The 69,254-nt window shown below is 52.7% G+C and overlaps 2 protein-coding genes and 1 long non-coding RNA gene across 3 annotated transcripts; 2 read left to right on the top strand and 1 right to left on the bottom strand.

Annotated features, from left to right (window-relative positions):
• The first annotated feature begins 7,223 nt into the window (after positions 1-7,223).
• Positions 7,224-34,171, top strand: LAPTM5 (lysosomal protein transmembrane 5). The gene is made up of 8 exons (XM_004005050.5): positions 7,224-7,348; positions 23,763-23,856; positions 24,712-24,788; positions 26,414-26,548; positions 27,249-27,371; positions 28,508-28,603; positions 31,446-31,538; positions 32,780-34,171. Exons 1-8 carry the CDS (start codon positions 7,262-7,264, stop codon positions 32,867-32,869), a joined length of 795 nt encoding a protein of 264 aa, XP_004005099.1. The 5' UTR covers positions 7,224-7,261; the 3' UTR covers positions 32,870-34,171.
• On the bottom strand, positions 11,095-13,140 carry LOC132659350 (uncharacterized). Its single transcript, XR_009599670.1, has 2 exons — positions 12,771-13,140; positions 11,095-12,002 (listed from the first exon to the last, which is right to left on the bottom strand). It is a non-coding gene; the product is annotated as an uncharacterized LOC132659350 (long non-coding RNA).
• A 15,754-nt stretch (positions 34,172-49,925) lies between the features above and the next one.
• MATN1 (matrilin 1) lies at positions 49,926-59,743 on the top strand. Its single transcript, XM_060411373.1, has 7 exons — positions 49,926-50,054; positions 51,782-52,128; positions 53,246-53,468; positions 54,380-54,505; positions 55,496-55,912; positions 56,871-57,023; positions 58,597-59,743. The coding sequence occupies exons 1-7, from the start codon at positions 49,958-49,960 to the stop codon at positions 58,866-58,868; spliced, it is 1,635 nt and encodes a 544-aa protein (XP_060267356.1). The 5' UTR covers positions 49,926-49,957; the 3' UTR covers positions 58,869-59,743.
• The last annotated feature ends 9,511 nt before the right edge of the window (positions 59,744-69,254 follow it).

The raw sequence follows: 69,254 nt of genomic DNA on the forward strand, positions 1-69,254 counted from the left end.
AGGGGGCTCCCTTTTCCTTCTGCCCCAGCCTCTCTCCACAGGTAAGTCCAGTGGGAGGTGGTGGTCCTTGGGCCCTGTATGTGGGGATGGAAAAAGGCAGAGGAAAGGGAGGCTGGATCCACAGGGCTTGGTGACTGGGAAGAAGTGAAGGTGAGGGGGAGGTGAAGGGGTGTTGTGTGAAGGGGAGGCCGGGGGGGGGTGTTCACACCCAGAGGGCCCTGTTTGTGGGGTGCTGAGTACAAAGTGGGGTGTGTGGGGGTCTGAGGCACAAAGGGGGACCTGGGCAGGAAGTTAGCAGCAGCTGGGGTCCCCAGGACAGGGACAGTGGCCTGGGATAGCAGCCGTGGTGGCTGCAGAGTACAGTCTGGCCTCTGCTAGCCCGGCTTCCCAACCTGCCCAGGGTCGTGTCCACCGCTGGCAAGGAGAGGCCGCGACCACAATCGGGCCCTTCAGCCACAGGCTGTCTGGGCACAGATCTTTCAGCAGTTGCTTGAGATTTACTGGTGGCTCTGAAAGGGCTGCAGTCAGGAGGTCTGGGCCAGGGCCCCCCAGCTGTTTACCCAATGCCGAGAAATTCAAGGGCAGCAACAGCCCAGTCAGCCTGGAGGGTGTCCAGGCTCTGGGAGCAGTTTCTTAGAGTAAGTAACCTGCCTGGCATTGGGGCCTGGCTGAGGAGGGCCAGGCCTTAGGGAGGATGACTTTGGACCCCTCCCTGATGTTACAGACAGTGATACAGAGGTTAGAGTAGGTAAGTGATTGTCCCAAAGTCCCACAGAAAATCTATTCTCTAGTTGAGACCAGAAGCCAGGCTAGCAGAGGCAGCAGAGCACAGTGATTGAGAATTATTTCTTACTGAAATGACCTTGTTTTGTGGGTCCTGGTTTACTTCCTGTCTCCCTTATTAGAATGTTCACCCCATGAGAGCAGGGACCTTGTCTGTCCTGTCTACTGCTGTGTTCCAAGCACCTAAGGCTTGTGCTCCAAGCCTCTAGCTGAACACACGAATTAAGTCAGAATGCCCGGGCAGGTTTCTCTTTCTTACAGTTCAAGATGGCCAGAGAAAGGGAGTTCAGGGCTGATACAGAGGTTTCATGATGCCATCAGTGCCCCAGGCTCTTTCCATCATTCTCCTCAAGTATTCTTAGGCTACGACTTTTGTCCTCATGCCTCCAAAATAGCTGCTGCTCCTCCACCCACTAAGCTTGCATTCCTGGCACGAACAGGGGAGTTAGGACAAAGGGTAGAGAGCGAATACTTATCAAGTCTGTCCCTTTTTGATCAGCATAATCATAGTTTTCCTAGAAGTCCATTGACAGTGCATTGGCCAGAACCATAAGTCCTAGTGTTCAGTCGTCCTTTATTTTTTTTTTAATCTCTTGCAGTGACTTGGCTCTTAGCAGGCCCTATCGATTCTGTTGTTTGGTTGCTGTTGTTTTTATTTGATTAAGGAAAAATCCCCTAACTTGGGGAAATGCCCTGATGAGGTCATTCTTATTGTGGGGTTAATGGCAGGTGTGCAACTTTTCAGGGACCTGGATCTTTGAGGTTCTTTTCAAGGGTGGGGTTGACAGCTAGGAGAAGGGAGATGCTGCCGGAGACTGATGCTTCACAGAGATTACCCTCCAGTTCTTACAGCAGCCGTGAACACAGTATGACAATCCCCACTCTATAGACTCAGAGTGAGAAAGAGGCAGATTGGAGACCCGAGCGAGAAGAGGAGTTGGGTTCCTAGATCTGGGATCAGTGATCTTGTCCCTATAGACAGCATCAGTGGTACCCCTGGTCTGGGATGCTAGACTTTGGGGAATGCCCAGAGCTGACTTTCTGCCAGAGGGCAATGGCATGGCTCTTCCTGCTATTTCCAGCCAGCACCCTTTCTGAACGCAGTGCCATCACCCTAGAGCCTCCTGCTCAGGAGTCTTCTGCCCACAAAGACCAGGGCAGCACCGACAGATCTGTATATGGCGTGATTGTGCCCCTGGGGGCGGCCAGTGACAGTGGGATTGCTGGCCAAGAGATATCCTCTATGATGGAGTGTTAGACAGCTTCAGGGCCCCTGCCTGCCTTGAGGACTGACTTGCTGGTCATTGGAGGGCCTGCTCTCCCCAGGTCCAGGCCTTTGGGCTGTGGTAGCCAGGCTGATCCTCTGAGGTCAAGGCCTGAACCCCTTTCACAGGACAAGGGAGCACGGGAGGGATACCAGGTTGCAGATTCAGGCTGTGGGTGCTGGTGAGTCTGCTCAGTTGGGAGCAGGAGAAGGCGAAGATGGGATATGTGGTTTCTCATATTTTCCAGACCACTGGCCTTGGCCCTGCAGGTCCCAGCTCCAAAGGCAGGAGTGAGATGGTGTGGGCTGCCAGGAGGGAATTACAGACCAGTGGTCTGGCAGGAGGCTTGACCCTGCGGCCGGGGCAAGCCGCAGAGGGTACCCAGGAACCCCCTGGGGAGGAGAGTTCTGGTGAGTTACCCTTGGTTGCACCACTCACATGCTTCCCAAGCCGCTATCCCAAAGCGGGACCCCACTTATGGTTCTGCTGCTGCTTGGCTGCGTGTCTTGTGGCAGGTCACTCTCCCCTCAGGCCTGCCAGGACCATACCAGCAACTTCACTCTGCCTTCCTCTCCAGGCAGGGTCTGGGGGATGCTCAGCTGAGCAATGAGCTGGGAAAGAGCTTAGCTAATGATAGAAATGACATCAAAACAATCACAATCAAAATAGCTCCCAGCATTAGGGCTTTCCTGTGAGCCAGACCCTCCAAAGCGCTTTACCTGGTTCATTGAAAGGACACAAGACTCCCCAGTTCTTTGCTTAAATATGAAACCCGATAGAGTCATGGCTTTTCTTTTTACCTCCAGGCATGTGTGTGAAGAGGGAAGTTCCAAAGATGTTCTTCTGGCTTCACAAAGAAAACCCGCAAGTAACTCTGCCTTTGAGGAAACAGAGGTGTCCATTGCAATATTAATATACCACAGCAGTAAATAATTAAGCAAGGCAGCCAACCAGAATTAGAGACTTTTTCTGGATGAAAGGTGACTTTCTAGGATATGCGAATCATCGTGAAGTCAGGGAGTCTTCAGAAGACTCTTTTGAAAGAAGTAGAACTTAGGAGGATAGTTTCATAAGCAGGTTCATCTCTGCAGAGATGTGGAACATTTCTTCCTCCTTATTTTGAGGAGTTTGGAAGGCGTGAAATTTTCAAGGGTTCTACCTGTTAACAAAGGGAGTTTAAAGAGTAGCCTGGAGGAGCTCAAAACTTGCTAATGGAAGAGGACAGAATTGGAGTCGGAACATCTGCAACATTGTCAGCTGTGTGGGCATTTTCTTCTTCTCTCTCTCTCTCTCTCTCTTTTTTTTTGCCACATGGCATGTGGGGTCCTAGTTGCCCCCACTGGAGATCGAAAACATACCCCCTGCACTGGAGGCACAGAGTCCCAACCACTGGACCACCAGGGAAGTCTCTATGTTCATTTTCTTATTTAATCGTCACATACGATGAGATGGGTGTTATCATTATCTCCACCCTGTGCAGGAGGAAACTGAGACTCAGACAAGTCCATGACTTGGCCAAGATCACAAAGCGAGGAGGTCAAGGGCTGCACTTGTGAAGATGGGGACTGGGGCTCCCACGGTGATGGAGTGCACTGTGATTCCAAAGGCAGAGACTTCCGGGTTGCATTGTGGACTCTGCTGAGTAGCTGTGTGAGTTACCTGTTGCTGCTGTAACAAACTGCCATAAATGCAGTGGCTTAAAACAATACACATTTATTATCTTATAGTTCTGGAGGTCAGAAGTCTGAAACAGTGGTCACTGGGCTAAAAGCAAAGTGTCAGCAGGGTTGCATTTCTTTTAGAGAAAATCTGTTACATTGCCTTTTGCAGCCCCTTGAAGCTGCCTGCATTCCTTGGCTTGTGGCCCCTTCCCTATCTCATGAGCCAGAAGTGTAGCATCTTCTAGTCTCTCTGTCTGACTCTGATATTCCCACCTCCCTCTTTCACTTTCGGGGATTCTTTTGATTACATTGGGTTCACTTGCATAATTCAAGACAACCTCAAGATTCCTAACTTAATCACATGTGCAAATTCCCTTTGCCATCTGGGGATTAGAACGTGGGTACCCTTGGAGGGCCTCTATTCTGCCTACCACAGTGGTCTTGGCCAAGGGACCTAGTTTTGGGATAATAGCTATCCCTTCCCTAGGAAGTTGGAGGCATTGGAAAAAAAGAGGATCAGATTTCCAGCCCCCAGGAAGTTACTGAAGCTCCACCCAGGGACCAGCGTGTGCTGGAGGCTGGCCATCCAGTGAGGGATAGAAGATCCATCAGAACTCTGATGTTTCCGGAAGGGAGACAGACAGTGCTTGGGAAATGCCACCTGCCCACAAAGCACATGTCCCTTACAGTCACTGGACTCTCCTGGAGGCGTGTCCCAGGACTCAGCATCAGACAGATCAGAGTTCAGATTTCAGCTCTGCCTTCTCCCAGAGGCTTGGGTGTGGTTGAGATGGGGGAGTAGGGTGGGCCGGAAAAGGAGAAGCAAACAAGACGTGTGCCCGTGACCTCATTTCATCTCCACTGAGGTGGAGCTTCTGCCTCCGTTTTGCAGATGTGGAAACAACAGCTCAGACAGAGAGACTGGGCGCCTTGTCTGAGATCGCATAACCACTGTGGGATTTCTCATGCGCCAAGATTCCCAAACCGGCGACGCCCTTACCCTCTCCGAGGCTGTTGGCCGCATATGCCTGCCTCATGGGCTATGGCTCCTTGATAGTTGTCTTTAAATCAACTTATTGCTTTTTAAAAAAATTTAAATGCTTCTGTTTTAAACTGAAACTTCATATTACTCCCATAAATGGAAAATAACAGAATCCATGGGGTAGTTATGAATATTTTTATAATGTACATGAAAATGAATTTTTATCACCATAAAAATGAAAAGTATTCATCCCTATGCCATGTACAATGAGTTCTTGGCTCCGTTAGTACACTTGGCCTTCTCTTTGGGAGTTGACTCCATACCTGCTCTGGTTTCACCAAATCATAATATTATTCATGGCTATCATTTATTACAGTATTAAATTTTCAAATGTCTTCCCAGCACCATTAAATCCAGACTCATCGGCCTGGCCTCAGGCCTCTGCTGTCCTCATCTCTGGCAGTCTGGACTTGTTATTCTTGGGGAAAGAAGGGTTTTTCTTGCTGTACTGGCTACCCAATTTTGCTGGATTGCAAGGAGATCCTGATCCTATAGGAAATCAGTCCTGAATATTCATTGGAAGGACCGATGCTGAAGCTGAAACTCCAATACTTTGGCCACCTGATGCAAAGAACTAACTCATTGGAAAAGACCCTGATGCTGGGGAAGATTGAAGGCGGGAGAAGGGGACGACAGAGGATGAGATGGTTGGATGGCATCACTGACTCGATGGACATGAGTTTGAGCAAGCTCCAGGAATTGGGAATGGACAGGGAGGCCTGGCATGCTGCAGTCCATGGGGTCACAAAGAGTCGGACACGACTGAGTGACTGAACTGACTGAACTGATTGGCTACCCAGCTGGGAGGGGCTGGGATTTGAACCCAAGGCATGAGCCTCTGAGCCAAGCTGTTAACCTCTACTCTGTACCACCTTTCTATGATAACTGGTCTCAGCAAGGCCTGTAACAACAACAAAGACAGGCTTGAAAATTAAGTAGGGAAGGGCTTGGCTGGGCCACCCAGGAGCCCCAAACCTGTAGAACCCTTTTTGGTCTCATTGGCAAAGAGACAGTTTTGATCAAGACCCCCAGCCAAATTTTGTAGGTCTAGTAGAGCAGCTTCTGCTGAGAGGGAGGAGCTAGAGACCTTTAATAACCTCTCCTGGTGTATAAATGATGGGCAACTGTCGTAACCAATTCTAACTCTGTGATCTCATAAGAGGCTGGGACTTCATGGCAGATCGGCTGAGTTTCTCCACTGGAGGAAGCTTCACATAGCAAGTGAACTCTCAGTGTCTGGACCAAGCAGACTTCTTGCAGGAATTCTGCAAGTGCCTCCTATTCCCTTCCTTTATTGCAACACAGATAATTTCTCATCTGAGAAGGGAGTATAGATCCCAGTGTAACTTGTTTAATAGTATCAGTAGATTCATTCCAGCTTTTCCTAAGCGTGAGGCAGAAAAACCCCTGATTGCATGGGAGCATCAGGGCCCTTGAGACTTGCCAAGGGGAACTTGATGGTGGGTCCCCCAGATTGCTCTGACACATTGATGACCCAGCTGTGGGAAGGGCCTAGCCCAGGACCTGACACCCAGTTGGTGGGTTTGTTTAATAATTATTCTTGTCCTGGTTTGGGCTTCTCTCTGAGGCTCAGGTTAGAGTGAAGACACTGATTTCTAGAACCAGTCAAGCCTTAGTTCAAATCTCCGTTCCTCCACAGGTAAAATGTGTAACCTCGGGCAAATCACTTCCCCTCTCTGTGCCTCAGTTTCTTCATCTGTAAAATAAGGATAATAGTACCTCCCTGAAAGGGCTGAGGAGAAGATTAGAGGAGTGGTTAGCCTCCCTGGTAGCTCAGAGGGTAAAGCGTCTGCCTGCAATGCAGGAGACACAGGTTTGATCCCTGGGTTGGGAAGATCCCCTGGAGAAGGAAATGGCAACCCACTCTGGTATTCTTGCCTGGAAAATCCCATGGACAGAGAAGCCTGGTCGGCTAAGGTCCATTGGGTCGCAAAGAGTTGGACACAACTGAGCAACTTCACTTTAGAGGATTAAAGGCGTGGATCCAGGACCATGCTTAGGAAACTCTAAACAAGGCAGGGGACACTAAGCAGTAGCCGTTTTTGTAGCTGAGCAGGCCTGGGTGTGAGTCCTGCCACCAGCACTAACTGCTGTGTGACTTTGGGTGGATGCCTTGACCTCTCTGAGGGTCTAACTTCTGTCCGGAAATGGGGTTGATAAGAGTCCCTGCATCCAACGATGGTGGTGAGCATCCTGTCAGCGGGGTTTTGTGAGTGCAGCTGCTTAAACCCCAGCCCTGAGCCCTGGCAAACAGCAGGCAGCGGAGATGTAAGGGAAGGCCCGAGTGGCAGCGGCCCCCTGCTGTCCTACCCGAGGCAGGCCGGGGCCCTTCCCCTGCCGCCCCGCCCCAGCTGTGACGCCCACACCCCTGCCTGTCTGAGGGGCAGGAAGGAAGTGAGGAGGGCAGCCGGCAGCTTCCCCTTTTCTGCCCCTGCTCCAGGCTCCTAGTTCCTTCCCCGTCAGTGCCTCGGAGGAGGGGAGGCAACATCATGGCCCCCCGCGCGGCCGCCATCCGCCAGACCTGCTGCTGCTTCAACGTGCGCATTGCCACCACCGCCCTGGCCATCTACCATGTGGTGAGTGTGCTGGAGGCCCGGGCACTGTGTGTGCGTGAGACGGAGGGAGAGAGCCCCACCCCCCATCTACTGAACCCCCCTGAATGGGAGGATCGTGGCTCACCACCTCTTTGGAGAACCCCGGTCCGTCCTTTCCATGCTCCGGGCCTTGGGGTCCCTCTCTGTCCAAAGTGCCTGCTGGGGGTGAGGTTTGGGGGCGGGTGGAGCTCTGCGGCAGTGGCAGGAGTGGAACGAGGGGGTCCTTGTTCTAAGTGAATATAGCTCCCATTCCCTCTGAGGCTCAGTTTCTGTCTCTGTGAAATGGGACCTTCAGCTCCACAAGCTCATTCAGGGTCAAACAGCTCCAGATGTGAAAGTGCTTTGGAAACCCGGAATCTCAGGAGGAACGTGAGCCAAGAGTGTTGTCAGGAAATGGGGTCAGGTCACAGGCACAGCTGTGCCGACTCTCCCTGGGGCCTGGGCCACTGGAAGGGATGGGAAGTGGGAATCTCCCTTTTGTGCTTCCAGAGGGGACAGAGGGGCCTGAGTCCTCTTGGTTTGGCTTGCATATGAGCAGGGTGACTGGCCTGGACCTGGAGACTTGGGCCAGTTGAGGAGGAACGGGCCCCCAGTACCCCTTTGGAGGCTGGTGCGCACAGCTGGATGTTGAGTCTTGTCTCTTATAAACTCAGAGTGACTGACTCTGGGCAAGTCATAGCCCCCGGGGGCCAGAGGCTCTCCCTCTGTCTAGGTGGCTGAAGGTTGGGGTTCTCTTTTCGGGCCCTGTCCAGACCCATCCCCCGAGCCCACAGCTCTGAGACACACGCAGCTCACCAGACCCAGCTCACCCTCCCTCCCAGGGTGACTCAGGGCCTGTGGTTAACAGTTCTTTTATGAGCCTGGAAGGGCTTCCTTAAAATTAGCCTAAATCCGGCAATGCTGTGGCGGGCTGCTATAAACTGTTCAGACATGGTTGCATCTGCTTCCTGTCGCAGGCAGAGCCGGCAGGGCTGTGGCCAGAGCCCAACCTTCAGAGCGCTGGTGCCCCTCAGGGTTCAGCACAGTCTCTGGATCCGGACTCTGGTGTGCCAGTCCTGGCCTCATCACTTCCTAGCTGTGCAGCCTTGGGCCACTTACTTAACCTCTATGAATGTCTGTTTCATCTAAAAAAAAAAATGAGCTTGAGAATAATAATACCTCTCCTATGCGGTTGTTGAGAGGATCAAGGGTATAAATATCTACAAGGCACGTAGTGGGAACTATTACCTGACAGGTTCAGTTCAGTTCAGTCGCTCAGTCGTGTCCGACTCTTTGCGACCTCATGAATCGCAGCACGCCAGGCCTCCCTGTCCATCTCCAACTCCTGGAGTTCACTCAGACTCATGTCCATCGAGTTGGTGATGCCATCCAGCCATCTCATCCTCAGTCGTCCCCTTCTCCTCCCGCCGCCAATCCCTCCCAGCATCAGAGTCTTTTCCAATGAGTCAACTCTTCGCATGAGGTGGCCAAAGTACTGGAGCTTCAGCTTTAACATCATTCCTTCCAAAGAAATCCCAGGGCTGATCTCCTTCAGAATGGACTGGTTGGATCTCCTTGCAGTCCAAGGGACTCTCAAGAGTCTTCTCCAACACCACAGTTCAAACGCATCAATTCGTAGTTGAAGTTATTATTAGCAGGGCCTCAGACACAGAGCCTGAGGCCGGCACACCCATAAGCCAAGTGGTCAGATCCCCAGAACACTGGTTTTGGGCGGAGCTCAGAGGTTGCTCTGCCAGGCTCCTACCAATGTCAGAGTGATTCTGAGAGGAGTGAAAGGCTCTTGACTGTCCCCAGACCAAATCCTTAGGGCCTCTTCAAGCTCTGAGATTGTATCATGTTCTTGGAAACACAATGTCCTAAGCAGGGATGTCCCTGTGGGAAGCAGGCCCCTGGGTCTCTACCCTTGCTCTGCCGCTAACCAGCCATGCAACCTTGGACAGGCTGCTTGCTTGGGGCTCAGTTTTTCCTTTACAAGATGATGGATGAGGGGTGTGGACTGGCTCAACCGCTGATGCATCCAGGGCCAGGCAGCTCCTGTAAGTGAGCACCCTGGGGCACGCGGCCCTTGCTGTGACCTGGGAAGACTGTTCTGCGTCTGTTCCGGCAGCTGCTCTCCGTTTCCGCCGATTGTTGCTATGTGGGCCCCAGCAGCCGCTCTTGTGACATTTGGAGAAACAGGAAACACGGGCTTTTATGTCACAACTTCTGCTGTCTCCATGTTGGTGACTGATTTGAGGAAAAAAAAGAAATCCCTGGGCAGGCCGAGTCAAATCTACTTGCAGGCTGCAGGGCCCAGAGTCTGCCTCGCAAACCCCTGACTTTGTGACTTGAGGTTTCTTTCTGCTCATGCCATCCGAGATCCTCACCTGTACACAGTGATATGACATCAGCCTCTGCCCACAGAGCTGGAGAAAGTGTGCATGGGTGATCAGGAAGCCTTCTTGGAGGAGTGCCACTGGCAGACGTGTAGTTTGGTTATGGGGAGGGTGGATCTGGGATGGATAGGTGTGTAAAGCTGTGGAGGCTGAGGACTGTGGCTTGTGCTTGGGACACTGCACAGACCAGCTGGAGGCTTTAGGTTGGGGAGTAGGAGGTGGGAGGGGGTTGGATTGATAAGCTAGAGGTTGGGCCTTCACGACAGGGCACTATTGATATTTGGGGCTGGTGCATTCTTTGTTGTGGAGAGTGAACAGTATACTGTCAGATGTTTAGCAGCATCCCCTGGCCTTTATTTACAAGATACTAATAACTCCCCACCAGCTGTGATGACCCAAAATATCTCCAGACACTCTGAATGTATCCTGGGCGTGAAATCACGCCCAGCTGAGAACCACCATCTTTCATGTGGGTCATGGGGAGCCATGGGATGTCCTAGAGCAGAAGGCAGGAGAACGGAAGAAAAGTCTGGAAGCTGGCTTGGGCAGTCTTCTCTGGGCTGGGATGCTTGATTGACTCCAGTGGAGGATGGTCCTCCTGCCCTCTCTGTGAGAGGTCTTGCTCCTTCCCAGAAAGGGCAGGGCTTTCTCTGTGGCCTGGCAGTCACGTAGCAGGTGTACTGTCAGGGGCTTGAACATCTGGATAGAAAAGTAGAAGCTGCCCTCCAGATGTATTGATCACCTAGACTGGTGTCATCTGGAGCCATTCGTGGGTGACAGCCCTGCACACGGAGAGCTATTCGTGGACTGGGCCCCTCTAGGGAGGGTTAAATCGGGCTCTTGGCATACTGAGACAGTGCCACCGTTTATTGAGTCATCGGGGCGTTATTATTGCAGGACCTCCACGTCCAACGGCCGGAGGACCTTCTTCCCCACTTCCCTGGGTTTGTGCAGAGGATTCCCTGGGTCACAAATGATTTTTGACCCAAAGTGGCACCCCTAGAGGAGTCAGAGAACTTTCGTAAATTGGTCTCTTTGGTTCTGGTTTATCTGGCAGCCCAAAGCATGTCTGTCCCAAGTTAATGGCAGGAGATAAGGACCCCAGAAGACCCCTTTGCCCAGAAATATCTCCCTCCCAAGGTGCCTGGAGTTCCATTAGAAATTCACTGCCTGATAAAAAGCTTCCACCCACAGTGATTGGAGCCCCGTAGGGAGAGGATTCACCGAAACAAGCCCAGGAGGAAATGAGGCTGGTGCTGGCCTTGGCTTGTCTCTGGGTTACAGGTTGTGAAAGCTCTGGTTTTTTTTTTCCTACTTTTCTGTATTCTCAGTATTTGCTACAATGAGCATGTATTACATTTTAAAAATAAATATTTTATTTTAGAACAGTTTTGGATTTATAGGAGAACTGTGAACAGAGTTCCTGTATACCCGCTTTCTGGGCTCCCCGATTGACAGCGTCTTATATTAACATGACGCATTTGTCACAGTTGATGAGTCAGTACTGATATACTATTATTAGCCGCCAGCCAATACTTTACTCAGATTTCTTCAGCTTTCCCCTAAGATCCTTTTTCTCTTCCAGGACCCCACGTTGGGACCCCACGTTGTATATAGTCATCACACCTCCTTAGGTTTCCCTTGGCTGTGATAGTCTTTCCAGCCCATACTTTACCCAGATTTCTTCAGCTTTCCCCTAAGATCCTTTTTCTCTTCCAGGATCCCACGTTGTGTACAGTCACCACACCTCCTTAGGTTTCCCTTGGCTGTGATCGTTTTCCAGGTTTTCCTCATTTTTGATGACCTTGACAGTGTTGAGGAATATTAGTCACGCATTTTGTCAGATACTCATCACATGGGACTTGTCTGGTGGTTTTCTCCTGGTTAGACTTGGACAGCGTGTTTGGGAAGGAGATCGCAGAGGTGAAGTGCCCTCTCCGCACTGCACATTGAGGGTGTATGCTTGCACGTGTCTTACCGCTGTTGATGTTGACCTTGGTCACCTGGCTGAGGTCCTGTCTGTTGTGTTTCTCCACTGTAAAGAGACTGCTTCTCCACCAGTATTCTGCTTGACCTACAGGTCTGCTGGCAGCAGGCTCCATGTCTGAGGCACTGCTATTGAAGCATTCAATCTCTATTACTTGAAGGACCCTCTTGTCAATGTGGATCCGCTCTCAACGTGTCTTTCTTTTCTGTGCCCTGCCCCAGGCCAGTACATGCGCCTGACTCTTTCATGGCCTCTGTCCTCTAGGGGTTCCAACCTACCAAGGAAAAATTGTGATAATGGTGCTGAAGGATAGCAGTGCTGGCTCAGATGGGGGCACAGACGAGCTGCGTTAGCTCAGCCCTGGTGTAGAAGCTATGGGTTTCTCTGGTTGCTCAGTGGTAAAAAAATTCTGCCTGCAAGGCAGGAGACACAGGAGACATGAGTTCGATCCCTGAGTCACACAGGAGACCTGGGTTCGATCCCTGAGTCAGGAAAATCCCCCAGAGGAGGAAATGGCAACTCACTCCAGTATTCTTGCCTGGAAAATCCTTTGGATAGAAGAGCCTGGCGGGCTACAGTCCATGGAGTTGGAGTAAGAGTTGGACTCCACTGAGCATGCACTAGGTGGAGGCTGGGGATTCAGGAAGGGCTTTGGGGAGGAGGCCTGAGTGCTAAGCAAGAGCAGGACTTTGCTTGAGAACGTAGAGGAAAAAAAGGGCATGCTGGCCGAGGGGGCAGCAGATGCAGCTTTGGAAGTACTGAGAAGCTCACGGAGCTGGGATGGAGGGAGCGATGTTTATGAGGTGTGGTAGGGGAGGTTGCAGAGGTCAGCAGGGGTAAGACTGAAACAGATTTCCGGCTTCTTTCATGGATCTCTGCTTGCCCTAGTTCTCTCATTTCGTAGAGGAGTGAACAGGCTCCAGAGGGTCCCTGACTTGCTCCAGGTCACACAGGGAGGTGGGGGAGGGGCTTGCTCCAGATCTCGGCTACCAGCACACAGGTGTGTGGGATGAGCCCGCGGGTGCACAGATGAACTCCTTACCTGGTCCATGGCCCGGGGGTGGTCCAGCTGTCTGAGAGGCCCTTCTCTCACCCAGCGTTCGTTTCTTCTTCATGGTCCTGCTCATGGGACGCTTCCTCCTCCAGGAAGCCCTCTCGTTTGTCCTCCTGAGAACTGCAGTGCCTCCTCTCTCTCTGCTCCACTTTGGGGACTGAAAAGATTGTGGACTTGTCTCCACCACTCACTGACAATGTGACTGAGCAGGCAGTTGCCTTTGCTGTCTGGGCCTCAGCTTCCTATCTGTTAAATGGGGCCAGTGGTCCCTGTCTCAAGGCTGATGGTTTTGAAATATTGAGTTGATGTGGCCCTACGAGAGACGGCGGCTGGCAGGCAAGAGCCCCGTGTGGGCTGTGGGATGTGACCAGAGGCCACTCCCCTTTCTAGAGCTCATCTGTTTAGAGTCTAAAAATAGGTCCTAACTGTTAGGTCCATCTGTTAAAACCTCTGCCTTCACGCCCAGTGGCCCCATGCGGGGCAGAAAGAACTCGCTCCGTATGCTGCCTGAATGGTGGGGGAGGCCAGCGGGGGTAGGGTGGGAATCATGGCCCCTCTCCAGAGCCCTGGCCAAAGCGCCCTGGTGGGAACTCAGTTGTGCTCCCCATCTCCAGGGTGCGCATCCTGCCTTCTAGCTTATAAAATGTCAGAGGCCTTCAAGGGGCCCCCTGGACCAGCTGGGCCCAGTGTGGGTGGCAGACAGGGCCTTCTGGGGAGCAAAGTTAGTTGGGCTCTTCTTGCTGCCCCAGGCCTGGTGGGCTGAGTGGTGGTGGCCAGTCATCTGTGTGAGGTGGGCCTGGAAGGCCAGACCCCAGACTGAGCCTCGTCCCATCCCCACTTCCTGGTTCTCAAGCCCAAGGAAAGAGAAGGAAAGAGCTTCTGGGAATGGAAGGTGGTGAATGGTGGTTCCATCCATTGAGGGTCACCTTGGCTGGAGGGACCCACTGTTGTCAGAGAGCCATACCAGCCCCAGGGAGGGTTCTCCCTGGTATAGGGGCTGGGGCCTCACTCAGACCTGGCCCTATGGCTGGAGGGCAGGGCCTGGGTGGGCCAAGGTTCTTGGTCAGCACCCTAGTCCAGAGCCCCGCCGCAACCCCCCCCCCCCAACCGGAAGGGAGGCTTTTATTTTGAGCCCAGGGCAGTGGCTCAGAACCAGGACTTCTATCTGAGGCCTGCATTGGCCTCCCAGGGGACCCCACACCACCGGGGGCACAGAGCCTTTAATGAGGCAGGAAGCTGAGCAGGGAGCTTGCACAGTGGTGGTGCTGGCTCCCCGCCTTGCAGACCTCAGCCCTGCTGCAGGCCCAGTGGGTCCCTCTCCTTTTCCGAGCTTCAGTTTTCTCCCTCGTCAACTGGGGGCCAATAACCATGACCAGCATCGTCAGAGACTCAAAGGGGACCAAGTGGGAGACCCAGCGAGTGCCCCAAAAATGGGAGCTACCCCTGGAGAAGAAATTTGACAAAAGAGGAAATTGAGGCTTGCACAGGCCAAGCGACTTTGCAGCCCGGGGTAGATCCAGAACAAGGGCCCAAGAGTCCTGCTCGAGGCCCATTCTTCGCTGCTACTGCTCCAGACCGTGGCGGGGGAAGGGCAGGCTTCTTGGTAGCCATGGAGTTGGATTCAACAGTAGTATCAGGGGAGCATTGTTCTTAGAAACACAGAGCCCATGTGCAAAGATGCAATCTCTATTTCACCTGTAAAAGGAGAGGGAATTGATCTCTCCTAAATGCTCCAGTCATAGTAACACTTATTATCACAGCGGGGGCGTTTGCCCTGAAGGTAAATAAGGAATTGATGCTTTGTGGGGATAGTTTGGGGGTGTTCAGAAAGTGAAGGAGGATGGGAGCGTGGACTCAGCTTGGAGGTTCATTCTGAGCCCCCAAATGGGTGCCCATAAAGGATGCCCACCCCCCCCATCCTCCAAGAATAGCAGAGACCCCCTGGGATTCACCGGGTCAGAAAGCTCACCTTCAGTGCCTCTTCCTTCAGGGGAAGGCTTGCCCTCCTGTCTTCTTTCACAGGGGCAGGTCTGAAAGGTCAAAGGGCAGAGGGCAGAGGGCAGAGGGCTTCACACTTGAAGCACAGGCAAGGGACGGGGCTCAGAGGTTGATACACTGGTTTTCCCGGACGTGGGCCCAGAGCGAGCTGCTCCCATGCTGGCACTTTCCACTTTCCACTGCGGGGTAATGAACCATCGGGCGTGCAATCCCAACCATGTTCTCTGCCAGCTCCCGACCTGTGCGTGAGCTGTTCCTTTTTTCCCTGGAGTGTTCTTTCTCCCTTTTCTGCCAACCTCGCAGTCACATCCCTGCAAAACCACATGTCCCCGTAGCATCTCCTGCATCCTTCCACCAGCCCAGCCACCCAGCAGCTGCTGCCATTTTCTGGGGGCCTCCTGTGTGCCGGGCATGTGCTGAGCCCAAGTCGCAGTTCCCCAAGAGAAGCTTCTTGCAGTTTCCTAAACACACCTCATCCTTTTCTGCTTTTGCTGTTCCCTCTGCCTGGAAGACCCTTCCCACTGCTGTTTGGGGGAAATCTTTAATTCTCACCACCTCTCAGAAGCCTTCCTGGAGCCCCGACTCCTAGACCCTGAGTTCTCAGAGTTTCCCCCTATCTCAGGGTGGCTCCCACCTCCCCCTGTGGGGGTCCTGGGGGTCCTGTGGTCTGGCCTGGAGCCCTGAAGGCCAGGGTTGGCCCTGCCTGATTCATCTTCATCATCCCCAGGGCCTGACATGGAGTAAGTGAAAGTGAAAGTGAAGTCGCTCAGTCGTGTCCGACTCTTTGCCACCCCATGGACTGTGGCCTATCAGGTTGCTCCAACCATGGGCTTCTCCAGGCAAGAATACTGGAGTGGGTTGCCATTTCCTTCTCCAGGAGATCTTTCCAACCCAGGGACTGGACCCCGGTCTCCTGCACTGTAGGCAGATGTTTCACCATCTGAGCCACCAACAGAGGGAACTGACATGGAGTAGGTAGCTGCCAATCTCAATTGTATTTTACTTTTGCAAACCTTTTATTGATGCATAATTTCTATAAGTGCATGTCTTGATGACCTTTCTCAGGGAGCAACATCCAGGTAGCCTCCACACTGAGAAACAGGACGGGACCAGCCCCCAAGGGCCTCTGGTGGGGCTCGTCACTATGCGGCCCTCACTGACTTCTTTCAACCCTTGTAGTTCTAGAAGCACCTGGGGATGAGTTTACACATCACGGGCGCTTCTTTTCTCTCAGCACTGTGTTTGTGACCTTTTTCTGCATGACTGTGTGTATCCGCTTTGTTTTCCCCTTGCTGTTTACTATTTCACTGCATGAATATATCAGAGTATGTTTGCCTCTTGTAGGGAGGGGGAAGACACTGGGGTTGTTTCCAGCATGGGGCCCTTACAATGGCCACGGGGACCTGTGGCTTGGTGTCTGCCCTAGGCACAGTCACTTGATCTTTCTGAAGATCAAGTCTTTGGTAGCAGACGTCTGTCAACCTCATCTGCTCTGCACAGCAGCCCTGCTAGTGGGTGGGGCCTTCTCTCTGTTTTACAGATGAGGAAACCAGGAAACCAGGCACAGAGGAGTCTGAGGGGCCAGGTGGGGCGAAGGAGGGGCGGTTAATAGGAGGAGGGGGTGGGGATGGGAGGGAGGCTGGTGCAGCTGGGCTCCCAGGGAAGTGAGGGGGCCTGGCTGGGGCAGCTGCTGAGCTGTGGTTCTGGGAAGGCGCCCCGTGATGGTATCTAGGCCGGCTGGGGAGGTGTCTGGGGAGATAGCGCTGGCAGAGGCGGGAGGGGGAATGGCCCCCACTCAGTTGCCCCTGATAAGCTGCGACAGGAAGTGTGGGGTGGGGTTGGGGGAGGGAAGCTTCCTCCCCACGCTGATGCATCTGGTTCTTTTCTCCCATCCTCTGGCCAGACAGCCCCAGGGGGTACCCCCCTCCCACCCCCAGGGAAAACAGGGTGGGTGGGCGAGGTGGAGGGGAGTGAGCTTCAGGGAGGGGCGATGAGGATGATGATGGGAAGGAGAAAGATAACAATAATGACAGCCTGAACATGCAGGAGTCCGTGAGCTCCTTGGCCCCCAGAGACGGAGGACCCGGGGTCAGGTTGGAGCAGCCCTGGAAGGCTGGAAGAACTGTGCGCTTGGGACCGGTTTCCCATTGGGCGAACCGCTTCATCTCTGTTGGCGAGGGCGGAGGACAAGCCGGGGCCTGACTCCTTGTGCAACCTGGGCTGAGGCACCCGCAGGCCCGTTCTCCTCGGCTGGAAGCGGGTCAGCAGTTCTGACCTCACAGACCTGTGAGGAGGAGTCAGGGGAGTTAACAGACAGGAAATGGCCCAGGCACCGGCTGTCACATAGCAGATGCTCACTGAGTGTTAGATCGCTCTGTCAGTGTTGCCCCCGGAAGCTCAGAGGATAGGTCTCTGCCTGCACGCTTGTGAAAGGGTGGGTCCTAAGCCCCTCAGGAGGTCTGAGAAGCGGGGCCCCCATTCTTGACTGGGAAATGGCGCTTGATCGCCAGAGTCAGGGGATCTGGCGTCGTCAGCACCGCCGCCGTGATCTCCGTCACCACCATCATCACGTCATGCTGTCAGGAGTGCTGTGGACACCAGCAGCAACAGCATGGCCTGACAGTCTTTGCAGTTGTTGATTGCAGTTCCCAGCAGGCCTGTGGCTCCCTCCATCACCGCCAGCCTGCCACCCCCACCGTCGCCTCTATCATCACTGCCCATAGGGTCATAAGCCAGCCGCAGGGCAGCCAGTCCCCGCCTCCCAGCTCCCGCACCATTGTCAAGCCCACCCGACCCCATGTCTACTCCACTCAGCTGCGGCATCACCGCCGTTATGGCCCCGGCCATGTTCAATGGTGCTCCCATACCCCTGCCCTCCTGGCCGCCTCCTCTCCTCCTACAACGGTAGGTTAAGGGAGCTAGAGAAGGCGAGGTTCGGAAAAAGAAGGAGATCTGTACAGAAACAGATCACCTTTAATGAGGCGAGAAGGGGCATGAGTCAGATTAGCAAGCTGCTGCACTTACCCAAGCGAAGGGTTAAGTATATATAGGCATGTATGTGCAAAGCTACTGTCTTAACGGGGCCTGTTCTTCTCCAGGGTTGTTCAGAGTAGTTCTCTCTTAAACGGCGATGGGCCAGAGGCTGGAAGATCAGCCAGAGGCTGGGACTGGCTGGGAGCTAGGGGTAATCAACCTTAATGTCCATTTTTTTTCTTCCTGCGAGAGAGTTCTTTGTTTGGCATAGAATGTTGGGGAGGACCTGGAGGGGAGTTTTAACTCCAGGCTATTTTGAGCTGTGTACCTTTCCTTCAGCTGCCCTTTTATTTTAGCTCAGGCTGTTGGTTTGCTCCTCAGAACCGCCAGGAAAACAAGTAGAAATTCTCCTGGCCTCCTGGCCACTTCCCCCATCACACGGCTTAGGGAAGTTGTGTGTTTGTTTTTGAGAAAGAAGAGCTGGGGTGGGGATGCAAGTGGGAACTGAAACCAGGGAGAAGGCGAGGGAAGAGGTGAGAAAGAGGAATGGAGAGCGAAGGCGGCAGCGGGCGGCTGAGCGTGGTCAGAACTCAAGCGGCCACAGAGCCCGCGCCTGAGTGCGGTGTCCGGAGGACTCAAGCTGATTCTGACTCTGCAGTCTGTTTGCTGTGTGGCCTTGGGCTGGCCACTGCATCTCCTTGGGCTCCACGTGCCCATGGGTGACATCCCCTCTCTCAGGGAAGAGTCATTCCTGCCCCCAAGTTTCCCTGGATCTGTCCTGCCGCGCTCCAGGTCTCTTCCGGGAATGCTTTTCTCTTCTCTCTGCTGGAAAACTACTTCTCCTTCAAAGCCATGATCAAGCTTTTTCCTGTTTGTGAAACCTTCCCGGGGCCTTCCAGACAGCTACGATCAGTCCCACGTCAGGGACTCTCAGCCTCCTGCATGTCCCATGATGTGGCTCTGAATATTCTGGTCACCTGTTGGGTTCCCCTGGGGACTGTGGCACCCGCAGGCCAGGGTCAGTGACTTTTCCAGACAGGGCTGGGAGGTGGTGGGTGCTCAGAGAGTGTTTACTGGATGAACAAACAAGGGAGCAGGTGTAGACCTGCCCAACAGTGTGTACTGATGGGGCACTTGCTGTATGCCAGGCTCAGGGCTGGAGGGCCGTTTAACTGATAGCAGCCCTGCCAGGCCGGTCCAGTTATTATCCCATTTCCCAGAGGAGGGGACTGAGGATCAGAGAGGTTAGGAGCTTGCTCAAGGGCACAGAGCCGGGGTTGGGGCAGGGTCGCTTGAGTCCAGCACCCTGGCTCTTAGCTGTGACTGACCAAAGATGCTGTCAGGGAAGAACAGGTGGGCAAGTGAATGCCGTGTGCCCGGGCACTGTGGGAGGAGAGAAGCCCCATTCCTGTCCCAGGAGGGCATGAATCACCGCCCAGGCGGGCACTCAGACTCAGGGAGAGGACAGCTCTGCTCTGGTGGGAGGAGGGAGATGAGGGGAAGGGAGGGCCAGGTGGCCTGGGTAGTCTGGACTCTTGGGGTTTCCTGGCCTCTCCCAGCTTATGCTATAGGTAAGTCAGGTACTTTCTGAAACTACAAACAGCTCTTGGTTGGGGACTTGGGTGGAGCAGTGAGGACTTTCTGATGAGTGGGGTATGTTCTGGGGTGGGAGACGCTGGGCAGCCTGGGTGTGACATGCCATGGGTGGCAGGAGTTCAGTCATTCCCGTGAGAATGGGGGTGACTCTCTTCTTTGACTGGAGGGGATAAACTGAGATCAGGGAGGAGCCAGGACTTGGCCAGGGTTATCTAGCCGTCAGACAGTGGGAGAGGCCTCTTCTACCCCAGCTGTTGTCCCTTGAGCTGTGGGCGTGGGGTCAGTGGCTGGGGAGGGTGGGTGGATGGTTGGTGAGACCAGGGCTGGGCCCCAAGTCAACCACTCAGCCTGGAGTGGAGCCTGGACTCTGGGAGCTCAGGCAACAGGGTTCATATACCAGCCAGGCCACGTGACTCAGGGCACGTGAATTTTCCTCTCTGAGTCTCCATTCCTCATCTCTAACACGGGGAAGATGTTGGCTTTCTTGCAGGGTTTTGGGAGATGGCGGTGCAAGCCTGTGGATATAGGTCTGAGCACAGAGTAGGTGCTCAGGGAATGTCAGTTCCTCTCCACTTCATCTCCTACAGAACTGAGGTGCCTATCTTCCTCCTGGATCAGGGACTGGTGTCTTCCATTGATGGTCAGAGGCCAGCCGAGGGTCTGAGTCAGACTGAGGTTGCTCTGGGGTTGGTTCCTGCCTCTGTGAGCCTCCAGGTTCTTATCTGGCAAATGGGGACAGGGTTATCACTCTCCTACAGGATGATCGGGTGAGAAGGTGAAACTGGGTAAAGGAGGAGCTTGGTTTTAAGCACAGGTGGTTTTTTACAAAAGTGGAAATGCTTCTAGTGTCTGCTGCTGCTTCTAGCACAAGCTGTGGGAGGTGGAGGAGGCGGCAGAGGGAAGGGGAGGAGGGGCCCTGCTGGCTCTGCTGGGCTCTCTCATGGGAGCGGAGGAGGGCAGACCTCAGGCAGAGCCAGGAGGTGGGGAGATGCTGGGAGGACACTGGACGGGGGAAGAGAATCAGATTCAGCGCCCATTGGCCTGGGGTCCTACAAATGATCAGCTGATAGGCCTTGGACAAGTTACCGGACCTCTTTGAGCCTCACTTTTCCCATCTGTGAAATGGAGGTGGGAGCATTACGACCAGTCCCTTTGCTGGATTTGGGAGGATCACAGGGATGATGTGAGTGGTGAACCAGGCATGGAATCAGGCTGTATAAATGTCTCCCCTCTTCGCTCTCCTTCCTGGGATCCCAGGATATTCAAGAGGGGGTGGTTGAAGAGGGGTAGTTAGGATGCTAGTGGCAGGATTGCTGACGTGGCAGCAGGGCTGTGGGAGAGTGTTAGGGCCAGAAATGAGAATCTCGGGAATGGTTTGTGGGTTGGCACCAGTTTCCAAAGTGGGGTGATACCCAAGGTAACCGCTGGGGCCTCAGAATGACAATATTAAAATTTCTAAAATTTTCAATCATGTTCTTTATTCATTTCTGGGTATGTTGTGTGCAGGTTTTCTGACGTTCACTCTAAACCAGGACGGCGGCACATGGGTATAATTTGGAAATCAAGCCACAGAGAGTAGTGTGTGCAAAGGGTTTTACTGACACGGGCGCATGGTCAGAGTATCTGAGCCCTCTGGAGTCAGGAGAGGCAAGGCCCCGAGTTGACTTGGGATTGGGGTGTGTGGGAAGGCATCAGGACAGCCCTGGGACACTGGGACTCCAGGCTCCTCTTTGTCCCCAACTTGCTGTGTGTCCTTGGTCCAGCCACCTAACCTCTCTGAGCTTAGAAAATGAGCAGAGGGAGTTTACAAAAGAAGTGGACAGACTCTTTCTAGCAGCTAGACGTCGAGACTGTCTGATTCTGAGTTTCGTCCTAGACTCAGACAATCCTGGACTCTTGGGACTTCAAAGGGCTTCCTGTTATCACGGCTGATAGATACTCATGCGTTTCTAAGCCCGGCTGTGGCGAGTCGTCTGTGCTCTGCTCGCACATCCCAGGGAACCCCAGAGCTTACCATCTTCCAGGGTGCCCTGTTCTGTCCTCAACTGAGCCATCACTTGCCTCCCTTTCTCTTTCCCTCATTACAGGGGAAACTGGGGTAAGAGGGGCTGGAACTCCAGTCTTCAGGAGGTGAGGAAGCAGCCTTTCTCTCTTGGAGCTGTTTCCTGTGGGTATCAGCCACAGCCCCCACCACATCTGCCTTCTGCTGTGAGGTGCTTTCCACCCTTCTGGTGAAACAAAGCCTTTTTCACCAGGTAGAGGGGGCCCATGTCAACTCACACCAGCCAAAAGCAGCTTATACTTGCTGAGCACCCACTGGAGGGCTTGAAGCTCAGTGCTTTGCAAATACAGTCCAGTTTACTTCCCATTAAATCCAGTGCTTGCCAGTTTCCAGGTGAGGGAGTTCGGAGAGGTAAAGTGACTTACTCAAGGTCACGTAATGACCTGGATTTGTATCCATCTCTGCCTGACTCTGGAGCCCAGCTCCTCAGCAGTCTTCTTTGCTGTCCCTTTCTGGCCCCCTGAACAGGATGTAATATGGCAGGAAGACAAATTGAAACCTATGTCTGCACTAAAAAAAAAAAAAAAAAAAAAAAAAAAACCATCACAAGTCAGCCGGGGGGAAACAGATGGTGAGTGTCTAGTTGTTTGTCAGCTGAGCATCAGTTACTAGTGCAGGGCCGCCTAGAAAGCCCATGCAAACTCAGGCCATATTAATAGAGGTAGGCCACCCACTGCAAGGGAGGAGACAGTTCTTTTTCACAGTGTGGTCAGATGGCACTGGAGAAGTACGTGTGTATGATGGGGAGAAGGCTTGCTGTAAGGACATGAACTCAGTGAAGATTAAGTTCGCTGTGGTTGGAAGCATTCAGTAGAGGCTGCATGGTACAGGATCCCTGCCTTAGAAGATGGAGGGCAGGGATAAGGTGACCTCTAAGGGCCTTTGAAACTGCAGCTTTGTGGCTGAACCACAGCTCTTGCCAGGACCACAGCAATGCTCATGTCCATCAGGTTTGCCCCTTCTCTGTCATTCTTAGCAACGGTCCCCTGAGGAAATAGGGTTTATCCGTTCATCCATCCATCCATCTGTTCATTCATCTATAGCAGCTACAGCAGTGAGCAAGAGAGACACATTCCTTTCCTCAGTTCAGTTTAGTTGCTCAGTCGTGTCCAACTCTGTGTCCCCATGGACTGCAGCACGCCAGGCCTCCCTGTCCATCACCAACTCCCGGAGCTGACTCAAACTCATGTCCATCGAGGCGGTGATGCCATCCAACCATCTCATCCTCTGTTATCCCCTTTTCCTCCTGCCTTCAATTTTTCCCAGCATCAGGATCTTTTCCAATGAGTCAGCTCTTCCCATCAGGTGGCCAAAGTGTTGGAGTTTCAGCTTCAGCATCAGTCCTTCCAATGTATACTCAGTACTGATTTCCTTTAGGATGGACTGGCTGGATCTCCTTGCAGTCCAGGGGACTTTCAAGAGTCTTCTCCAACACCACAGTTCAAAAGCATCAGTTCTTCAATGCTCAGCTTTCTTCACAGTCCAACTCTCACATGCATACATGACCATTGGAAAAACCATAGCTTTGACTAAATGGACTTCTGTTGGCAAAGTAATGTCTCTGCTTTTTAATATGCTGTCTAGACTGGTCATAACTTTTTTTCCAAGGAGCAAGCGTCTTTTATAATCCAGAGAGAATAATAACAACAACAATAGTAGCACAGACTGTGCTTATTATTTGTCAGGTACTTTAAATGAATCATGCCATCTGGCCCCACTACAACCTTATGAGACGAATATTAGTATTATCTCCATTTGCATATGAGGGTTGAAAAGCCAGGAGGACTGGGATTCATAGATCAGAGACTCCCAGGTCTGAGTTGATGATTCCAAGAACTTGAATTTCTGTCATGCTCAGATGCTGTGACTAAGATCCCGTGATGTCCAGAGCCTGTCATTATAAAAGAGGGTACACGGCAGGGGCCCAGTCCCTGGTGAGAGCCCTCCATTTCCCCCACTTCCTCAAGCCTGACCTTCAGTAGCCACAGTTACCGCTTTGCTAAGAACTGGGTGTGGTTCTAAGCGCTGTCCTGCAATGCTCTCCTTTAGTCCCCGCATTAGCCTCCTTAGGTAGCTATCAGGATTATCCTTATTTTACAGATGGGGAAACCGAGGCACAGAGAGGTCAAATAATTTGCCCAAGCTCACACAGCTAGGAAGGAGAAGGAGGGTTAAGAGCTTGAGCTGTCTCTCTGTCTAGGCCACACTGTATCCAGGATGCCCCACTGCCCGGCATTCCACCTCCTCCAGGACCTCTCCTTACCGGCCCTGACTGCACGCTGTTGGGGTGGAAGTGGTTGGTGGTGGGACTGTGCAGACCCCGACTCACTGATGCTCTGTTCTGCCCCCAGATCATGAGTGTGTTGCTGTTCATTGAGCACTCAGTGGAGGTGGCCCACGGCAAGTCCTCCTGCAAGTTCTCGAAGACGGGCTACCTCAGGATCGGTAGGTCCAGGGGAAGCCAAAGGGTGGGGAGGGGTGGGGGAGGGGCGCCGGCCAGGGTAGGGCAGCTGGAGTTGAGGCCCTGCCACTCGTCCTTTCTGACGTCTGCAAGTGGAGAAATTCCCACGTGTCCGTACGAAGTCTCCAGGTGTGACAGCAAACAGGAGGGTGCTAGGTGGCTCAGACAGTAAAGAATCTGCCTATGGTGTGGGAGACCCGGGTTCGATCCCTGGGTCGGGAAGATCCCCTGGAGAAAGGGAATGGCAACCCACCCCAGTATTCTTGCCTGGAGAATCCCATGGACAGAGGAGACTGGTGGGCTACAGTCCATGCGGTTGCAAAGAGTCGGCCATGACTGAGCGACTGACCCGCTTTGCAACCCTAACCAGCCTTCCTAGGCTGGGCCAGTGGCAGTGGCGGCAGGGCCCTCCGCTGCTTAGCCCAGACAGGCGCCCGTCACTCTGCTCCTCACCATGGGCTCCAGCCCCCTCTCTGGTCTCACCTCTCATCACCTTCTGCTCCCACCACACTACCCTCCCCCTGCTGCAGCCACCACACCAAGCTGGGCCCTGTCTCGGGGTCCCTGCCTGGCCTCCTGGCTCACGGGCCACCTCCTTAGAGGCCTTCCCAGGGCCCTGCCACCCTGCTCCCTTTCTTACACTGTCTTTGTTACCTGAAATGTTCTGTTTGCAACTTGGTAGCCTCTCAAGACTGAGAACTGCAGGAGGGCGGGGCCTGGGCTTTCTTGCTCACTGGCATAGTGCCCACACCAGAGGTTCCCAGAGTGTGGCCCTTGGAACCTGGAATGCCTCCCTAGGGGGCACTTCTGGGCCCCTCACCTCTCTCTTTGCCTTTCAGCCGAACTGGTCTCCAGCTTCCTGCTTATCACCATGCTCTTCATCATCAGCTTGAGCCTGCTGGTTGGCGTGGTCAAGGTGAGGGCCTGATTGGGGAGGGGCAGGGGAGTTGGGACCTGGGGGGTGGGCATGGAACCCTCGCTGCCCTCCTGCCCTCTCCTATTCACACCAGCTACGTCGGCAGCCCTGGATTCTGAGAGGTGGGAGGCAGGTATTTGGCGGAGATCCAACTTGCACCCTGAGATCTTCAAACTTAGCTTTTGGAAACCTCCCGCCTTTTTCCATGCCAGACCCCTCGGGCTGGAGGCGCTGGTTTCCTATGAAAATCTGTCCTCCACAGGCAGGGGTGTGCTCAGCCAGATGTGGCCGCCACTCATCACTGACACTTAGGCTGAACTAGCTGCCAAACCACATCCTTTTGAATTGCAGATGGTGGCAAGGAATTTGGTAGAGAGAAAAGGAAGGGGCATTTTGAGGCCTAGGTAGAGGGGAGGAAAGCAGTGGATTCTGTAATCAGTGAGAGGAGCCCAAGCAGAGGGGAAGGTGCAGCTGCGTCTAGCTCAGTGCCAGCCAGCTAGCGGATGAGAGAGACGGGCTGTGGCTCAGCCTCCTGCAAAGAGGAACCTGTCTGTCTCTTGGCAACCCCAGGAGTGGGCAGGAAGCCAGGGCCCAGGTCACACAGTCATGGGAGTGGGCCCCGGAAAGAATCCTTCCTGGGCAGACAGTGGGCCGGGCATCCCAGGGCCAGCAGGGTGGGGTGGTGATTTGGTGCTGGTTTGGAACGTCTCCACCTTGCTCCAAACACCACTGTTCACTCCCTAGCTAAGATCACTCTCTCAGAAGCCCTGCATCTCAGGGAGGGTTTTCACCCTGGTTCCTGGGGGGTCGTGCAGAGACACAAATGGTCCAGCTAAGAAAATGGATCCGATCGTCCCTGAAGCCTCTGAGCTTTAGCCTGGGCTGATTCGGCTGCCTCCTGAGCAATTTTGGATAACCACATGAGAAACCACGAAACCACCTTTTCTCTGATTTTGTCCCTAGCTGTGGGTTCCTATGAATTAATACTCGTCACAGTGGTCACTTGCTTTCAGTTGAAGGAGAGGGATGTCAGCCTCAACCTCCCAGGCCCTCTCACTATGACTGAACATCCTGGGAGGCATGCTACCCAGAGGTCAGATCCATTGTTAAAACAGCACGAGCTTTCTTTTTCCCACCTTCAGGCCTTAGCTCCTGCCAGCCCTGCTGCCTCCAATGACCACCCCTTCCCTCCCTGCTTCTTTCCAGCTCTAGTCCCAGTGACTCCACCTCTAGGAAGTCTTCTCAGGTTCCTTTTCATCTGTCAAATGAAAGTCTTTCCTTCTTGGGTTCTTAAGAGCGAGTTGAGGCAGACCTGGGTCCTAGAGCCCCAAGCACTTATGTCTGTAGATGAGGACCGCTCCTGGTGTTCCTGCTGTCTCCCAGGACACCGAGACTGCTTACCCTCAGGGCCTGGGTCTTGCCTTCTCCCCATGTCTAGACCCTCGCTCAGAAGAAGGCATGTGGATCCCCATGGGGTGACCTCAGCCGAGCTGCACAGATGATTTAAGAGAGCATCAGGTTCTCAGGGAGGGAAGGGAGCTTCAGGCCATGGGGTGCCGGAGACCCTCAGGCTGCACAAAACAGCTTGTGCAAGGGACCCCAACCATGCTGGACTTGCCTTTCAGAACCGGGAGAAGTACCTGCTGCCCTTCCTGTCTCTGCAAATCATGGACTTCCTCCTGTGCCTGCTCACCCTGCTGGGCTCTTACATCGAACTGCCTGCCTACCTCAAGTTCGCCTCCCGGAGCAGCAGGCGGGTGGTAAGTACGTCCTGGGTCCCTGTCCCGTGCCTCCCAGCCTCTAGCAGGGGAGACAGAGGAGCTTAGGCTGGTGAGGGTGGGAGCCCACAAGGCCCCTTTCTAGTTGGTGAGGTTGAGCAAGTCCCTGAGCCCCTTCAAATCACCCTGCATTTCTCCCTGTAAAATGTGTCTGAGATCATGTCTCAGCCATACGCCGAAGTATTAATTGGGGAATGCCTGCACAGGGCGAGCGTCATGTGGTAAGCATGGAGCAAAGGTGAATTTACACCATAGGAAAGGGGCGCCCCATTTCTGCCCCGAGCTCCTGCTTTGTCCCTCAACCACGGTGAAGAAAGGAAGGGAAAGATGGTGAGCGTCTTTGGCGGGGATGCCCATGGCACCTGGTGCCAATCACTGACTCAGCTTTGCAGAGTTGCTTTCACACTTCTCCTGACTGTGGCCTTTGAGGAGACTGACAAGCTATACTGCAGATGACCCCGGGCTGGGAGTCAGGACACCCTGGTCCTTGTCCTGGGTCTGTACCAGCCCATGGTGGCAATGTCTGAGGAACGAGCTTCCGTTTCTTTCTGGGCACCATGGACCAGAGAGGTGTTGATGTTTCTGGCTGGCAGTCTCTCAAACTGAGGGTCCACTGTGTGCCCCATGGTACCCAGGCTTTTGGGTTGGGGCTGACTTGCTGGTCTGTCTTCTTCCCCCAAAGAACCCCTCCAAGGTCCCACTGATGACCCTGCAGCTGCTGGACTTCTGCCTGAGCATCCTGACCCTCTGCAGCTCCTACATGGAGGTGCCCACCTATCTCAACTTCAAGTCCATGAACCACATGGTGAGTCTGAGCTGAGGGCTCACTGCCGTCACTGATGGTGTGGCCTTGAGCAAGTTGTTTCCCCTCTCTGTGCCTCAGTGCTTAGGCTGGGTTCTCTGAAAGTGGAGCTGGGTGGGGAGATTCTTGTGTGAGTGATTTCCTGAAGGAGAGTTCTCAGGAAGAAATCTGGAAGGAGCCAGGGAAGCAGGTTAGACAAAAGGAAGAAGTCAGGCAGATATCGGCTTTAGGAATAGCCCTGCGGGATCCAGAGGGCGCCCCGCAGTGTGAACTGCTGTGCAGAGATGGTGAGAGTTTCCCATTTCTCTCTAACAAATGATCCGCAAACCTAGTGACTTAAAACAATAAGCAATTGATATCTGAGTAGTTTCTGAGGATCGCAAATTTGGGAGTGGCTTAGCTGGGTTGTTCAGATTCAGGGTCTCCCTTGAGGTTGCCTCGAGGGCATGTGACTGTGGCCGCCAAGGGCTTTTCTAAATCTGGAGGATGCCCTCCCAGGCTGGCTTACTGGCATGGCTGTGGGCTCTTTGCCTTGGTTTCCAACTATGTGAGCCTTTGAGATGGCTGCTTGAGCATCCTCATGTCGTGGCTGCCAGCTTGCCCCCAGTGAGCAGCCGAGTGAGAGCAAGGAGGAAACAGCCATGGGGTCTCCCAGGTCACACTTACCTCTGGCACATCCTATTGTCTGTGAGAAGTGAGTCTCTAAGTCTAGCTCACACTCGAGAGCGGAGTGTCAAAGGATGTGTGCACATATTTGCATATTTGCACAATTTGCATATTGTCCCCCCAGAGCAGGACCTTCCATCAACCAGTCCTGCTGTAAGCTGCCCCTAGGGGAGGGGACATGTCCCCCTGGTGTTTCAGGATTAGGTGGATCTGTCAGCCAAGACTACCCTCCGGAGAAGGACATGATGGGGACAACGGGGGGTACCAGCCAGATAAGGGTCATCTGGATGGGCATCAGCTGCATTTGCCTCTCTGGGTTTGCTCCCCTGCCAGACAGGGCTAGCACCGGCCTCCCAGGGCCCTTGCAAGGGTCATCTGAGATCATGCGTTCCTATGTGTGTGGAGAGCTGGCTTTTATTCCTTTAGAGTTCCCTAGGGCAGAGGCACTAAAATGGCCCCCGAATCTGTTACAGAATTACCTCCCCAGCCAGGACGGTATGACTCATAACCAGTTCATCAAGGTGATGATCATTTTCTCCATTGCCTTCATCACTGTCCTCATCCTGAAGGTGAGTGGCCCCCGCCCCACGGCTCAGGGAGGTGTGATGGGGTTGTGCTGCTCCAGCACCTCCTGTTAGGAGGCAGGGAAGCGTGTCTGCCCCGTCTGCCTTCCCTGCTGTGGGCTCCAAACTCCAGCGCTCCCCACACCAGCTTCTCTGACCCCACATGGGATCCTCAGGGACCCCCAGTTTAGAGCAAGTGGATCTGTGAAGACCCAGCTGTGTTTGTCAGGGACTTGGTGTGTGACTCAGAGAAACCCTGATTTAGGGGAAAGAGGAGCTATTCTGTCCGGAATTAGATTCAGAAAGACCTGGCTTTGAATCCCAGCTTTCCCCTCTGTAGCTATACGGTTGGTTTTCAAGTCAGTTCTCTCTGGGTCTTGGATCTCACCTGTGAAATGTACATCCCGTGTCTTGCGTTGCCCACGTCAACAGTTTTATGTGATTCAGGCACCAAAATGTAGACAGGTCCTGAGGTCATATTGTTAGAGGTTTGGTGATGAGAAAGACTTTTAATTTCATGACTGCAGCCATGAAATTAAAAGATGCTTACCCCTTGGAAGAAAAGTTATGACCAACCTAGATAGCATATTCAAAAGCAGAGACATTGCTTTGCCGACTAAAGTCTGTCTAGTCAAGGCTATGGTTTTCCAGTAGTCATGAATGGATGTGAGAGTTGGACTGTGAAGAAGGCTGAGCGCTGAAGAATTGATGCTTTTGAACTGTGGTGTTGGAGAAGACTCTTGAGAGTCCCTTGGACTGCAAGGAGATCCAACCAGTCCATTCTGAAGGAGATCAGCCCTGGGATTTCTTTGGAAGGAATGATGCTAAAGCTGAAACTCCAGTACTTTGGCCACCTCATGTGAAGAGTTGACTCATTGGAAAAGACTCTGATGCTGGGAGGGATTGGGGGCAGGAGGAGAAGGGGATGACCGAGGATGAGATGGCTGGATGGCATCACGGACTCGATGGACATGAGTCTGAGTGAACTCCAGGAGTTGGTGATGGACAGGGAGGCCTGGCGTGCTGCGATTCATGTCGCAAAGAACCGGACACGACTGAGTGACTGAACTGAACTGATGAGAAAGAGGAAGGAGATTGGTTTTATTTTTCTCAGGAGCAGTCAGGCCCAGAGAACAGAGTTCCAGTTCTTAGAGATATGGTAACAGACAGGAGTGTGTTAATTGTATCAGTCTCTAAAAACATATTGATTGATACATCTCTGGTCAATGACGGGGTTCCCTGGTGGCTCAGTGGTAAAGAACCTGCCTGCAATGGTCAGTTACATTTGAGCAACGAAAGATATGTTAATACGTCTCCGGTCAATAATGTGTTAATAGCAGCACAACAGGAAGGTGAAGGGGCAAGAAAACTCTGCTGTCTTAGGGAGTCAGTGAAACCGGGGCAGTTCAGCTTGAGAAAGAAATGACTCAAGGGGGATGTGATCACTGTCTCCAAGTACCCGAAGGACTCTCATGGGGATTCTAGAGGCCACAGTGGGGACCTGTGGCCGGAAGCCACAGGGAGGCTGATGTCGATTCAAGAGAAGGAAGGGCTTTTAAAAGCGTTCTTTTCTGATTGTGAAAGTAACATATGATCGCTGTAGAAATTTAGAAACTACCGATGAGCAGAGGGAAGATGATCAGCCCACAATCCACCGCCTCTCAGAGAGTAGCACCTCGGATATCTGGGTGCATTTCTGCCCCCCCCCGTTTTTTTATGGGTGGTGTTACCAGACATCACTGCCTCCTTTCATCTGAGGCCCTGAGCAGTCTCTGCTCTCACTTAATGCCAAACTGGAAACAGCTTCACTCCTTTTAACCCTTCCTCGAAGGACTGAGCTATCACAAGTGCATTAGTCACGCTCAGTGAGAATATTTCTGAAGGCTGGCGGGGACCCAAGTAGGGGTTCACATCATACACGCTGCTAGAGAAAAGCTGTCCAAACAGAACTCCATCCCCTCAGCCCTCTCCTATTATTTTCATCCAGTGGGAGTTGGGGGGGTGGTCTGTTCTCTGTTAATATGGAGACGTATTAACACATCTTAGGTCTGCCCAACTCTGCCTCAGTGACCACCCTCCACCTGCTTGCTTTGCCCTGGCCCTTCATACTTCATTTTTTCATGGCTCATCTTATTTATCTCTTCTCCCTCTAAGTCTCCATCATAGGACTCCATGAGGCAGGGGACATCCCAGACACCAGGACCCGCTCTTCTTCCTTAGAAGGCAGTTTAGGGGCAGAGAGAGCCTTACTGGCTCTTGTTCCTTGAATGCACCCTGGGGACGTCACTCCTCACCCTGGAAAACGTCTCCTCAATTCTTACATCAATTGCTAAGAGAAAACTATTGCTCGTGTCATCTGACAGATATATACATCTGTACATGTAATTTTTATGCGTCGATAAACATAAAACACTACTGTGTACAGTTTGTAATTTGCTTTAAAAAAATCAACATATCATAAGCGATTTTGTAGAAAACTTTTTTGGCGGTTAGCTTTGTCTCAAGAGGGGTGGTGCCACCTTAGGAGGTGGTGAGTTTCCTGTCCCCGGAGTGAAGAATCAGGATCTGCAGAAGTGTTGCCAGAGTGGCTGGAGGGTAGCCCAGAAGCCTCCAGAAACCTCCTCCCTGTGCTGAGTCTGTGGGGCATTGAAGAGGGAAGCACCTTGGATCGCTGAGATTGGCAAGTGAGGCCCCCTCCAGCCAGAAGAGGCGTCTGAGCAGCAGCAGTTGAATGTGGCTTTGGGGATGAACTGGGGCTCCACAGGAAGCACCTAGCGTCTGTCCCAGGCCTGCTGGGGTGGTGAGAAGGGGATCACGAAGCACAGCCTGACTTGGGCCTTTTTTCCAGGTCTACATGTTCAAGTGTGTGTGGAGATGCTACAGACTGATGAAGTGCACGAACTCGGCTGAGGAGAGGAGTGGCTCCAAGATGCTACAGAAGGTGAGCCTGCTGGGCAGCCAGGCCCCAGGTCTGCCACCCACTGTATCACTGAGGCCAGGTCTCTCTGCCTTGCTTGGTCTCAGTCTCTCCACTGGTAAGACGAGAGCTGGACCAGAAGAAGTGTGCAGATCCCTTTCCACTCGGATTGTCTAGGATTCAATTCATTCATTCACGCACTAAATGTTTTCTGCCTCTTACTCTTTCTTGGCCTCACATCCAACCCTTGGGATGTAGAGAAAATTAAGATGCCACCCTGTTCTGGAGGAGAGCATAGTCCAGAGTGAACCTAGACGTGGAGATTCAGTGATAACTTGCAGAGAAGCACAGGGGCAATGGGAGCACAGAGGAGGCACCTAGCCTCATCTGGGGTTTCAGGGAAGGCTTCCTGGAGGAGGTGGCATTTGACCAAATCTTAGACTGTCAGTTGGTACAGCTTAGCTGAGAAAGGGGAAGGGATCTTCCAGGAAGAAGGGTGAAGTGCACTGAGAAGCAGCTGATTGGAGAAATGATGCAAAATTGCAGCTGGTTTAAGTTATTGGAGGCTCACTTTCCTCATCTGTAAAATGGGGATTGTATTGGTTAAGACTTTTTTTGGGTTGCTTGTGTCAGAAACCCAACTCAATCTTACTTATGTTAAAAAAAATAGGGAATTTATTAGCTTATAGAACTTGAAAGTCCAGTGTAGGTCTGGTTCAGGTCCAGCTGAGACCTGATGTTCAGTGATGATTTCATTTTTAGACATCCCTATCTGCATGGTGACAAAATAGCTGCCAATAGCCCTAGACTGACACCCCACCCTCTAAGTAACCCCAACAAAAAGAAAGACATTCCAGGAGCATGTCTGGTTGGGCCAGCCTGGGTTACAAGCCTATCCCCAAACCAATGATGGATTGCCAGGGAGGATGAAATTCTACTTTGAGTGACCACTGCAGGTCTCATATCCACTCCCTTAGGTCAGAAGGATGATCAGTTCTGAAAGCACATGGACTGAGAATGTTTTCCCAGGGAAAATGGTGGACTGTTCTCAGAACAAGGGGGCTAGATGCTGAACAGGCAGAAACAAGTCTGTCTGCACCTGTCTTGTTCGTGTAATGCCTAGCACACAGTTAGTACCCAAAGCATGCTAGCTGTCATCCTCATCATCATTTTCATCATCTTGTCAAAGGTGGGGCTTGGAGCCCCTTGACCCCGGGGTGGGATCGTGGTCCAATTCTCAGGCCTTGTCTCTCTGTCTCTCCCAGGTGGTCCTGCCATCTTATGAGGAAGCCGTGTCTCTGCCATACAAGGTTCCGGAGGGGGGCCCAGCACCACCCCCGTACTCAGAGGTGTGAGGCTCGCCAGGCCCCAGCCCTGGTGCTGGGAGGGGCGGAGCTGCCTCGCAATCCGCTTCTTTGCTTTGGTGGCCCCCGTGGCCTGGGTGAACCACCTGGCTGACTTCAGGACTGTCCGCTTGTGTCCCCCTCGCTGGCCTGCTTTTCCTGCGGGGCCTGGGAGATGCTCACAATGGGTCAACGCTTTTAGGCTGGATGATTCCTTGGGTCTCGAAAATTCAGTCCAACAGCCCTTGGCTTCTTTCGATCAGCTCTGACATTGGTCTACATGACTGCTCTTTCTAAAGTCAGTGAGTTTGGTTATGTAACTCCTCAACTTGACCAGTTTTACTAAGGGGCTGACGAATCAAAAACAAGCTTGTCAGTTCAGTGAAAATAATGTGGTCAAACAACAAATTCCATTGCACTGATTTGTAAATAGTTGTCAATTCACAGAGCAGTTCAGTCAAGTAATCATCAGTTGATCCTCCCCACCAAGTACATATGTCCAATTTCTTCCAATAGTTGCTTAAACAATGATTAAGTCAGCCAACCCTCAGTTAATTTAGTGATGACATTCAATAATAAAAAAACCCCTCAAATTAGCCCCCAAACCATTCAGTTCAATCTAGTCCAATAACCCAACTGCCTGCTGTGGTCAATTCAGTCCTTGTGAGTCCTGAATAATTGTTCATTCAAATGAAAATGCAGTCAGGCATTTGCCAAAATGGGAAGTAGCAGTTGTTTTAATCATCAAACAGCCCCTACAGACACACAATAGGTTTGCTAAAGAGTTGTCATCCTCAACAACCAGTCACTCACGGCCAGTGTGGTCACATAGCCATGGGTCCTGGGAAACAGGTGTCCTCAGCCGCGGTCATCTCTAGGAACGCACTATCGGCCCATCCTGCAGCCTGTCCACCGCCAGTTAGCTGTAGGCCACCCAGCTCTGCCTGACACTTGGGTCAAGCAGAAATTCAGCCCTGAAATCAGGCAAATGCATTTATTGGACTAAATCCACAGGTTAGTTCAGTCAAAACAGGCAAACCCTTTGTGGGCACAGACCCAGCCCTGGGGGCTTATGTTGGTGGGGCCATAGGGAAGGCTTTGGTACCAGTACCACCTCTTCTGTCTGCCCCTGGGGGCCAGGATTTCTGAGGGCACAAATCCAAAGGTGGAGAGAAGGCCACAGAAGCAGGTTCTCTGGGGTCTGTAAGGGGGGTGCAGAGGGAGAGGGCTGTGCAAGGGGCTCCCCACCAACACCCCTTGTGCCACTGCTTTGTGTGATGGGAAAGAAGTTTTAATAAAGCAGCAACACGCTTCTCTTTGGCTCATGTGGTTCTTAAAATATGGTGTGTGGCCAGGGGTGGAAAGTCAGCCTTCATCACTCCAACACACACACACACACACACACACACACACACACACACACAAACTGTTCTTTCAGTCCAGAAACTCACAGGGCCAATGTCCAGGTAGGGAGTGTCATGACCTGGCACTGTTTCTGATCACCAATCATGGACCCTGTAAACACCCTCAGGTTTCCCAGACACGGTATGAACTGCACTCACCTGGACAGCACCCGCCTGGAGCCAGGTCCCATGCTGGGCACTGGGGTGACCACAGTGGATCTGAGTAGCCTCCAGTTACCCTTCAGTCTGGGTAAGAGGAGGCAGAAGCATAAATGATTGTAAATAGCCTGTAATGATTATAAAACCATCATGGGGAAAGTCTGAGGGACCCCGTCAGCCAGAGGAGACTTCTTGGAAGAGGTTTTGCTGAGCTGAAGGAAGAAAGGACAGCAGTGAGCACAGTGGGGAAGGATGTTCTGGACTGAAGTGGCAGAGTGTAGAAGGCCTTGTGGAGCGGGGAGAGGAACTAGGGGAGGTAGCCCAGTGTGGCTGCAAGTCAGGAGGAGGTTGGCAGTGTCCTGGGGCCTGGGTTATGAAGAGCCTTTGTGTACGTCAGGGTTTTTTGGCTGCAAGCCCACTCTGGCTAACTTTAGCCAAGAAGGGCACTTATAGGAAGGAGACGGTTGCAAGTAACAGAAAATTTAGTGAACCAAGTTTACTGAAAATACCAATCAGAAATAAATGGTGGTCGTGATGTTTCTTCGCTCACATACATGAAAATCCAAGGGAATTTCAGCTTCAGGCATGGTTGGATCCAGGAATCAAAATCTTCAACAGTCTCTCTTTCCCCACCTCTAGCCTTCTTCCTTTCAGGCTGAGCTGCCTGAGGGTGAAGCTGGCGGACAGCACTAGGCAGTCTGAGTTGGGCTGTGTCACCAGCGCCGCAGGAGACCTAGCAGAACAGTGGATGCCAAGGCAGGAGTGTGGGCTTATCCTGGGGCAGGGGACTCTTTGAGGGCTTTTGGGCAGGGGAGTTACAGGATTGGACTTGGGTTTTAGGAAGGAAGAGACCAAATTCTGGGACCCATAAAAAGGCTGGTGATGTCCCGCTAGAGGGAAAGAGAGAAGGGAATTTGAGGTGTGCTCTCCGTCTGTCGGAGTTGTCAGCTTTTCTTGAGATTGGCAGATTTCTTCATGGATTTTACCTGCTCTTTATCCAATGCCCAAACAACTGATGAGGCGAGGCTCTAATGGAGATGGACAGCAACCTCCCATTTGTTCACACATGAGGGAACTGAGGCCCAGAGACATCAAGTGACTTTCCTGAGGCCACACAGCAGTCAGGGGTTAGACTAAGCGCCTTTTGTTCTCCTTGCAAGCGCAGGTCTAAGGGGTTGGGGACGCAGTCTGTGTGAGCTCTTGCTTCTTATGAAGATTCACATGAAGAGAGCCCCCCCCTCCAAGAAACCCCCAGCAAGTGGTAAACTGGGGGCAGAGGTCACAGGAGGAGGGGACTGGCCTTGCCTCCAGCCTGTGTCTTCATCAAAAAGTTGTCGAGGGGCAGTGGCCGTGTGTCCTGAGGACAAATGCTGAGATGACACTCCCATCCTCCTTCCCACTCCCACCCCTGGCCCGAAGCCAAGCAACTGGCAGAGATGTGTAGTGGAATTGTGCCCTGTGGCCAGGCGGCTGTCGGGGAGTGGGGGGACGCTGGCCCGAGGAACAGGAAATAGCTGGGTTTGGGGAAGTCATTTGGCCCGGGCCAAGCCAAGCCAGCCCGCCATCATTGGGCAGTTCTCACCGCAGCCCCATCAATGCCCCGTTTGAGGCTTGTACAGGGATCCTTTGACGGGGCCGGGTGACCCACTGAGAGGGCCTATTTGAGCTAGCTGCCCGGAAAAGAGCTGGCCCCAGGAAAGAGGGGCTGCGTGTGGGCTGGGCAGGTGAGGGCCGCCCAGACGGGCCGTCTCTTGGAGGGAAGGAGGACCGACAAAATCAAGCCCTGTGGCTGAAGGGAGGGAACACCCGTTTCTCAGGGCTGTGACTGTGGCAGGAACAGTCACAGAGTGAGCTTAGCGTGCCATCTCTGCGACTGTCCCACTGGCCTCACAAGCAGGCGCCACACGATGCTGCTTCCTGAGGCTCAAGGCGGGCAAGTCCAATGTCACCGTCAAAGTCACCAGCAGTTGAGGGCTGGAGCGGGGCTTTCACTCTGACATGCCTGATGGAGACTGAGCTTCTCCCTCTGGTCCTTCCTGGCCCCCCTCGGCCACCTTGCCGGTGATCAGAATGATGGCGTGAGAATGACCTTGGAAAGTCCTTTGAAGATGGGGACAGAGGCGTAATTGCCCTTGTATGCTTGGCGCTGAGTTCAGGCCTGGCTCCAGAGCCCCGCGCTGCTTATGGTAGAGACTGGGGGTCTGTTGTGTGTGCAGGACCCAGACGGATGGTGACAGGGAGGTGGTCCAGGTGAGGGACATTGGGGGCACAAACCCAAGCGTGGATTTGCTATGGGGCTGGATAGATTCATGAGACATTTGGGAAGCAGGACCTGCCGGGCAGAAGTGAGGAAGAGGAGGGTAATGAGATTGGTGCTCAGGTCTGGAGAGCCTTTAGGATGGTGCTGCCCAGCTCTGAGCTGAGGACACCTGAGAGTGGACAAGAGGAGGTGCAGTCAGCTTTGTCTGCATGCGAGTTACCTGGGGGACCACGTGATGGGGGTTGCTCAGGGGCAACTGCGTCCGCAGGTTTGGAGGCAGGAGCCTGGAGGAGGAGGGGTTTAGGATATGAGCGCCACCCGTGGACATGTGAGTGGGGTGTCATGTGGGTGGGGTGTCATCAGGGTCGCTTTTTAAACTGACTTTTATTGCAGTGTGGCTGCTTTACCGTGTTGTGTTCCTTTCTGCTGTGCAGACAAATGCAGCAGCCATACCTACCCATGCATCTCCTCCCAGCTGGACTTCCCTCTCACTTAGGGCACCGCAAAGCAGAGTTCCCAGTGCTTTACAGTATATCCCCATCATTTGTCTATTTCATCAGGTCAGTGAAGTTCAGTCGCTCAGTCGTGTCCGACTCTTTGTGACCCCGCAGACTGCAGCACGCCAGGCCTCCCTGTCCATCACCAACTCCCGGAGCTTGCTCAAACTCATGGCCGTTGAGTCAGTGATGCCATCCAACCATCTCATCCTCTGTCATCCCCTTCTCCTCCTGCCTTCAATCATTCCCAGCATCAGGGTCTTTTCAAATGAGTCAGTTCTTCACATCAGGTGGCCAGATTACTGGAGTTTCAGTTTAAGCATCGGTCCTTCCAATGAATATTCACGGCTGATTCCTTTAGGAGGGATGTCTATTTTTTACATAGCATCAATAGTGTATATGCGTCAGTCCCAACCTCCCAGTTCCTCCCGCCCAACCCCTCTCCCCCTTGGTATCCATACACTTATTCTCTACATCTGTGTCTCTTTCTCTGCTTTGCCAATAAGCTCATGTATACCATTTTCAACAGGGTTGACAGAGGTGTTAGCCCATCAGCAGGATGTAATGTTGGCCCGTGGCCTCCCAGGGCATGTTCTCACGTGATAGCACATGCCCCCTTGCCCTGTCCAGCCTCTGGCTTCCAGCCTTCCTGACTGCTTGTGGGGCCTGAGACCAAGGCAGCACTTGGTCGGATGACACATGGGAGACAATGGTTCCCATACCCAGGGGCTGTGACCTGAAGGGGCCATAGCCGGAAGGGCAACACAGCGGCACTGCCGCAGCCTGGGGTGGTGGGAACGGGCACCGCCCCCACGGCCGATGTAGGAGCTCTGCCCTGCTTATGGGCAAGTTCTCCATATTGTGGGGAGATCTGGGGGAGACCAGCAATTCATGCCCAATCTGCCCATGAAATCTTCAACTTGGGGACTCCCCTAGCGGTCCAGTGGTTAGGACTCTGCACTTCTGCAGGGAGCCTGGGTTCAACCCCTGGTTGGGGAACTAAGATCCTGCATGCTATGTGGCATGGCCAAAACTAAAACAACAGAGAGAGAGAGAGGGAAAAAAAAGAAATCTCCAGCTTGTAATGAAATAGTCTTAACTCGCAAGGTGAGCAGTTCCCAGGCGTAAGGATGCTGGGTCTGGGTGGTGTGCAAGCACCTATTCTGCGTGTGCAAGGCAGCTTCTGTGGGTCTCTGTGGCCCCTGCCCTCCTGGATGGGCTCTTTGGAGCCAGCACTCACATTCCAACCCCTCCCCTGGGACTCCAGGAGGAAGTGGCCTCCTTAGCCAGCAAGGGCGTTTCAACAGGCAGTGGGCTTGGCAGGGAGCGGCCAACACAGGGGGGCTGGAGGCTTAAATAAACAGAGTCCATCTGGTAAACAGTCTCCCTGCCCCTCCCTGGTCCAGGTGGTTAAGCAGGACATTGACCTTGAAGCTTCCTCTGCCCACATGCTGTGGGGACAAGCCAGGTTGGGGGACAGCCTAGGCAAAGATCCGGAAATGTTGATCACAGGTCAGAGGGTGGTTCCAGTCTGGAAGTCTCCCCTTTGAGAACTCACAACTTACGACAGACACCACAAGTTGTTCAGCCTTGTCCTTCTTGCCAGGGCCAAGTTGCTGACACTTCATATGGAGGTGGAGCTGAATTCTAGTCCGAGGGTTTGGGGAAAAGCCAAGGTATTTTAAGGGGCTACAGGTGGAACCATGGAGGGAAAAAAATGTCACTGTGCACCTTCCCAGCTCCTCTGCCCCAAGAAGTGATGTCAGGTGTCATAAGGGGAGGGTGGGAAGGAAAGGTTCAGATGTTCCTGGCATTGGGCATCCTTACAGAGGCTGTGGGCGTCCCAGGTGGTTTACGGGTAAAGAATCCAACTGTAATTCAGAAGATGCAGGAGACGGGTCAGGAAGATCATCTGGAGGAGGAGGGCATGACAACCCACTCCAGTATTCTTGCCTGAAGAATCTCATGGACAGAGGAGCCTGATGTGCTACAGTCCATAGCGTTGCAAAGAAGCTACTAGCAGGCACGCGTGCCCAGAGGCTGTAGGTGGAACAACCTTGACACTGTAACATTCCTCTGTTGCCCATGATCACTGTAGGAACAGGGCCAGACCTTGCTCTCAGGTGATCACATTCCACAGGTTGCTTCCCCAGCACCCTTCATCACTGAAGGCACTGCAGAGTCAAGGGCGTGAAGGCTCAGTAAGCACTATGTGCAGATTTGCTATAATTAACACCTAGTCCTTTCCTTGTGACTCAGCTGGTAAAGAATCCGCCTGCAATGAGGGAGACCTGGGTTCAATCTCTGGGTTGGGAAGATTCCCCAGAGAAGGGAAATGCTACCTACTCCAGTACTCTAGCCTGGAGAATTCCATGGACTGTATGGTCTATGGGGTCGCAAAGAGTCGGACATGACTGAGCGACTTTTCACTTTCACCTCCCCTTACTGACCCTGAAGCAACTTTGCCTGAACTGAAAAGTGCTGTATTTCTTTCTTTCTTTTTAAGATCTGGTTTTTATATTTTGGGGGCTTCCCTTGTGGCTCAGCTGGTAAAGAATCTGCCTGCAATGCAGGAGACCTGGGTTTGATCCCTGGGTTGGGAAGATCCTCTGGAGAAGGGAAAGGCTACCCACTCCAGTATTCTGGCCTGGAGAATTCCATGGATTGTATAGTCCATGGGTTTGCAAAGAGTCGGACACGACTGAGCAACTTTCACTTTTATATTTTTGTTAGATATAGGCCTAAATGTGGCATTTCTGGAATATAAAGTTCCAAATCAATTTTTAATTTTCTGAGGAAACGTCATCCTTTACATAGTGGCTGAAACCATGTACACTTCCACCAACAGGGAACAAAGATCCCTCTTCTTCCTCATTCTCACAGATGTTTGGGTTACCTTGTCTTTTGAATGATGACCATTTTAACAGGTGTGAGGAGATACCTATGGTTTGATTTGCATTTCTCTGATAGTGCTGTTGAGCATCTTTCATGTATCTGCTGGCCACTTGGATGTCTTCTTTGAAAAAGATGTGTATTCACTTCCTCTGTCCATTTTTGAATCAGATTTTTTTTTGAAGTACAGTTGATTTACAATATTGTGTTAGCTCCAGGTGTACAGCAAAGTGATCTATACATTTAATTTTTTCAGATTATTTTCCCTTATAGGTTATTACAAAGTATTGAATATTATTATACAGTAAATCTTTGTTGTTTTTCTACATTATATACAAATGTGTATCTTTTAATCCCATACTCCGAATTCTTTCCCCACTTTTTGGTAACCATTAAGTTTATTTTCTACGTCTGAGTCTCTTTCTGTTTTATAGATTCATCTGCATTATAAAAATGTCATATTTACTTGTCAATCCCCTGGCCCTTGTTTGTTCTTTTTTGAAAATTAATCAAATTTTTTTTTTTAGCTAAGCTGGGTCTTCATACTGTTCATGGGGTTCTCAAGGCAGGAATACTGAAGTGGTTTGCCATTCCCTTCTCTCAAACTACCACACAATTGCACTCATCTCACATCTCACATGATAGCAAAGTAATGCACAAAATTCTCCAAGCCAGGCTTCAACAATATGTGAACCATGAGCTTCCAGATGTTCAAGGTGGTTTTAGAAAAGGCAGAGGAACCAGAGATCAAATTGCCAACATTTTGCCAACATCATTGAAAAAGCAAGAGAGTTCCAGAAAAAACATCTATTTCTGCTTTACTGTGGGGAATTCTGAAAGAGATGGGAATACAGACCACCTGACCTGCCTCTTGAGAAATCTGTATGCAGGTCAGGAAGCAACACTTAGAACTGGATATGGAACAACAGACTGGTTCCAAATAGGAAAAGGAGTATGTCAAGGCTGTATATTGTCAGCCTGCTCATTTAACTTATATGCAGAGTACATCATGAGAAATGCTGGGCTGGAGGATGCACAAGCTGGAATCAAGATTGCTGGGAGAATTATAAATAACCTCAGATATGCAGATGACACCACCCTTATGGCAGAAGTGAAGAAGAACTAAACAGCCTCTTGATGAAAGTGAAAGGGGAGAGTGAAAAAGTTGGCTTAAAGCTCAACATTCAGAAAACGAAGATCATGGCATCTGGTCCCATCACTTCGTGGGAAATAGATGGAGAAACAGTGGAAACAGTGTCAGACTTTATTTTTTGGGGCTCCAAAATCACTGCAGATGGTGAGTGCAGCTGTGAAATTAAAAGATGCTTACTCCTTGGAAGGAAAGTTATGACCAGCCTAGATAGAATATTCAAAAGCAGAGACATTACTTTGCCAACAAAGGTCCGTCTAGTCAAGGCTATGGTTTTTCCTGTGGTCATGTATGCATGTGAGAGTTGGACTGTGAAGAAAGCTGAGCACCGAAGAATTGATGCTTTTGAACTGTGGTGTTGGAGAAGACTCTTGAGAGTCCCTTGGACTGCAAGGAGATCCAACCAGTCCATCCTAAGATCAGTCCTGAGTGTTCATTGGAAGGACTGATGCTGAAGCTGAAGCTTCAATACTTTGGCCACCTCATGTGAAGAGCTGACTCATTTGAAAAGACCCTGATGCTGGGAAAGATTGAAGGTGGGAGGAGAAGGGGACCACAGAGGATGAGATGGCTGGATGGCATCACCAACTCAATGGACATGAGTCTGAGTAAACCCCGGGAGCTGGTGATGGACAGGGAGGCCAGGCGTGCTGCAGTTCATGGAGCCGCAAAGAGTCGGACACGACTGCGCTGAACTGAGCCGGGTCTTCACTGCTGTGCGTGGGCTTCTCCCTAGCTGTGGCGAGCAGGGGCTGCCCTTCAGCCAGGGTGCGCAGGCCTCCCACTGCAGCGGCTTCTCTTGCTGAGGGGCGTGGGAGCTAGGCACACAGGTTTCAGGAGCTGCGGCGTGTGGGTTCAGTAGTTGTGGCTTGTGGGCTTGATTGCCCTGCCGCATGTGGGACCACCCCAGACTAGGGATTGGACCCGTGTCCCTTGTGTTGGCAGGTGGATTCTTTAACACTGGACCACCAGGAAAGTTTTTCTCTCCCCCTGTTCTATGCCCACATATATCACCTAGGGTGGGTAGAATTCTAAGAAGCCTCCAACGACCTACGACCTTGTCTAGTTCTCTGCCCTCAAGTGTGGGTGGATTCTGGGATTCTGATCAGACAGTCACTCCTGGCTTAGGATTATCTTATCTGGCAAATTGACTTTAAGAAAGGGAGATTATTCTGAGTGAGCCAGACCTGATCAGTTTGATCTCTTAAAAGGGACTGGGCTCTTCTGGAAGAGGGGGTTCGGCATGGGAGAGATGTGAAGGGTGAGAGGCCTTGGGGAGCCCGCATAACAAGGGACGGCAGGTGGCCCCTGGAAGCTGAGTGTCTCCTGGGTAAGCAGCCTGAGCGAGGCCGGGGGAGGGGAGCGGAGGGGGGAGGTTCAGTCTGACAACCGCAAGGAACTGAATCCTGCCAGCCACAGTGTGAGCTTGAAAGAGGATCTTGAGATCCAGAAAAGAAGAACAAGGCCTAGTCTTGACTTCAGCTGGACTTCAGCCTTGTGAGGGACTGGGAACCCAGACTTCTGACCTTCAGGAACTGTGAGGAACTTTGTTTGCTATGCTCAAGCTGCTAATTTTGTGGTAATCTGTTACACAGCAAAGGGAAAAGAATGTAGCACTCCTTCCCAGTTTGGAGGAAGTTTTATTTTTCCTCTTCAATGTCTAAGTGGCAGCCACACCAAGGATCTTGCACCTCTCAAGTCTTGGTCAGGGTAGACGCAGAGTTTTGAAACTGAAGGGTGGAACAGGTGAGCCAACCACTGTTTGCACATTCTCAAATGCTCTTCTCACGTCTCCAGATGCTCTGCTTTGAGGGAAAATAGCTGGGATATTAGGCAGCCAAGAGAGAAAATGAGGGAGAAAATATATCCCGTTCTGCTAGCTAAAGCATTATATTACATTCAGAGCTCCGATTTTTTAAGAGGGAAAGAGACAAATTAAAATGCTCCTGGGGAGCTGGCACCATGTGCTGAGATCCATGTGTTGTAAAGGATAGTTTTAAGAAATGAAGTTTTCATTAGAGAAGAATTGACTCAGTAGGGGTGTGACCGCGATCTTCAGGTTGCCGAACATGGTACATGGGGGAGACAGGCTCACTCGCTCTCTTAGCTGGATGGACAATACTTTGGGGGATCTCTAAGCTCCCTGCGGAGAAGGCAATGGCACCCCACTCCAGTACTCTTGCCTGGAAAATCTTATGGATGGAAGAGCCTGATAGGCTGCAGTCCATGGGGTCGCTGAGAGTCGGACATGACTAAGCGACTTCCCTTTCACTTTTCACTTTCATGCATTGGAGAAGGAAATGGCAACCCACTCCAGTGTTCTTGCCTGGAGAATCCCGGGGACGGGGGAGCCTGGTGGGCTTCCGTCTATGGGGTCGCACAGAGTCGGACACGACTGAAACGACTTAGCAGCAGTAGCAGCTAAGCTCCCTGTCCAAGAGGCTGAACACCATAGGCTGGACATCAGCTTCCCAGGGACAGAGAGAGAATTTACGTTTCTTATTGGAGGCTGGGTGAGATTGGTGCTTTAGTTATAGCAGAACCACCTGGAGAGCCTAGAAATACAGGTTCCCTGGGCCTGGGATGGAGCCTGGGAATCTGTATCCTCTTCTGAACTATCTTATCCAAACGGTCTGGATAGTTTGGGAGCAACTGAAGGCAATGCAAAACAGAGTGACTTGCAAGGGCCTATGAACGAGAATTGTGCTCAGCACCCCACAGATCCCACTTGCTCTTGGGGTCCTGTAGGGGCATGTCTCTTTCGGCCTTCACTTGGGGGTTCTGTTCTTCCCCACCCACCGGCAGGCCCCAAAGCTTTGCCTTCACTTTGCTTAAGCTCCCCCCTGCCCTGCCAGTGCAGATCCTGAGACATAGACTTGGGTGCAGGTCGTTTTTTGGGAGGTGGTCCCAGGGAGTACAGTGAGAGCAGGAGGGAAGCAGAACAGGGATAGAAGCTAATAAAATGTGCAGTGACGGAAATTTCCTGGTGGTCCAGCGGCTGGGACTTGGAGCTCCCCATGCAGTGGGCCTGGGTTCGATCCCTGGTCGGGAAACTAGATCCCAAATGTTGCCAACTAAAAGTTTCCATGTTGCAAGTAAAAAAATTCCACAACTGAGACCTGGGGCAGTCAAATAAATAAAAGTAAATGTCAAAAAAAAAAAAAAAAAGTGTGGTGAGAGAAGATAGAGGAGGGAGTGACTCGTTCTGGGGCAGAGAAGAGATGGGGAAGGCAGGAGGCAGGGAGAGAGACTGGCAACTGTCTGGATTTTGAAGGACCTTAAATGCCCAGCTAGGTCTGAATATTCATCTAGAGGTGATACAAGACCATCACAAGGTATTTTGCCCTGAGAAGAGTGACAGAGAGTGTCCTGCTCACTAGATACTCACTTCCTGCCCCTGGAGTCACTCCTTTCCCAGGCAGAATCCAGTGACGTCCGCTCCTTTTCTCTCTCTTGTCCATGTGGCTGGAGACAAAAGGCTTGGACTTGATGGGTTAGCAAGCTGGGGGCAGCTTTGCAGAGGGCCCATCTTGGACAGCAAGGAGATCCAACCAGTCCCTCCTAAAGGAGATCAGTCCTGAATATTTATTGGAAGGACTGATGCTGAAGCTGAAACTCCAATACTTTGGCCACCTGATACGAAGAACTGACTCATTTGAAAAGACACTGATGCTGGGAAAGATTGAAGGCGGGAGGAGAAGGGGCTGACAGAGGATGAGATGGTTGGATGGCATCACCGACTTAATGGACACGAGTTTGAGCAAGCTCTGGGAGTTGGTGATGGACAGGGAGGCCTGGCGTGCTGCAGTCCATGGGGTGGCAAAGAGTCGGACACGACTAAGTGATTGAACTGAACTGACTGAGGCCTGAGTGCTTGCTTGTTACTGTCACTTAGCCTGTTCTCTGCTGACTAATACAAGAAGGCACTCTGAGAACCACAAGCACAGGTGTGGCCTGCAATACCTTTCTTTCTCCACTGTCCTCTGACACTGGCATTGAGAGCCCAGCTTCACAGACGAAGGGCAGATCAGTGGGGAGACTCATCTAATGCCAAGACAACTGGCAGGTAATAGGACCGAGCCTCAAGCCCAGCTCTGTCTGCTTCCAAGAGCTTTTTCACTTCATAGTATTCCTTAAAACCTGGCATGAGCACCGGTGACAGAAATCAAGATAATTTTCCGTGACATGTAGATGAAAAAGTTAAGTTTAATTCGTTCTGAATTTATTTGAAGGCATATTGGAATAAACATGTAATCTGTACATCAAACCAATGATTTCATGGCTACCATTTCAAATTAGGAGGATAAATTTTTGCCCAAAAGTGAGCTTTAAAGTTAGAACGATTCATTAACAAAAAAAAAATACTAAAGGTATGCGTGCTGAAGAATTGATGCTCTCAAGCTCTGGTACTGGAGAAGACTCTTGAGAGTCTCTTGGACATTAAGGAGATCAAGCCAGTCAATCCTAAATTAAATCAAGCCTGAGTGTTCATTGGAAGGACTGATGCTGAAGCTGAAACTCCAATACTTTGGCCACCTGATGTGAAGAGCCATTTCATTGGGAAATATCCTGACACTGGGAGAGATTGAAGACAGGAGGAGAAGGGGGCGATAGAGGATGAGATGGTTGGATGGCATCACCGACTCAATGGACATGAGTTTGAGCAAGCTCCGGGAGGTGGTGATGGACAAGGAAGCCTGGTGCACTGCAGTGCGTGGGGTCGCAAAGAGTTGGACATGACTGGGTGACTGAACAACGAGAAGTGTGGATCCAGTAAATGGTGATGATGGTTTGGAAGGAGGAAGGGGACAGGCACCCGCAGATTGCGCTGCATCGAGAGATACCCAGCTTTGCTCTTCAGGAAAAGAACTGAGCCTGGGGCACAGGATGGGGAGTCCTGCGGGCCTTCCCCTGACCCAGACTCTGCCCAGAGGCGTCTCGGTGGACCACTCTGTCTTGGATAAAACACTGAAGGCTTTAAGTCTCTGGAAACCCGAGGTGTGTGAAAACAAGGAGAGGGAACGGGGGAGCCCTTCACGGGCTGCCTGTCTGACTTTAGGAGCAGCCTCGGTGAAGGCGCCTCAACGCACTGTTTCTCCTAGGCCAAGACCGGACACACTGTTCCCCATTCTGATTCCTGGGGTAAAATGTTTCACATTTTAAAAACACAAATATTTAGTTTCTTTCCTCAATGTATATATTTAACATCCAGGTCTCCTCCCCCTCCCCAAGCTCCCGCTATGGAATGTTAAAGCTGCCCCTTTGGGGGAAACCCATCTCCGATCCTGAAAACCTACCTGTAGCATATTTCTGTGGCTTCACTAATGAGCAAAGTGACACAGAGAAGGCGCTTGTGTTCCTCCGAGGAGCCCATAGACCTGCCATTCAGAGACGGAGCTGAAAGAGCTGTTTCACGGGCTCAGCTGCGGCCCCGGCCAAGAGGGCTTTGTACCCTGTCCACCGGGAGAGGGGCGGTGGGGGGCGAGGAGACTCCAGCTCACGTTCTGCTCGTCCACCTTCAGGATGAGAGTGGTGGGGGACACTCGCTGTCGGTCACCATCGCCCAGCCTGTCTGACCTTTGCTGGTTAACATGGGAATAGACCCAGTTCTTCACCAGTTCCTTCTTTTCATTCCTGTCTCCATTTGCTCACCAGAGACCTGTGACAGGCACCAGGCCAGGCCTGGGGAGTCCACTGGTGACAGATAAGACCCCCGCAGGCAGGGAGCTGGTATCCTCTGGAGCAGGGTTGGGGTGGCGGTGGGGCACCAGGTCCTACATTCATAACACAATTTTGGGAAGTGATATGGGCCACAATGACCATGCCCTGCGGCATCTCGGGAGGATGGAAGCAGATTTACAAGCTGCAGAGAGACAAGAAGTCAGCGTCAACTGATTGCAGGAGGTGGTGAATTGTGAAAAAATGCAACTAAAATGAAAAGTCATTTAACTTCCTCATTCTCTAAAACAGGGGCAAAAGGGAGTGAGACCTGATTTCTAAGCTCGGCTCTGTCTCTAAAAAGGCTGGTCAAGACCCTCTCTGCGCCTGTTTCCTCACCTGACAAATGGGCTAACAGAGTTGGGCCTGCTGACCTCACAGGTTTGCTGGGGGAACAAAAGACGCAGAGTGACGTAGTGAGTGAGTGTGCCATGTCACACGTACAAGGGACTGTTACCTTCATTATTCCTGAAGGTTGTGACAATGTTGGTTGGATCAGCTGTGCCTGGCAATCACTTTTAAAAAAATGTCCGTACATTTCCTTTTATGGAGGTGTAATTTATATAGAGTGAAACCACAGGTCTTAAGTATTGGTAGTTTTACCTCCCCAAAGATGACAATCCTTCAGCCCTGCAATCTCCACGTCTATCCTGTCCCTGACTTCTCACACGGTCCCAGTGAGGCAGGCAAGCCAAGAGTTAGTATTCCCTTGTCATCTTGCATAGTGACAAGCTGAGGCTCAGGGAAGCTAAGTCACCAGCTACAAGTCACACAGCTGATGAGCAGCAGAAGCGAATTTGAACCTGGGTCTCTCAGATGGTCAAGCCCATGCTCTCTTTATCTCATCAACTACTGGACCTGCAGACGATACCACCCTTATGACAGTGAAGAGGAACTAAAGAACCTCTTGATGAAAGTCAAACAGGAGAGTGAAAAAGCTGGCTTAAAACTCAACATTCAGAAAATGAAGATCAGGGCATCTGGTCCCATCACTTCATGGCAAATGGAAGGGGAAACAATGGAAACAGTGACAGGCTACTTTTCTGGGCTCCAAAATCACTGCAGATGGTGACTGCAGCCATGAAATTAAAAGATGCTTGCTCCTTGGAAGAAAAGCTATGACAAACCTAGACAGCATATTAAAAAGCAGAGACATTACTTTACAGACAGCAGTCACGTATAGACATGAGAGTTGGACCGTAAAGAAAGCTGAGCACCAAAGAATTGATGCTTTTGAACTGTGGTGTTGAAGAAGGCTCTTGAGAGTCCCTTGGACTGCAAGAAGATCAAACCAGTCAATCCTAAAAGAAATCAATCCTGAATATTCACTGGAAGGACTGATGCTGAAACTCTAATACTTTGTCTACCTGATGTGAAGAACTGACTCCTTGGATGCTGGGAAAGATTGAAGGCAGGAGGAGAAGGGGGTGACAGAGGGTGAGAGGGTTGGACGGCATCATAGACTCAGTGGACATGAGTTTGAGCAAGCTCTGGGAGTTGGTGATGGACAGGGAGGCCTGGTGTGCTACAGTCTATGGTGTCCCAAAGAGTCAAACATGACTGAGTGACTGAACTGAACTAGACATAGATGCAATGATGGGGACCCTTCCTGGTTATATCTCTTCATTTATAACCCTTTAGTTTTGCCTCATCGGTGCGGATCCTGGACTGGGCCCGGATGCAGAGATGAATCAACCAGACACTTATCCACTCACGGGTGAGACGGACAAGGTACGGAAGCACAGGGAAGGGGTCCTAACCCGGGGGAGCGGGGAGAGAGATGGGCATGGAGAAGGCACCTCTACCAGGCTTCCCCCATGCAAGCAGGGTGCCTGAGAGCTCTGGCCTGGGGCCCTCTTCTGGCATTGACACTCAGCTGCACTTAAGACAAGTTACTTCAAAACTCTGATTTTCAGTTCCTCATCTGGGAAGTGGGGGTAATAGTATTGGTTGCCTCAAAGGGTTATCCAGAGAATTCGATGAGATGGTTCATATAAGACTGCTTGCCCTGGGAGGTGGGCATCATTAGCATCCCCACCTTTCAGGTGAGGCACAGAGAGGTGAAGCAACCTGCTCACAGTCACACAGCAAGTAGAGAGCACACCCAGGTCGTCTGGCCCCTAAGTCTGTGCTCTCAACCATCTTCCCTACCGCCCTGCTCCTAGTGTGCTGTGCTCAGTCGATCAGTCGTCTCTGACTCTTTGCAACCCCATAGACTGTATAGCCCACCAGGCTCCTCTGTCCATGGGGATTCTCCAGGCAAGAATACTGGAGTGGGTTGTCCCGCCCTCTCTAGGGCGTCTTCCCAACCCAGGGATTGAACCCAGGTCTCCTGCATTGTAAGCAAATCCTTTACCATTTGAGCCACCACAGAAGCTCGCCCTGCTCCTACAAGGGGCTCGTGTACCTGTTCGCTCCGACATGACTCTGAAAGATTGTTAGGCAGAGAGTGATCAGGAGGAGGGGGCAACATGGGCAGATGGTCCTGTGTGGAAAAAGGCTTGAGGAGCACTCAGATCCAGGCGCGGATGGAGAGCAGGGTGTGTGTGGAGAGCCAGCAGACAGGACAGCCAAGGCTGGAGGTGGGAAACTGGGGCTGGAGTTGGAGGTGGGAGAAGAGTGTTGGTGTGGGTGGGGGCACTGGGCAGGGCTGGGCTGTGAGGCTGTTGGACTCAGGTTTACCTGGGCTCAGTCTGGCAGCTTCGGGCCAGTGCAGGCTCTGGGCCCCAGAGGAGCCTCCCTCCACCCACCTGATATTTCCTGGATTCCAGCTGTAGCTTCTGCAGGCAAAGGAGCCCTTGTGGTCGGAGGGGCCGCTGGAGCCCAGGCGGGGAGACTCCTTCCCTCCCTCCCTGGCACACACACCTCCATTCAGCCTGGCCCCGCCCTCCAAGGGGGCTGACCCCACGTTAGTGGGGGGCCCGCCTGACTGGGAGGCTGGGCCAGCAGGCAGCGAGGTTGATAAGACCTGGCCCCCACTGGCCCCCACGACTGTGCTGCTACTGCCCGCGTGCCAGAACCATGAGGGCGCTCAGCGGCCCCCGCCTCGTGCTCTGCGGCCTGCTGCTGCTGCTGTTCCAGGCCCCATGCGCCCCTGGCCTCGCCCCCCTGTCCAGAGGTGAGGGGACCCCATGTGAGGTGGGGGATACCGGGCACTGAGACAGACAGAGGCTAAATGGTATCCAGCACGGGCGGGGTGGGGGGGGAGCAGGCAGGGGTGCCCCACAGGGCTGACCCAGGAGCAGACAGAGATGGTGACGAACACAGGGACCAGGGTGGGCTGACCCTCTCTGTTCTGTGGGGAGGGGGCATGGCATGAGATAGCTTCTCTGAGCCTGTCTCTGGGCTTCACAGCTCCCAGGCTATCCTCAGGGACCAGGCATCCTGCAGCGACCTTGGTCTTCTGGGTCACTGACGGCACAGCCTTCTGTCACCTGGGGCTGCAACCAGGCCCAGGGCTGAGCTCACGACTCTCTGATGACTGCAGATCTGGTGGGAGGGGTGGTGCAAGATGACATTCCCCCTTCCACCAGCCCTTCCAGCATATTCTGGACTGGGCTCTCCATGAGCTGTACCGCTCTGAGTTTCAGCTCTGAAGACAGAGTCCTAGGATGCCCAGCTCCTCCTGTGCAGATGGGGAAACTGAGGCCAGAGAGGGGAGGACCTGTCTAAAACCACACGGTGAGTGAGCAAGCCTCAGAGCCTCGTGGCTCCTGGTCCACTGTCCCATGGTGTGGCCAATGCCCTCTCCATCTCTGGGCCTCAGTTTACCCATCTGTAGCCTCAGCTAAGTGGGGACCAGGAAGCCAAGCTGCAAGGTGATTTCTGAGGCCCCTTGAGGACCTCTGATGTCCGGGCCTGGGGCACCATGGCTGGGAGATAGGACTGTCTACACACCTTGTCTTTCTTGACTCTTCCCGCGTCCCTGCTTGGGAGTAGCCCAGATTTAGCGTGGGACAGAGTGCAGACTTCTGCACAGGCTGCAGGGCCAGGCCAGTGATAGCATCAAGCATTAAGCCTATCCTCCCCTCCAGGCAGATGAGAAAAGTGAAGCTTCAAAGCTGCCACGATCTGCCCAAGGCCACAGAGCTGGGACTCGGACTCCGTCTACCTCACTTGGGCTCCGTGTCCCTCCCAGCTCATGGTGCTGCCTCCCAGGCTGTCTGGAAAGACGTCGCTCCCTGGGGGTGTGTCTTGGGGGCCCACTTGGTCAGACTGCCAAGGTGGCCGCGAGGAACTCCTGCTGTTTTTCCTGCTCTTAAATACCAGCCAGCAGGCTCTGCGGGATTGGGGCAAACTGGGTGCACTTTGCTTATTCTCTTTGATGCTCAGATGAAGGAGCCCACGTTGATGGATGCTGCATTGGTTTTCAAGGCTGTGCCCGCTGGAAGGCCGACCTTCAGTTCCCTCCTGAACAGGCAGGGCAAAGAGAATCCCTTGCTTACACTCTGGGCTGAAACCTGAGACGTGAAGGGTATCTTCTCCTTTGCTGCCTCTGAGAACCCTACATGCCCAGCCTTGAGCTGGCACCTTACACATATTTTTGCTTGTCCTCAAAGGTTTCTGTAAGGAAGGGATCGCCTGCCCATTGTACAGACAGGAAACTGAAGCTCAGAGAGGTGAAGGTGCCATTTGAACCTCTGTCTTTCCTATGGGCTGAGCTGGGGGCCTCTGGCAAGTTGCTTGCCTGGATGTCCCCATACTGACAGCAGCACCCAGCCAGGCTGATTCATGTCTGGTCTACTCTGCCTGAGGCCTCAGGTCTAGCCCTAAGTAGCCCCTGGTGCCCTGTTCCTTTGTCTTAAGTATTTCCGCTCTATCCTCCTGACCTCTGCCCCCTCCCAGGGCACCTCTGCCGGACCCGGCCCACCGACCTGGTGTTCGTCGTTGACAGCTCACGCAGCGTGCGGCCCGTGGAGTTTGAGAAGGTGAAGGTGTTCCTGTCCCAGGTCATCGAGTCACTGGATGTGGGGCCCAATGCCACCCGCGTGGGCCTGGTCAACTATGCCAGCTCTGTGAAGCAGGAGTTCCCGCTGCGGGCCCACAGCTCCAAGGCTGAGCTGCTGCAGGCCGTTCGCCGCATCCAGCCGCTGTCCACGGGCACCATGACGGGCCTGGCCATCCAGTTTGCCATCACCAAGGCCTTAAGCGATGCAGAGGGTGGTCGCCCCAGGTCTCCCGACATTAGCAAGGTAGGGGCTCACAGGAACGTGGCAGCTGACAGCAAAGAAAGGATACAGCTAGGTTTTCAGGGCCAGAAGCCTTGGCCTCAGGAGGGGAGGAGATTGTACGAGGCCGCTCCCCAGGGGACCCAGGGTAGGGATACTAAAAATATTGCTGCCCCCTCTGGCTTCTTATCAAGAATCATCTCAGGGGGCTTCACCACACTCCCTTTCTCCAGATAAAGAAACATGGGCTCAGGAAGGTGAGCTGTATTTCTAACCCAGGCGTGTCAGGTCACTAAGACAGGGGCTCGGGCACCCAGGCCAGGGAGGAGACTCAGGAATCAGAAGCAGACTCAGGTCAGAAGCAGAAAAGCAGCCACGGGTCTGGACGCTGAGTCCCAGACTCCTACAGAGCAGTCTGGAGGACCCGACTTAGGGCAGGCTGGACAGGGGGTGGCTGAGGGCCAGGCTTGGCACCAGGGTCCCTTCCTGTGGCCCTTTCCCAGATACAGCACACAGGGAACTTGGGGGAGGAGAAGTGTTTTCTTCCTAAGGAAGTTAGTGTCTTGGGGAACGGAGGGAGAAAAGGCAGCATCTTCCTTCATTCCGTGGGCATCTATATGGGTATCGCCTCTCTCCCAGGGTATACAAGGGAAGATGGGCAGAAGAGAGGAAAAACTTCCACTCTTTAGCTTCTGCCTCCCTCTGGTGGCCGAAAGTGGAACTGCACGGAGTTGAGTACAGAGGTCTGGCCCTGCCCTCGCAAGCACCCCCAGGCTGAGGAGTGGAGGTGGCTCTGCCCTCAGAGGTCACAGAGCTGTCTGATGGAGGAGAAGACACCCAGATGCCCTAGTCAGATGGAAGAGCACCTTAGCCACGCCTCTCACTCAGAAGAAACCTTTCTCCTCTTCCACTATCCAAGTTCTTTTTCCTAGGACTGATATTGGTGGTGGTGGCAGTCATATCCACCTGCCACGGAACAGCTGTGTGACCGGGGCTTGCCACTCCGCCCCTCCTGGTCAATCTCCTCTTATGTCAGCCGTCCTGGGGCATTGCGGGGTGGGGTTGCTGCTGGAGGACCAAGTGGCCCATTCAGCGTGGGGAGGGAGGCCAGGCCCTCGCACATTCCTCCTCTGCGTCGCAGGTGGTCATCGTGGTGACGGACGGGAGGCCCCAGGACAGCGTGCGGGACGTGTCTGCGCGGGCCCGGGCCGGCGGCATCGAGCTGTTCGCTATCGGCGTGGGCCGCGTGGACAAGGCCACGCTGCAGCAGATCGCCAGCGAGCCGCAGGACGAGCACGTCGACTATGTGGAGAGCTACAGCGTCATCGAGAAGCTGTCCAAGAAGTTCCAGGAGGCCTTCTGCTGTGCGCGGGCGGCGGGGGGCAGGCGATGGGCCAGGCTTGGGGTGGTGCTGGAGGAAGGGAGACTGGGGAGAGGCGATCGGGTGTCTGGGCGGGGCCAGGGCAGGGGCGGGGCTGAGAGTGCACCATTGGGGGCGGAGCCTGGGAAGGAGGCGGCCTATAAGGGGCGGGGACTGAGATTGAGATCATGTTGGGGGCGGGGCCAGGGCCTTATCTGGGCTGATCCCCACCCAGTCCGAGGTTGAGGGACTTGGGGAGGGGGTGCCTCTCAAAAGAGTATTTTTTTTTTCTTTTGGAGATTGGAGTCCCGGCAGGGAACATGGGGAGGGCCTGTGCTATTTGGCTGCGGGGTGTGTGTGTGTGTGTGTGTGTGTGTGGTGGTGGGTGGAGGGTTGGGATGCCAGAGTCTTCTGCGATGTGGGAAGGTCTGATGGGGCTTGGGCATTGGGGTGGAGAAAGTTCAGGACCTTTAGCGGGGTGAGGGGCAGTGCAAGGATTCTTCTCCACGTGTAAAACAGATCTAGGAAGAGCCTGAATCTAACTGTGAGAATTCTAGGCCATAATGCACACTACCACAAATCTGGTATTTCACAAATATTTGTCAAGCGTCTTCTGTGTGCTGTGCTCACTGCTGCGTGTTTTGTCCTAGTCATTTGGAATACAACAGTGAACAAGAGGGATTTAGGGCCTGCCCCTGTGGCCTATATCATTTCAGCAGGAAGCTTTAGTTTATCGTCAGCAATGCCACCGTCTCCATGGATGTCAGCCCGGCTGCAGTGATGCTGGCCTGGGTTGAGGGTCTGGAACCCCACCCGGGTGAGGGCCTGAGTGTCCCTGAGTGTATGAGGGGCCATCCTGGCTGAGATAGCCAAGGGCCGGTGACCGTGTGATTCTGTCTCCTCTCGTCCCTGCAGTGGTGTCAGACCTGTGTGCCACGGGCGACCATGACTGTGAGCAGGTGTGTGTCAGCTCCCCGGGCTCCTACGCCTGTGCCTGCCGCGAGGGCTTCACCCTGAACAGTGATGGCAAGACCTGCAACGGTCAGTGGGCCGGACACAGGCAGCCTGGGGAGGGTGGCAGGGAGGGGATGGGGCCTTGGCCAGTCCCCAGGAAGCCCACCCGAGCTTCCCTGCTCCTTGCCTCTGGACCAGTCTGCAATAGATGTCTTCTGTGGACTTGTGGACACGGAGGGGGAAGGAGAGGGTGGGATGAACTGAGAGAGTAGTATTGGCGTGTATGCACTCCCATGTGTAGAGCAGATAGATAGCTAGTGGGAAGCTGCTGTGGCTTCCTGGGTGGCTCAGTGGTAAAGAATCTGCCTGCCAATACAGGCACTGTAGGAGACACAGCTTCGATCCCTGGGTTGGGAAGATCCCCTGGAGGGGGAAATGGCAACCGCCTTTAGTATTCTATCCAGGATAATCACATGGACAGAGGAGCCTGGCGGACTGCACAGTCCCTGGGGTCATAAAAAGTTGGACACGACTGAGTGACTGAGCAGGCAGGCAGGGCAAACTGCTGCAGAGCACAGGGAGCTCAGCTCAGTGCCCTGTGATGCCTAGAGGGGTGGGATGGCGGGTGGGTGGGATGGCGGGTGGGTGGGAGGGAGGCTCAAGAGGCTTGTGTATACATATAGTTGATTCATGCTGTTGTACAGCAGAAACTAACATGACATTGTAAAGCAATTGTCCTCCAGTTTAAAAGAAAGAGATGTCTTCTAGAGTTCGATGTTTGCAGTTCTCTTCTCACTGTTCCTCTTTCTGCCACTGTGGATGGTGGGTTTAGTGTGGTGGAAGGAGCTATATACTCTTGAACTCACATCTTGGTGCCACTGCTTCTGAGCTGCGTAATTTAACCATGTTTAGAGCTTCAAGTTTCAACGCTGGAGCTTAGGCTTCCCAGAGGGAGTTTTGAGGCCCAAATGGGATGATCTTCTGAACAGCTGTTGGGTGTGGTGGGTACCCAGCCACTGGCTGGGATGAATGACTGTGTCCTTAAGCTTCACCTCCCTGCCTCCCTACCCTCTGCAGTCTGCAACAGTGGCGGGGGCAGTTTGGCTACTGACCTGGTCTTCCTGATTGATGGGTCCAAGAGTGTGCGGCCGGAGAACTTTGAGCTGGTGAAGAAGTTCATCAACCAGATTGTGGACACGCTGGATGTATCGGACAAGTTGGCCCAGGTAGGGCTGGTACAGTACTCAAGCTCTGTGCGCCAGGAGTTCCCCTTGGGCCGCTTCCACACCAAGAAGGACATCAAGGCAGCCGTGCGGAACATGTCCTACATGGAGAAGGGCACCATGACCGGGGCTGCCCTCAAGTACCTCATCGACAATTCTTTCACTGTGTCCAGCGGGGCTAGGCCTGGTGCCCAGAAGGTGGGCATTGTCTTCACTGATGGCCGGAGCCAGGACTACATTAATGATGCTGCCAAGAAAGCCAAGGACCTTGGTAGGTGCTGCTGGGACCGTGAACACCACCAGTGGTCAGGGGTACACATGGAACAGCTCAGTTTCAGTTTAGCTTAATGTCTGTTCTGATGAGTGCTCAAACACAGGTTCCATATAAATGAGGTTTGTCCAACTCTTTCTTATACTGATGAGAAAACTGAAGCCCCAGAAGCGTAAGTGGCTAGTTCTCATGGTCTTTTGGTAAGTGAGGCTTGGAACTTTTCCAGTTGAATAATCCCAAGAGCACACCATCTGTTGGCAGGCAACCTCACTTTGGGACAATCCTGAGTCTCAGCTTTATCACCTATTAAATGAAAATAATAGCAACCAGTAGATGGGTATTATAAGGTTTACATGAAATTACAAAGTTCTCAGTACAAGGAGTCAGTACAAGTCTGATGTATGGTAGCATCTCAGTAAATGTTGATTTCCTCAATGTCTTTGTCCCAGGCATTGTGCCTGCGATTCCAGCATCTGCCACCAGGAGGTGACTGGTTTTGATTGCCTGGGCATTCCCCAGACAGTGGCACCCCACTCCAGTACTCTTGCCTGGAAAATCCCATGGACGGGGGAGCCTGGTGGGCTGCTGTCTATGGGGTTGCACAGAGTCGGACACGACTGACGTGACTTAGCAGCAGCAGCAGCAGCAGCAGCCTGTCCCTATGGTGAAAGTGAAGTGAAAGTCACTCAGTTGTGTTTGACTCTGCAACCCCATAGACTTCCCAATCCAGGGATCGAACCCAGGTCTCCTGCATTGCAGGCAGATTCTTTACCAGTTGAGCCACAAAGGAAGGCGAAGAATACTGGAGTGGGTAGCCTATCCCTTCTCCAGAGGATCTTCCTGACCTAGGAATTGAACCAGGGTTTCCTGCATTGCAGGCAGATTCCTTGCCAACTGAGCTATCAGGGAAGCTGCCTGTCCCCATAGCCACCATTATTCACCTTGTTCCTCTTGGTAGGCTTTAAAATGTTTGCTGTGGGTGTGGGCAATGCCGTGGAGGATGAGCTGAGGGAAATCGCCTCGGAGCCCGTGGCAGAGCACTATTTCTACACAGCTGACTTCAAGACCATCAACCAGATTGGCAAGAAGTTGCAGAAGAGGATCTGTGTGGGTGAGTGAGACCAGAAAGGGCACTGGAGGGAGGAGTAGGTGGGGCTTTGACGATACATGTGTGTGTCTGTTTGTGTAACCATCCCGGACTAGATATGGGTGGGGAAAAGAGGAGCTGGGATAGCATCATGACTTGGCAGAATTGGGAGGAGGGCTGACCAGTCTGACTTTTCAGTTCAGTTGCTCAGCTGTGTCCGACTCTGCGACCCCACGGACTGCAGCACACCGGGCTTCCCTGTCCTTCACCATCTCCTGGAGTTTGCTCAAACTCATGTCCATCAAGTTGGTGATGCCATCCAACCATCTCATCCTCTGTTGTTTGCTTCTCCTCCCACCTTCAATCTTTCCCAAGCTCAGGGTCTTTTCCAGTGAGTCAATTCTTCACATCAAGTGGCCAAAATATTGCAGTTTCAGCTTCAGCAGCAGTCCTTCCAATGAATATTCAGGACTGATTTCCTTGAGGGTTGACTGGTTTGATCTCATTGCAGTCTAAGGGTCTCAAGAGTTTTCTCTAACACCACAGTTCGAAAGCATCAGTTCTTCGGTGCTCAGCTTTCTTTATAGTCCAGCTCTCACATCCATACATGACTGGAATGTATACATGACTGGAAAAACCATAGTTTTGACTAGACGGACCTTTGTCAGCAAAATAATGTCTCTGCTTTTTAATATGCTGTCTAGGTTGGTCATAGCTTTTCTTCCAAGGAGCAAGCATCTTTTAATTTCATGGCTGCAGCCACCATTTGCAGGGATTTTGGAGCCCAAGAAAATAAAGTCTGTCATTGTTTCCATTGTTTCCCCATTTGCCATGAAGTGATGGGAATGGAAGCCATGATCTTCATTTTTTGCATGTCGAGTTTTGAGCCAGCTTTCTCACTTTTCTCTTCTCCTCTGTCTGATTTTTTACAGCCAGCAAACATGTACTGAATGCTCTTCCACAAGTGGCACTGTTCTCAGTGCTCTCCAAATGTGAAATCATTTAATCCTATTTGGTAGGAATATTGTTATCCCCATTTTAGAGACAGGAAAACCAAGGCCAGAGGGATGGAACAACTGAGTAACTGGAGGAGCCAGGATTTGAACCCTGCTTCCTCTCCTGGTTCCCAGTGGTAAAGAGTGTAGATTCCCCAGTCAGACAGGCCTGGGTTTGCATGTTTGCTTTGACACTAACTAGCTGCTGGCTCTGGGTAAGTTGTTTTCCTTCTTGAGTTCTTCGTTTGTAAAATGGGATTAATAACAAACCCAAAGAGTTGTGGTGAGGAGTCACCAAGATGACCTCGGGGCCCCCGACTAGAGTGTCCTGCACATTGTAGGTGACCAGCGTTGGGGAGGCTGTTTTGGAGTTCTTTATCAGGGTTTTTAGGGGTCAGGAAGACATTCAGGGATTGCCCCCTCCATCACTCCTGGGAGCTCTGTCTCAGGAACTCTACATGTCTCTCTGCCTTCTCGCTTCTCCCAGGCCCCACACTCCACGAAGGCACTCCAGTTCTGGCCCTGAGCAGTGACCGCCTGCCTCCCTGGCAGGCAGTCACTCACCATCTCCTTTCCCTTTCCCCACTTTCTGCCCACCCCAGAGGAAGACCCGTGTGCTTGCGAGTCCATCGTGAAATTCCAGACCAAAGTGGAGGGGCTGCTGCAGGCCCTGACCCGGAAGCATATCCTTTCCCAGAAGCCTCTGCGAGGAGGGGAAGAAGTCAAGAGGGCCCTGTGGTGGAGGGGAGGAGAGAGCCTTGCCCCCTGTGTGATGGGGTCGGGCAGGCTCCTGCTGAAGACGGGCTGGATCCTGGCCCGGGAGGCTGGCCCTGGCTTTGGTACTGACGAAGGAGAGGCAGAAACCAAGAGCTAGAAGCTGGGCACACACAGGAAAACGTGGTGCCTATGAACTCCGCTTTCTCAGGCGCTTGGTGACCTGCCTACCCACCAGACTCCTCTCAGATGGGGCTGCACCCCGCACAGCTCCCTGGGCTCAGGCAGGACTAGGCGGGTACCCAGCAGGCCTAAACCTGCACCTGGGCAGGGCTGGGCTTTCTAGACCCACCGTAACTGTCGGCTTGGTCTTGGAAAGCACCCTCCTGAGGGCCGTGGATGGGTAAGTTTTGACACTGGCGAAAGCACCCGCTATGGGGAGGGATGAGAGAAAGTCCTGGAAGCGGGGCCCCGAGTGCAGGTGCCACCCCGTCACTGCTCTGCTCCGGTCAGCCCTCACCCCTCCTTAACTCCCAGTCCACTGGAAGCTGTGAGTAAGCGGCTGGCCATCCTGGAGAACAGAATCGTCTAAGGCCTCCTGTCCCCAGTGCAGCTCACGGAGCCCTGCGTGTGTCCCCTGGAGCCCAAGTGTAGTCTAGCTTTGCCAGTTCAGCGAGAGGGGTTTGGGAGGTGGGGTCCCAGGATAGGACTGGGCTTCCTCCTCTCTCACCCTTCGAGCCTGGGGGCAGTGTGCGTTTAAGTGTGTGTGCTGGGAGAGTGTGCCTATTCGGGAGAGCGTGCATGTGCGTGTGTGTGTGTGTGTGTGTGTGTGTGCCCAAGGGTAGGCATGTGACTAGGAACATGAGTGAGAACGCAGGGGTGAGTGTGGGAGGAACTGCGTTTGCATTTTTTTTTAATCAAAAGCTTAATATATTCCTGTTTTTTTTCAGTTCACTCTTTCTTGACTTGCGAGTGCTGTGAATTTCTTTTCTGGTTTCTCTATTCCCTTTTGAAAAACCATTAAATGTGATTTAATGTAAGCACTGAATGAGGCTGGTGGCCGTGTGGTCATTTGGGCAGCAGGAGGAAGAGCTTGTGGGGGTGGCAGGCGATGACTTTGCTCGGAGGAACTCAGCAATGGTGGCAGCAGGGAGGATGGCCACCGCTCCCCAAGCTGCGCATGTCTGTCCTGACTGTTCAGTTACAGATTCATTGATGAGATCTCTGTTCATCCTCCCAGCAACCCTACCCAGAACAGACTTGAGTCATCCCCATTTTACAGATGGGAAACCTGAGTGTCTGGGTGATGAGATGACTTGCTCATTGGAGAGACAGGGCTCTTGAATCTGGGACTTTGAGACATCAAGAGAAAAAGGCATCAGAGAAGAAGGGCAGTGGCACCAGAGAGGAACATCCATCCATCCATCCATCCATCCATCCATCATTCATTCACTCAGGCAACACACAAAGAGTCTATGCCCCGTGTCAGGCGGTGGGGAGCTGGTGGCCTGTGGGAAAGACACAGTCCCGTCTCTTCTGTTGGGCAGGGTGCCCTGTTACCCCAGTTGAGAGGTTTAGGTTGCCAGGAGCCCCTGGGATGAGTGAGTGCGTGTGTGTGAGGTTGGTGATGAGCAGGGCTGGCCCTCTGTCCTCTGCCCGGCACCACACCTTCCCTTGGAATTTTCTCTCTTGCTTCCGGTCAGCAGCCTCAGCCCCACGCCCAGCACAGACAGTTGCAGCCTCCGCCTCAGGGACAGTACCAGGAAGGTCTTTGACGACCATGTCCCCCCGACCCAGTCCCAGGTGCCTCTGGAGTCTCATTCCCTTACCTCCTCCAGGGGAGCTTGGAACCCATTCTTGTTTAATGGAGCACCTTTAGCATAAGTACTAGACTCATACTTGAGAGCTTGTAAAAGGCTTTTATAAGAAGCTCAGACCATCCTGAAAGATCTTCCGTAGAAGGAAGATCAAGGAGGTAGAACTAAAACCACCAGCAACACCCAGGAACTAACCTGTGTGTTGGTAAAACAGCACCACCTTCTAAGAGCAATGTGAAAGTCACACAACCTTGCACAGCTTTCACCCTTGGCACAGCCAAATTGGCAAAGCCCTGTTTTGTGCCAATCTCTGGATGAGGGTTTTTTCTTGTCTGAAGAGGCTCCTTGTCACAGCCCCTGTGGCGATTGCTCAGTCCACACTTCCTGCCTTCTGAGATTATCCCCACAACCCACCCCCAGCACGTCCATGGGGGCAGGGCAGCAGGGTCATGTGGATACAGGATAACCTTGCCTCCTGGACTCAGCTAACTGGTCAAAGGGGGTCATGTGACTCAAGTTGGGCCAATTGCTGCCTCTCTTCTGGGAATTTGGAAGTGTGGACCCTAGTTACCTGGCAGCTGCTGCTGGAAATGGGCACTCTTTCTTCCAGGTGTGCTGAAAGGCTGAGGTTGGTGGTTGCCATCCTCAGGAGGGAAAAAAGTAGCATTTGCTGAGTTGCTGATGGCCTTCTAGTCTAAGGCAATTTCAGTGACCGTTTGCTGTAAAACAAACCACCCCAAAGTCAACAAGCCACCTTAGTGGCTTGAAGCAACCACCTGTTATTGTGTGACTCTGTGACTGCCTGGGCTCAGTTGGGTGGTTCTTCTGCTCCACCTGGTGTTGGCTGTGGCTGCAGTGATGAGTCCCCACCAGGCTGGAACGTATGGTGTGGCCCGCTCACGTGACTGCTGCCTCGGTGGAGACAGTTGCCAGACTGGGTCCCTGTCTTTGTCTGTCTCTCTCTCCACGTAGTCTCAGGGCCTTACTTTCTCCAAATGGGCTCTTCAGCAGGGGAGCTGAACTTCTTACATGGCAGCTCAGGGCTTCCAGAAGTTTCTGAGGCCCAAATTGGCCCTGTATGACTTCCACCACATTTTCTTGGTCAAAGTAGTTATAGGCTAGCTCAAGTTCAAGGGCGGAGAGATAAACTTCACCTCTTCTCCATGGAGGGAGAGTGACAAGGAATTTGTGGCCATCTTTAATCTACCACTTGGGGTCACTCACTGGCCCCCTACTTGGGCCTGGCTATGCTCCCTGCCTGGCCATGCATGAGATGCCCAGTGAACCTCAGCAAAGTTAAACATGGTCAAAGCACTTTCTGTTTCATGCAATGCAAAAGCCCTGACTCGGCTGTCTCGTCACCTGTATCTCCCCCCAACCTGTGTGAGGCCTTGGTCTTCTGGTTCTCCACTTTCAATTCTGGGAAGTGACTAGAGCATCCTGGCTTCTAGCTCCTCAGCTGCCTGCTAACTTGGTGGAGCCTTTCACCTGAGTCCCGCAGGCTACAAGCGTGGAAGAAAACTACTAGCCTTGCCTCATGGTGGGGTTGCAGGATGTGAATAAGGAAAAAATAGGAGGCATTCAGTATGGTGCCCACCCACACTTTGCATCCAGAGTGGAGCTGGCATCACTGATGCCATCTGGGGGTGGTTTCCTGGCCTCAGGAACACACCCACACCTGTCAGCTCCTCAGCACCTCCCTTGCTCCCATCTGGCACTGATGTCCCTTGAGATGCTGTGGCCACTTGGCCTCAAGGAGCTGTGCCACTTGCTGGGAAGCCACCCCAGAGGGTGCACCGTGGCTCCCTGCAAGCGTTCTGCTCCTCAGCAGGGAGCTTGGCCCCTCTGTGTTATGTTAGCAGGTGCCCATCCTCTGGCCCCAGCAGGAAGCCAAGGCGAGCACAGCCTTCCCTCTGCTGTGAGCGACAGCCTGAGGCCCAAGGCTCAGGAGGCCAGGCAGGGAGGGGTACCAGCCTGGGGGCCTCTGGGAACAGTGGCCACCCTATCACACAGTCACCTGGCAAACTTGTACCACACCAATGCCAGGCCCTTGTCTGGGTGCTGGAGAGAGAGAGAGAACAAAAGAGACCGAGGGCGTGTTCATGGGTGACCTTCCAGCCACACTTATTTCTGCCTATATGAACCTGCGCAAGTCACCCTGTCTCCCTGCGGGCCTTAGTTCTTCATCTGTTAGATGGAGAGATGATCCAGCAGCATGGAATAAATGAGGAGAAGTCTCCAAGGAAGCAGGTACTGTGTACTCAAAGGCCAAAAGCTGTGGACACTTCCTTGATGAAATCAGAGAAACGAAGATAGCAAAATACCCAGGGGGAACCTCTCTGGCCTGGCAGAGACCAAGTATCAGGCCATGAGTTTCCAGGAAATGTCCCGCGGGGAGGTGATGGCAGGTGCTTGTCTTTGGAGTCGCACATCCCTGGTGTGAGTCCCCTGCAACCCCTTTGCCTTGAACAAACTCCTACTTTCTCTGATGTCAGCTTCCTCAACAGTAAGCAGGGCAACAGCATGCTTCTCCCAGCGGTCATCACCTAGGCCGACAGAGGGCTTGGTATGGGTGTGGCCAGCCCTGCAGGAATCCCTGGAGGAGGCAGCAGAGGGGGATTTGAGGGGAGTGGGAGGGCTAGACCTGTAGGGGAAGGCACTGCAGGGAAAGCCTGGAAAGTGAGGTGCGTAGGGAGGGAGAGAGGAGCTGAAAAGCGACGATATTGCGGGGCAGGCGCGGGGGGCTTGGGGGAGGAAGGGAACCGTGAGGCAGGCTGTGGGGTTGCAGGGACAGTTCCTGTCTGATTGCTCCCTCCTTCCTTCCACATTTACTAAGCATCCCCAAAGGCCAAATGACTTCCCAGGTGGCTCAGTGGAAAAGAATTCACCTGGCAATGCAAGGAGACACAGGAGACGTGGGTTTGATCCCTGGGTCAGGAAGATCCCTTGGAGGAGGAAATGGCAGCCCACTCCAGTATTCTTGCCTAGAGACTCCCATGGACGGAGGAGCCTGGCGGGCTATAGTCCATGGGGTTGCAGAGAGTCAGGCACAACTGAGCAACTAACATGTACTTTCTTTACTTCTGGTCAACAGCCCCTTTTCTTTAATGATTAAAGCAGATGTATAATGTTTGTTTGATAAGCCAATGTTTCTTTGATCAAGGGTGTGCCACAGGGGCTCATAACAGATGGTCCAGTCAAGTCATGCATGGGTGGGGAGGTGTCCTGGAAGAGGTGGACTTGAGCATGGATCTGAAAGTGGTTTAAGAGGAAGGTGAGAGGGGTGGTGGAGAAGAGCATGTCAAGAAGAGGGAACAGCACGTGCAAGGTCCCTGAGGCAGAAAGGCACGTGGTCCTCCAAGGGTCTGGATGCAGCTCTACCTGGGGGAGGGGGGACAGTCAGGAGCAGGGATGGGGCCCAAGACCAGACTGGGCAAGGGCTCCATCTGTGGTGGGATGCGAAGCCATGGAAGTGTTTTAAGTGAGGAGGTAAAGGGACCAGATTTATGAATTATCAGTAGGACTCCTGTTTCTCTTACAAATCCTCAGATGGAGTGTGAGGTGGGCTGCGAAGAGGCCTCAGCTGGGATGGGCACAGACCAGACATCCATGTCACATCCCTGAGCTGGGTCGGGTGCAGGCAGCTGACCTGCCTGTCGGGGTGAGGCAGTGAGACCTGGGCTGGTTCAAACGCTTAACTTGTAGGGAGAGTTGAGAAACTGCTTCTGAAGATGGTGCTGGAGGCCCCGATGAATCTGTGCAGTGACCCTCCGAGGCAGTATGACTGTGTTCCGTGTGATGAGACTTGTCCCAGTCAGTGGAAGAGCTGATTCCTTGGTTTATCTGATGACAAGATTTTTCTCAAGAACAGCCCATACTGAGCTCTGCTGGTTGTGATAATAGATGTCAAGGCCAAGTAGGCGCTCTGCAGACCCCAGTGATCTCCCCCCCTCGACACCCTCAGCCCTGGCAGTCAGCAGGCTCACGGTCTGGCTGAGGGTAAACCTGGTCATGGAGGAGCCTGAAGCTGGACCTTGGAGGGCAGAGGGGGCAGGGTCGGACCCCAGAGGTGGGGACTGGTGGGGGCCAGGCAGGGAGTAAGGGCCTCCTCAACAGACTGGGGTTGGAGAAGGGGCCAGCCATAGAGAATACTCAGAACCCAGTGCCAGGGAGGGCTTCCGGAACGAAGGCTGGGGGAGGCCACAGCTCAGAGGCTAGACCCAGTGGGCCTGACGCTGTTATGGTCAGGCCTGGCTTTGGTCCCAGTCCGTGCTGAGCTGAGGTGGCTTGGGGACCTGGAGCCTCAGGGTTTTCTATGAAAGCAACAAATGGAGAAGGACGCGTGCCCAGGATATGGCCGTTATGCTGGGGTGGGGAAGGGGGCAGCTTCCTGTTTCCAACATTCCTGCCTGAGGAATTCCATGCCTGGAGGGACAGTGAGACACAGCTGGCAGGAGAAGCAGTGAGCTCAAACACTGGAAGGCTGGTCCACAGGCACCCTGGGGCAGAAGAGGGTGTTAGAGCTCCTGGTGGCAAGTGACAGAAACTCTGCAGCAAGCAGCTGAAGCCGGAGAAGGGAGTCGGTGGGATCCAGTGGCTGAAGGTGCTGCAGGGGGTGGGATGGGGTGGGATGGGGTGGGGTGGGGTGGGGTCAGGTGCAGGGATCAGCAATGTTGTCAAGCCTCGGTCTCTCTCCACTCTTGACTCTGTTCTCCACCTCCACGGCCTCAGGCCCCGGCTGGAGACAGCCCATCAGCTCTGCACTGACCCTCTGCCAGCTCCAAGTGTGTGGCCATTCCTATAGTTCAGTCCCCTTGGGTCTGACTGGGTCCTCCGCTCACTCTTGAACCATTATTGTGGCCAGGGGGAGACAAGGCTGTGACTGGCTAGGCTTGGGGCTCTGCTTTCCCCGGTGATGGGTGAGTTGGCTGCAAGGGATTTTCTAGGTCCAGAAACCTGAGCTACCCAGGTGGCGCTAGTGGTAAAGAACCCGCCTGCCAATGCAGGAGATGTAAAAGATGTGGGTTCGATTCCTAGGTGGGGAAGATTCCCCCTGAAAGAGGAAAGGGCAACCCACTCTTACAATTCTTGCCTGGAGAATTCTATGGACAGAGGAGCCCGGAGGAGCCTGCGGTCCGTAGGGTTGTAAAGAGTCAGACGTGACAGAAGCGACTTGGCAGTGGTTCTTCAAGGAGGAGGGGTTGTGAGATGCAGGGGCCTGGAGCAGGGCAGGCAGAACTAATGAATAGTCCCAACTAATGTGGGCAGGGACGCATGGAACCCCTGCTGGAACAGCTCCCGTGGATCACATCATTCTTCCCTGCATGGGGGGAATGGGGGTAGGGTGGGGAGTGAGCTCATAAAGGACCACGTCTCAGGCTCCAAGGAAGGCAGGGGCTGGCATCCTGGGATCTTTCAAATCCAAACTCTTGCGGCTTGCTCATCTCAATTCTGCCCACAGCTACTCCAAGTCCCCTTGCCAGTCTGCCCCCTTTCTGTGTAATTTCCCCCCATCTCTCTGCTTTCAGTTTGATTAACAGAAGGTTATAAACAAGTCCCAGAAAGAAGAAAAACCAGCATCTCCCCAGGGCAGCTGCAGTGTTTTGGCAGACGGCAAGTTATTCTGTAACTGATATTTTTGGTGTTTTTTTTTTTTGTTTGTTTTGTTTTGATTTTTGTATAGATAAACAGAGCTAAACTAATTAGGTTTTTTTTTTTTCTTTCTTTCTTTCCTCAGGTCGTGGCTGACAATAGGAGTCTCTTGGCCCCCCAGTGAATTGGTTACCAGGTTTCAATAAGGGGTTTGTCTTTGTAATTACAGTTCATTAATGGATTTACAAGGGAGGGAAGATGGCAAAGTCCGCTAAGGGGATTGTTTTGCATTTCTGCTCTTTTAATTACACGATTTTCTCCTGAACCAATGCTCTGTGAAAAATGGTAGAGGGTGGGGAAGTCCCAACACCCCATCTGTTCCAGATACAAATGCAGTTAGTATGGGAGGAGGCAGGAGATGCTCAGAGCCTCCTGCTACGTGAGTGTGCTGCCTCCCCATCCCAGCGGCTGCGTGGTGGGGGAGGGGAAGAGGGGAGAGAGGGAGGGGGCTCCGCGGCTGTCAAGCTGTGCCCGCCTGGGGAGGGGACTGCTCTGGCGGGGGCACGGCAGCCTTTGCACATTTAGGATCAGAATCAGACTTAGATCACTCACTGATTTACCTTTTTTGGGTCATCCATTAGGTGCTTTGAAATATACACGCAATTTTTAATTCAAACTTGTTAGTGACCTTTTTAAATAATTTTTTTTTCCATGAATGGGGAAACCAAGGTTGCCTCTCTGGGGTTCAGATTCACTAGGATGAAAGGAAGTTCTAATCCTTCCTCCATAGGTTGGGACCATAGCAGCTTAATTGGCTTTCCTGCCTTGTTCTTCAGTCCATTTAGCACACTGATATCAGAGTGATTGTCCTACAGTGAACATTTGATCAGTCACACTCACACATACACCCTTGCTCAAGAACCTTCTCAAGCTCCCTATTATCTTGGAGATGAAATTCTTAGTAGTTGAGCATTCTAGGTGCTGTAAGACCTGGCTGTTGTTCAGACCCGTTGGACTATTTCCTACTGTATCCACTCAGCCTTTGCTGATACCTGGGTGACCTAGTTTCCCCAGTTGTGAAATGGACCCCTGACACTGGGCAAGAAGATCTCAAGGATCACTTTGGACCTTGGAGTTAAGGGGCTGGAATTGCAGACCTGGGGCTGCTATGGTGGAAGCTGGCCACAGGGTGGCACCATCAGCCCAGGAATGGGGTTCAGCACTCCTTCCCGTGAGCTGGGGCAGTTCCATCACTCCACTCTGTAGCACCTACTCTAATCCGTTTAAACTGCCCCTCCCTCCTGCACACAGGGGCTCCCAGGAGGGCAGACTGTGGGTGTAAGTCTCAGAGGTGGGTGTTATCTTCCCATTCTCATCGCTCACTCTGAACTCTGAGAAGGGCCTGGGCTGGAGTCATCTCCTGTCTTGTAGGGCCTGTTCAGGGGCTTTGCTGAACTAGGGATGGCAGCTCAGTCCTGAATGCTGAGGCAGGGTGGGGGCTAAGCAGGAGGCCCCCCAGGAGACATCTTCCTGTTCCCTACCCTCTCTTGTTTGGGTGGGCAGTGGTCAAGTCTTCTGTCCCTAAATCAGGGTATGTGTTCTCAAGCCCAAAATAACTGCAGCCCAAGGAAGGGGTTAGTAGAGACCCTGGGGCAGAGGTGACTGGGGTCTTCGGGCTCCTCTGAGTCTCAGTTTGCTCACCTAAGAAGTGGGGAGAATGATTCCCCCCTGGCTGGGGTGTGAAGACTGAAAGGAGCCAGTGTGTGAGTGCCCAGTGCAGGGCGAGGGGCGCAAGGGGCTCAAGACAGAAGCTGCATCTTCGTCAGGGTTTGGGTCCAGGACCACCGTCTCAGTCATAGGTCTTCCAGAAGCCCCGTCTCAATCACAGGTCTCCCCCGAGGGCCTCAAGGAGGGGGCGCATCTCCTCACATCTAGAACAGCCCTTTCCTGGGACTTCCCTGGCGGTCCAGTGGTTAAGATCTGGATCCCAGTGCAGGGGACGTGGGTTCAGTCCCTGGTCGGGGAGCTAAGATCCCACATGGCAAACAAGAAAAAAGAGAAAAAAAAAAGAATGGTCCTTCCCTCCCTCATGAAAATCTGCTAACAGATTTTCTGCACAACCCTCCCACGTTCTCCCCAGGTCCCAGGGCCTGAAGTGGGCCTTTCTGTGTCTCCTGCCTCCTTGTAAAGTGTGAGTGGCTGCCTGGCCCAGTGATGGGGCAAGGGGGCTCTGCAGGGGGACGGTCTCCAGGGTGGCCACCCTGCCTGTGCTCAGACCCCATGTGGCCACGGCCAGTCCTCCACCGCCCTGAGCTTCACTGCACCGATGCTATCGCGGGCTGCCCCAGGCGCGCACAAGGCACGTCGTCCCTGGGAACTGACCTTGGAACCCCGGCACCCTCACAGCTACAGCCCCTCCGTCCTCTCTAAGGTGCCCACCTGAGGGCTTGTGACTGTGTAGTCACGGCCGAGAATGAGCACCACTCTGCCTCTTGGGGCAGAGTTGCTCCAAGTTGCTCTTGAGAATCCTGTATGTTGAATGAAAGTGGGAAAGAGTGAAGGCATCCAGGCCATGCAGAGCATATCTGCTCCCTTGGTTCCCCTCGCCTTTTAGTGATAATAATAAAACATAATTTATAAACTGCAATTTATGGTATATTAACTTGTGGCTCAGCTGGTAAAGAATCCACCTCCAGTGGGAGACCTGGGTTCAGTCCCTGGGTTGGGAAGATGCCCTGGAAAAGGGAAAGGCTACCAACTCCAGTATTCTGGCCTGGAGTATTCCATGGATTGTATAGTCTATGGGGTCACGAAGAGTCGGACACGACTGAGCGACTTTCACTTCACTTCACAATGTACATAGTATACCTATATACATTAAGACATAAATTAAAATAAGTCATATAATTATGCAAATAATAAATGTATATATATATAAATAATATGACTCAATTTATATGAGTTTGAGCAAACTCCGGGAGTTAGTGAAGGACAAGGAAACTTGGCATGCTGCAGTCCATGGGGCTGTAAAGAGTTGGACATGGTGAGTGACTGAACAACAACAAAAATATAATAATTATGTCGATAATATAAATATATAAACAAATATACAATAATATACTTCAGTATAACTATAA

The sequence above is a fragment of the Ovis aries genome, chromosome 2 (genome assembly GCF_016772045.2).
Source record: "Ovis aries strain OAR_USU_Benz2616 breed Rambouillet chromosome 2, ARS-UI_Ramb_v3.0, whole genome shotgun sequence".
Lineage (NCBI taxonomy): Eukaryota > Metazoa > Chordata > Mammalia > Artiodactyla > Bovidae > Ovis > Ovis aries.

What these genes read in the sequence shown, in the direction of transcription:
- LAPTM5 (XM_004005050.5), top strand. Translation starts at nt 7,262, where the DNA reads ATGGCCCCCCGCGCGGCCGCCATCCGCCAGACCTGCTGCTGCTTCAAC. An exon ending in TGCTGGTTGGCGTGGTCAAG is followed by an intron (nt 24,789 to 26,413) that starts GTGAGGGCCTGA and finishes CTTGCCTTTCAG; the next exon opens with AACCGGGAGAAGTACCTGCT. An exon ending in TCACTGTCCTCATCCTGAAG is followed by an intron (nt 28,604 to 31,445) that starts GTGAGTGGCCCC and finishes CCTTTTTTCCAG; the next exon opens with GTCTACATGTTCAAGTGTGT.
- MATN1 (XM_060411373.1), top strand. Translation starts at nt 49,958, where the DNA reads ATGAGGGCGCTCAGCGGCCCCCGCCTCGTGCTCTGCGGCCTGCTGCTG. An exon ending in CCTCGCCCCCCTGTCCAGAG is followed by an intron (nt 50,055 to 51,781) that starts GTGAGGGGACCC and finishes GCCCCCTCCCAG; the next exon opens with GGCACCTCTGCCGGACCCGG. An exon ending in GTTCCAGGAGGCCTTCTGCT is followed by an intron (nt 53,469 to 54,379) that starts GTGCGCGGGCGG and finishes TCGTCCCTGCAG; the next exon opens with TGGTGTCAGACCTGTGTGCC.